The sequence below is a fragment of the Myotis myotis genome, unplaced genomic scaffold (genome assembly GCF_014108235.1).
Source record: "Myotis myotis isolate mMyoMyo1 unplaced genomic scaffold, mMyoMyo1.p scaffold_m19_p_7, whole genome shotgun sequence".
Taxonomy (NCBI): domain Eukaryota; kingdom Metazoa; phylum Chordata; class Mammalia; order Chiroptera; family Vespertilionidae; genus Myotis; species Myotis myotis.
This window is the reverse complement of record NW_023416379.1, coordinates 26749614-26821702: the sequence shown is the minus strand read 5'-3', so window position 1 is coordinate 26821702 and position 72089 is coordinate 26749614.

Below are 72089 nucleotides of genomic sequence, written 5' to 3'. Positions count from 1 at the left end.
CCCCCCACTAATCCCCTCCTCCCCACTCATGCCCCCTCCCTAGGCCTTCACCGCACTATTGTCTGCATTCATGGGTTATGCATATATGCATATAAATTCTTTGGTTAATCTCTACTGCCCCTGCCCCTTCCCTCTGAGAATGGTCAGTCTGTCGCATGCTTCCATGTCTCTAGATCTATTTTGTTTTTCAGTTTCTTTTGTTCATTAGATTCCACAGATAAATGAGATAATGTGATACTTGTCTTTTTTTTTTTTTTTTGACTGATTTATTTCGTTTAGCATAATACTCTCCAGGTCCCTCAAAGCATAAGAGATCCTTTTGTTTTACAGCTGCATAGTATTCCATTGTGTAAATGCACTTTATTTTTTTTTTTAATATATTTTATTGATTTTTTACAGAGAGGAAGGGAGAGAGATAGAGAGTTAGAAACATCGATGAGAGAGAAACATCGATCAGCTGCCTCCTGCACATCTCCTACTGGGGATATGCCCGCAACCCAGGTACATGCCCTTGACCGGAATCGAACCTGGGACCCCTCAGTCCGCAGGCCGACGCTCTATCCACTGAGCCAAACCGGTTTCGGCAATGCACTTTAAACATAAATGAATCATTTTCATGTTTTTTCTACGTAGAGCAGTATTTTTTAAAACTTTATTTTTCTACATAGGAATGTATTTTAAAATATGTTTCACTGAACTTTTAGAGAGAAAGGAAGGCAGAGGGAGTGAGAAAGAAACATTGATGAGAGTGAAACCAATCGGCTGCCTCCTGCACACCCCCTACTGGGAATGAAGCCTGCAACCTAGGTATGTTCCCTGACTGGGAATCAAACCAGGGACCTCTCAGTTCATGGGATGATGCTCAACCAGCTGAACCACATCAGCCAGGGCTAGAAAAGTATTTTTAAAGTTGTTTTTACTTATTTTTTCAAAATGTATACAAATTAAAAGTATAATTTTAAAATTACCAAAATTAAATTCTAAATAAACTAAGTAAATCTGTATATTTCATTTCTTTATTTATAACTCTCTAAAATAATAATTACATTTTGCATTTCTTGAAAAACATTTGTTTCAGTTGTCCCTTACAGTATAGTATTAACCCACAGCACCAAAAACTTGAATGGGCCAAATTAATTAATCAAACATAATTGCTAATTTTACAATGATTCCTAAAGGCTTCAATATTATACCCTCTGTAGCAGCATAGAATCATTCCAATTTAATTAGATAAGCCAATGTACTTGCAAAGTAATTCAGAATGCAATTTAGTTTGGGGGTTTAGTAAACATCTAGGGACTCATTCATTATGACCTCCACATTGAGTTTACTTTTTAAAGCAGAATAAAACTATTCACTTACAACTATAAAAACTAAGAACTTCTTTTATCCATAAGCCTTATACAGTATATGTACCTGCCATGTTTATATTGACTCAGTTTCACTCCTTCTCAAAACTACAATTTGAGTTAGTAGTTACAGCAGCAATGGCCAGGAGTGACTGACAAGTCCCCTCTGTGACGGGGTGCCAGGATGCCTGAAGCACCTCTGTCAGCATCACTAATCTGTAACCCACCTGCTGATCTGCTGCTGGGATTTTTCTCAAGACAAACAACCATCATGTGACTGGACCCAAACTATTTAAACTATGTGTTGTTTTAAACCAGGGGAGGGAGCAAAACCGTCCTACCATAAACATCTAATGGAGTGAACTCATTTTGAGACAGATGTTTATGTAAACTCCCAAGTAGAGATGCCAACTCCTAGTGATTTAACCTATGATGCCTCCTCGCCCCTCCTACTGATTAGTCATTATTCTCATCCGATGAAATGAGAATATAGGTCCAAAGGTCAGGCACTTTCATACTCTGAGAAAATTCAAGTGTCCTCTTGTTTTCAAATGCTTTCCTGGCTACCATTTGTGTCAGAACATTGTAAAAAAAGAGTTGTTTTCAAAAGTCAACTGAAATAAACATCTGAAATCAGCTCAGGTCTCTAAACCAGATAACAAAGTTAGAACAACAATCCAAGAAGGGGAACATTGAATTTAAAAGAAAAATAACTTGATAAAACTATTAGACAGTTAATAAATACTACCAGTATAGATTATAATACACCATTCTGGATGAATGGACATTTTATTTCTTTGTTCCTTTATATTAAATTTAGAGGTAGATGGAAAAGAAAAAAACTTTTCCAGAAATAAAGAACTAGCTAAAGGAAATAGAATAAAAGCTGTAAAGCTAGCAAAGTATCCTACTTTATCCAATACCAGTGATTAATGATAAATATGTTTGAAAAAGAAAGTCTTATGCTGTTCTTATTAATACAATGTCACACATTCTTCAATGAAAAGTTTATGACCTGAAGTTCTGGGTGTCACCTCCAAAAGCTTTGCAAGTCAAATTTAGAATCAGTGCCTGTTTTGTATACCAATAATAGATATTCCCCTAGAAAACTTGGAAGGAAAGTTGATGCCATCAAGGAAAGTGGGTTTAAATTTTCTGCTTTACTTGTAATCATTGTTTGGTTAGGCTGTAGCGAACAAAGTCTAAGATATAGAATATGTCAATGGTCAAAGAGCCTTGTACTTTCACATAGCATCACTATCAGGTATACCAGCAATTAATTACTCATTGCCTACAGGCATACCCATAGAGCTGAAGCCTACATGACTGCAGACTTTGTATTTCTACATGTACACACTGGAATGTGTTTGTTTACAGAATTGCCTCGCCCAAATTGATCCTCTGAAGCAGGCTTGTCTAAGTAGAGTTAAGAGCCCAAATAGATGCCACTAGACTGTAAGGTATATAAGTTCAAGGATTTTGTTCATTGCTGTATTTCTAGAACTCAGAATAGAGCCTGCATGTGGTAGGAAATTGCTGCTTGTTAAATAAATGAATGTTGCATTGCCTATGCTCAAAAGACCACGCTGTTGTTCATAGGAGAGTGCCCAAAGCCCAAATCTGGAGACTGCTTGTTTTATGCAAGAGTCTAGAAAGCTTAGTTTTCTTGTTTCCCAGGTCACCCAAGTAAAAACAGCAAATTATAGGGAGATGGGGATGTACTACTAGAAACATACTCAACATAATAAAAAATGAAAGCTGCCATCCAATATCCAGAAAAAGTGATTAAAAAAAAAAAAACACTATAAAACTTAGCTACAAGTCCTCAAAAAATTAACCCAAAAATGTATGTTTATTTAACATTTGATGTTTTTGGTGTTCCAGCATTCATACAATTTTGAAACAAACTATATGTTTGCTTTGATATGTTTCTCAACATTATATAAATGGAATCATATTGTATGAAGTCTTCTGAGATTGGCTTTTATCACTCAAAATAACTTTGAAATACATCTCTATTGAAGTTTCTGGTTTGTACATTTTCTACCTGTGAACAAACAACAATTTATCCATTCTAATACCTATTACTAGCCATTTAACTATGTCCAATTCTATGCTTTTATAAATAATGTTTTGATAAACATTCCTACATATGCTGGCTGCATATATATGGTGCTAGAGGTTCTCTGAGGTTTATATAACCCTGAAGTGGAATAGCTGGATTGCAGGGAGTGCACATTTGTCAGCATTTTTAGGTGCTACCAAATGGATTTTCTAAATGCTTGTACCACTTCACATTCATACTAGACTTGGAGATATTTTGTATTTATCCAATTCTTAATTTACCAACCTTGCGGGTATGGCATATTATCTCATTGCATTTTAAGTTTTATGACCCACAGTTCTTTAGGTTTGGGGGGACTTTTGGGATGGAGAGGGTTTCCTCATTATTGTCTCTCCCTGCATACCATTTGGGAAGTTTCTATTAACCTATCTTCAAGTCTACTTATAATTTCCTTGGCTGTATCTTGGATTTCCTTTTGATTCTCCTATCTAGTTTCCCCCTCTTGGTTTATATTATCCATCTGTTTTTACAGAGTGTGAAGGAGGAGGAGAGTTCTATAATCTTCTGACTAAGTCTCAGTCATTTAGAGTCCTGTGTCTCAAGCCTGAGGCCTTCACAGTGCCTCTGCCCCTCCTCCACTTCCAAAGCTTTCCACCAGCCCCCTAGTCCCTTCTCTGGCCACAGTATTCCCAATCTATTTCCTTGAAACACTGTCCCTTGTTGACTGTGTTTTAGTTTTTTCCTTGTAGGCGATACAGGGAGACTGCAGGGGTAAGATGGGGAGGAATTCTTTCCTCCATCTGGGATATGTTTTCAGAATTGTGCTCTAACAAAGTCCTTTCATCTGGAGAGTAGGCCTTCCGTATGAAAAAGGCTTGGGCATCTTTTACAATATTCTTCTTTCTCTTCCTCCTGCAGTGCCATAAAGGGATCCTTCTTAGATGAATCCTGTGAGAAACCTGTGGAGTTCTAGAAGAAAAAGCCTACAACAAAAGCTTACCCCTCCTCCCAGGTCTGCAGCCCCCCAGAAGGTTTTCACTTCCAAGACAGTCTATATAGTCTATATTCAGCTTCCAGCAATTCATCAAATTTACCATTAAGCATTCCCACCATCTCATCACGGTTCCCTTGACTTCTGCTCCAGGTCATCAGATCTCAATGACTATATTTCTTTGGATACATCTCTGTCTCCAGTTTTCAAGGTTGGTTGTCTGCCCTACAATCTCAGTTCTCTGATCCATCCAAAAAAAAGTCTTTGATTTTTCATTTTGTCTAGTGCTTTCTTGTTCTAAGAATGTCAATGTCAACTTCCAAGTGTTCTATAAGTCAGAGCTGAAACCACAAGGGCTGCCATAGATTTGTTTTTATTGTGGTTAAAAAAAAAAGTAACATAAAATTTACCATTTTAACTGTGCAGTGCAGTAATGTTAAGTATATGCATATTGTTATACAACAGATTTCTAGAACTTTTCATTTTATAAGATTGAAACTCCATATTCATTAAACTCCCCTTTCCCACCCACCCAGCCCCTAACAACCATCATTCTACTTTCTATTTCTAAGAGTTTGACTACAGTAGGTATCTCATCTAAATAGACTCATGAAGTATTTGTCCCTTTGTAACTGGCTTATTTCACTTATCAGAGTATCCTCAAGGTTCACCTTATTGTAGCATGTGATAGGATTTTCTTTTTGAAGGTTGAATAATGCTCCATTGCATGTGTACACCACATTTTATTTATTCATTCACTCACTATTTTATATTTAGTTTGCTTCCATCTCTTGGCTATTGTGAATAATGCTTCAATAAACATGGGCATGCAAATGTCTCTTCAAGATCCTATTTTTAATTCTTTTGGTTTTATGCCCAGAAGTGGGATTACTGAATCATAAGGTAATTTAATTTTTAATTTTTTTAGGAACCTCCATACTATTTTCCACAGTGGCTGTACCATTTTCACATTCCTACCAACAGTATTCAAGAGTTCCAATTTCTCCACATTATCCTAACAATTGTTACATTCTGTCTTTAGGATATTGGCCATCCCAACAGATTTGAGATGATATCTCATTGTGGTTTTGTTTTACATTTCCCTGATGACTAGTGTGCCGAGCATCTTTTATTTTTGTTGGCCATTTGTGTTATCTTCTTTGGAGAAATGTCTATTCAAATCTTTTGCCCATTTTTTAAATGTATTTTGTGGGGGTTATTATTGTTGTTAGCTTCAAGGAGTTCTTTATATTTTCTATATATTAACCCCTTACCAGATATAGGATTTGAAAATATGTCCTCCCATTCCATAGGTTGCTTTTTCATTCTATAGATTATTTCCTTTGCTGCACAGAAGCTTTAAAGTTTGATGTCATATTCAAGAAATCATTGCCAAATCCATCATAAAGTTTTCCCCTACAATTCTTCTAGGATGTTTATAGTTTCAAGTCTTATGTTTAGAACTTAATTCACTTTGAGTAGAAGTGATAAAAGATGGTGGCAATGTTGTGACATGCCAGGGGATAGCCTGGAAAACATTTTCTTTAGGTATTATATATTTCTTGAAATATCATCACCAAGTGTACTTTCCTAAAAAACACTTTTCCAAGTCAGAAATGAAGCAAGGAAAGTTGTTGTATGACAGGAAAAGTAAATGATGGCATGAGTATGACAGATGACAAAAATAAAAATATCCATATAAATTTTCTCTTAAATTTATAGGCATGCATAAATTAATACACATTAAATGCAGTGTCTGTAATTGCAATGCACTTTTTGAGGAATCAAGTGCCCTAATTATGCAATACTACTGGGAATGGAGTCACTGTGGGCCATGCACAAAGTAAATAATCCACAGATGATCTTTAAAAGGGTAGGTTATATACATAAATAAATATGCATACATAAAAAGAGAAGAAGGAAAGTAGAAGGCTCATCTTAAAACGCAGATGTTTTATAAATTAAAAATATATCTTCAGGCCTAAGGAAAATAGAGATTCCTCATTTCATAAAGCAAGTACAAACTGGACAAAATTGTCATAACAACCTTGTCAAAGGTCTGGAAAATGACCAAAGGCAGACAATAAATTGAGAAGCAAAAAAAAATTTGCTTGAGCTTTGGATAAAAGCAGCTGGGGTCTGTGACTTTCTTGCCTAGGGATATTCCCTTCCATGCCCTCCTCCCTTGCTCATTTGGTGACTAAAGCAGGGCTAGACAAAAAACCAGCAGCTCTGCTTACCAGAGGAAGCAGATTTGCTGTGGGATAGGGGAAAAACTCATGACATTGGCAAACACCATAAAGAATAAATGAGAAAAACCCACAGATCTTCTAGCCTGAGGTTGTGGTCCTATTTGGGACAAGCAGTGAAGAGACAGAAATTATATAGGGAGATTATGGAAAATGCAGCACTATTTAGAGGCTAGATAAGGTCTCTACACAATCATGGTTGACTGGGAAACTGTGGGTATACAAAGGGGAAAATTGAGAGAGCCCAGTGACAAATTAAAAAACCAAGGATGACTTAAGAACCAGCTGAGTTTTTAACATGATCCTGAAGCCTCATACATATTGATTGCCAGATGGTGGATATCTTATGGGCTGGCAGTGCTTGAGTACAACCTCTAGCCAAATCACTGGCTGACCCATAAATTATTCAGATAAGGAGCAACCCCTATTAATCCAGGCTAAAAATAAATACATAAATAAATAAATAAATAACCAGAGACACCAGCACTGCCTATGGGAGGAGAGTTACATTTTTAGCCCTGACAAAGAACAAAAAATAAAAAAGGAAAAAAGCAGAAAAGTAAATTAAAACCTAGGGTTGCTACAATATATTATCACTTACAGAATATAAAATGCCCAATTTTCAGCCAAAAATTACAAGACAAAGACTGTGTATCCTGGGGTGGGGAAGGGGAGGCAAGGGGATGCAGTCAATACAACCTAAGCCTGAGTGGACACAAACATTGAGTTTAATTCATGTAAAATAAATTAAACATCACAATAATGACAGAATCTTAGTAAAAAATGTGCATTGCAAAAAAAAAAAAAGGCAATTGTAAATTTGAGAATAGAAAACATAATAATTAAAAGCAAAAATGCCTAAAATGGGCTCAACATCAGATTGGAAATGAAAGGAGAAAGAATCAATAAACTTGAAGATAAGAACAGCTAGGAGAAAAAAAAAACTGAAGAAAAATGAATAGAGCCTTAAATGCTAATTATTAATGCAAACAATAATATTCATGTAATTATATTATTAAAAGCATAGAGAGAAAGAAGGAGGCTAAGATCCCTATCAAAATCATAGCTGATTTACTGAAGAAATAGATAAGCTGATCCTAAAATATCATAGGCAATTGCTAAAAATCTAGAATAACCAAATCAACTTTTTTAAAAACAAAATTGGAAAACTTATATTAACTAATTTTAAAAGTTTCAATGAAACTACAATAATTAAGACTGTGTGGTATTGGCCTAAAATCAGACATATCAATCAATGCAAACATATCAATCAATTGCAGAAATAAAATGTTACTTTTACAGTTAATTGACTTTTTACGGATACCAAGATAATTCAATGAATAAGGGGCAGTCTTTTCAGCAGATGGTGCTGAAACAAATGGATATCCATATACTAAAAAATGAACTTAGGCCCTTTACTCACACCATATACAAAAATTAACTCAAAACAAAACTACAAATCTTGCAGAATAAAACACAGAAAATAATCTTTGTAACTTTTGTTATGCAAAGATTTCTTAGCTATGACACCAAAAGCACAATCCATAAAAGAAAACATAATAAATTGACATTAATAATAAAAATGTTTTTAAAGATATCATTAAGAAAATGAAAAAACAAGCCACAAACTAGCAATCATCCTATATAATAAAGAGGTAATATGCAAATTGACCATCACTCCAACATACAAGATGGACACCCCCATGTGGACACAAGATGGCCGCCACAAGATGGCTGGCAGGGAAGGACAGTTGTGGGCAATCAGGCCAGCAGGAGAGGGCAGTTGGGAGGGACCAGGCCTGAAAGGGAGGGCAGTTGGGGGTGATCAGGCCTGCAGAAGAGGGCAGTTGGGGGGGACCAGGCCGGCAGGGGAGAGCAGTTAGGGGTGACCAGGCTGGCAGAGGAGGGCAGTTGGGGGCAACCAGGCCTGCAGGGGAGGACTGTTGGGGGCAACCAGGGCAGCAGGGGAGGGCAGTTAGGGGCAATCGGGCTGGCAAGGGGGGGATTTGGGGGTGACTGGGCCAGCAGGGGTGGGAAGTTGGGAGCAACCAGGCCTGCAGGGGAGGACAGTTAGGGGAGACCAGGCTGACAGGGGAGGGCAGTTAGGGGTGATCAGGCAGGCAGGCAGGCGAGCCTTTGGGAGCCAGCAGACCTGGATTGTGAGAGGGATGTCCAACTGCCCGAGGGATGGCAGTCGGACATCCCTCAAAGGGTCCCAGATTGGAGAGGGTGAGGGCTGGGCTGAGGGACACACACACCATCCCCCTCTACCATGCACAAATTTTGTCCACTGGACCTCTAGTATTTTATAAAAGATCTGCACATAGAATACATATAGAGAACCCTTCCAATGCAATTATTCAAAGAGGAAAAAGATCCAAAAAAAAGATGGAAAAAGAGTTCAATAGCTATTTTAACAAAGACGACATTCAAATGGCTAATTAGCTCATAAAATGATGCTCAACATCATTAGTCACTAGGGAAATGTAAATTAAAACCACAATGGATTACACACATTTACTAGAATGGCTATTATCCAATAGACTGATAATACCAGGCATCAATGAGGATGTGAAAAAATAGGATCCCTCATATATTGCTGATCAAAATGTAAAAAGGCACAGACACTTTGGAAATTAATTTCTTAAATAGTTAAACACACTTACCATATAATGCAGCAATTCTACTTTTAGATGTCTATCAAAGAGTATTAAAAAGATATGTCCATACAAATACTTGTACATGGATGTTCATAGTAGCACTGTTGATAATAGCCCAATTCTGAAAACAATTCAAATGCTCATCATCTAGTGAATGGACAAAGAAAATGTAGACTATCTATATAATAGAATACTATGCAGTGATAAAAATCAATAAGAACTGATACATCAACAATGCAAATAAACCTAAAAACCATTACACTAATTTTTTGTTGTTCTTCAGTGTATTTTTTATTGCAGTTTACATTCAATATTGTTTTGTATGAGTTTCGAGTGTACAGCACAGTGGTCAATCATATACTTCACAAAGTGATCCTCCAATATTTCCAGTACCTACCTGGCACCATACATAGTTATTACATATTTGACTATCCTCCCTATGCTGTACTTCACATCCTATGACTATTTTGTGACTACCAATTTGTACTAATTAATCCCTTCACATTTTTCTCCCAGTCCAACCACCTTCCTCATTATGCTAATTGAAAGTCATAGAGGCTGGGAGATGGCAGCCAACAGGACTGCAGGGAAGTAGAGTGTGTGACAGAGTAAAGAAGCGAGAGGAGCATGTGGACGTGTGTGGTGTGTGTGGGGGTAAGCAAGGGACAGATAGATATCTCAGTAGTCCTAGGGACTGGCAAATCGGGCTCGCCTAGATGGGGAGCCCTTGCTACTGCCGCGGGCACCCCCAAGCTGGCTCAGCTTTGACATGGAAAGCACGCCATCTTGTAGAGGAGAGCAAAGGAGGCCAGGGGTGCTGCTACACCAACATCCGGACTGCCTCAGACAGTACCCCTGGACCTGTATAGGGAGCTGCTTGCCAGCCATAACCCGCGTGGAGCCACCACTGTGCTCCAGCAGTGAGCAACGCAGTACTGAGACATGTGGGTCTAATTTGTCTTCAGTGAGAGCACATCAGACAGACCTCCAGAGCTGAGCCTCCTAACCGGAGCCCAAACCCAGTGTCCCCAGATCCCATGCTTCAGGTCCTCACGCTGTTGAGTGCAAGCTACGGGTTACCCATTCCCCACTCCATCCCTGATCCCAATACAGAACCTCAGCTGGGTGTGTCCTACACCCCTGCCCAGACAGAGCCCTAGCCAGGCGAGAGTCCAGCCTCTGGCATAGAGTGAACACGCTCCACCGCCAGCTTAGGCAGAGCCTTCGCAGGGTGAGCACTCCGCCTTTGGCACAGACCAGGGCAAGCACCCAGCCACTGGCATAGACTGAGCATGCTCTTCCTGCAGACAGAGCCCTCGCTGGGCAAGCGCCCTACACCCCGACAAAGACAGAGCACGCTTAGCCTCCAGCACAGACAGACCCTTTGGCTGGGGTAGCAGATGAGTGGATTAGAAAACTGTGGTTCATCTACACAATGGAATACTACGCTGCTGTAAAAAAGAAGGAATTTTTACCATTTGTGACAGCATGGATGGAACTGGAGAGCCTTATGCTAAGTGAAATAAGTCAGTCAGAGAAAGATAAATATCACGATCTCACTCACTTGTGGAATATAATGAACAACGTAAACTGATGAGCAAAATTAGAACCAGTCACTGAAGCATCGAACAGGCTGTCCAATCTATGAGGAAAAGTGGGAGGTGAGGGGGTAAGAGATCAACCAAAGGACTTGTATGCATGCATATGAGCATAACCGATGGACAGACTGGGGGGACGAAAGGGGATATGTGCTGGGGGGTGGAGGCAGCTGGGGAGAGGTCAATGAGGCAAAAAGAAGACTTATGTAATACTTTAAAGAATAAAGAATTTAAAAAAAGAAAGTCACATTAAAGGTTATCTATACTAATAAGAGAGTGATATGCTAATTAGAGGGGATGACCTTCCAGACGTCCTCCCAGACAAAGCTGCAGCAGCTGCAAAGGGCTGAGGTACAACTGCAAAGAGCCCAGGCTCAAGCCGGCAGTGGCAGCAGCAGCAGGGTAATGGGGGTGGCACCTTCCCCTGATCTGCCAGGTCGCCTCCCACAGAGGGAGGACAGACTGTGGCTTAGGCCAGAGGCTGAGGCAGAGGGGGTTAGGGGCAATCAGGCTGGCAGGGGAGCAAGTTAGGGGTGATCAGGCTGTCCGACTGCCGGTTTAGGTCCGATCACACCAGGCCCTATCCCTGTGGGATCAAGCCTAAACCGGCAGTCAGACATCCCCTCAGGGGTCCCAGATTGGAGAGGGTGCAGGCCAGGCTGAGGGACCCACCCCCCATGCACGAATTTCGTGCACCAGACCTCCAGTGTATATATATATATATTAGAGGCCTGGTGCACAAATTCATGTACCAGTGGGGTCCCTTGGCCTGGCCTGCAGGATCAGGCTGAAACCAGCTCTCCAACATCCCCCAAGGGGTCCAGGATTGCAAGAGGGCGCAGGCCAGGCTGAGGGACCACACCTGTGCACAATCGGGGTCAAGGAGGGATGCAGGAGGTTGGCCAGCCAGGGAGGGACCACGGGAGGGCTCCAGGGCATGTCCAGCCCACCTCACTCAGTCCCATTCGGCCAGACCCCTGCAGCAAGCTAACCTACTGGTTGGAGCATCTACCCCCTGGTGGTCAGTGCACGTCATAGCAAGCGGTTGAGTGGCCTTAGCACATCATTAACATATTACGCTTTGATTGGTTGAACAGGCGACCAGTTGACCGGACACTTACTGTATTAGGCCTTTATTATATAGGATTGTATGATTCCTTATGAACTTTCTCAAAAATGCAAAACTATAGAGACAGAGAGCTGATGGTAGTGAACTAGGGCTAAATTTTGGAATGGGAATTGACTACTAAAGTGCCCAAGGGAACTTTTTGTTTGTGATGGTAGAAGTATTTTGAAACTGGATTGTTACAATTATTGCACAATTTATAAAATTCTTTAAAATAATTAAATTTGCTACAGTGGTTAAATTGTAAGATAATCAAATTATGCCTCAATAACATTATATGTATGTATACATATAAATATTCATAATTTTCCACTAACTTTTCTGTCATCACATTTTCTCAAGGTCAAAGAAATTCTCTCTCAGCTCCTCCCATTTTAACATTGCCCACAGCACTATAACTGTGTCTCAAACACCAGGAAAGAAACATGCCGATATCATATACTTCATATCTCTACTGGTTGGTCCAGTTCATCCATTTTAAAGTTGAGACATTTCCTTTTGCAGATGAAAAAAGGAGATTGCCCTAATAGCTAAGTGCCAATTTGAGTGTTAATATTTTTCAAGTATTTCTGACATATGTACTGTTGTATCATGTTATCACAGATTTGATAAAAATCCTTAAGAAGTGTTACCTGATCTAATCTACAACCAATAACACTTAGTGAGAACCAGAGGTTATTCTAAAACCCAAGTCTAGCTGACTACATATTTCTTAACTTTAATGAATATATCATACACTTCTCTCAGCTTCCTTCTTCCCACATTTTGTCAAGGTCCCCCTTGTATTCTCTTATGTCACAAGGGAGATGAGAGATGAAATGTTTATTTAGAAACCCAAAAGTATATAGACTCAGGACCTACAAATAGTAGAGAACACCTCTGAGCTCTTGTTTTTTAACACAAGTGAAGTATCAAGTAGAGTTGTTTCACTCAAGGCCAAATTTTAACCTGTGTGGATGAATTACTGATTCAATGTAACTTGCATACATCATAAATTGATCACAACTTTAAGTGAGAATTAAGAAAGATTTGGAAATATTTTACTAATTTCCATAATGACAATACTTTGTTCTTTACAAAGCAATTTTATTATTTTTTTCATAAGAGTCCTTTAAAGTAGGTATTATTAGTCCAGTTTTACAGATGGCAGGAATAAGAAGTTTAAGTGTTAGATATGTACTAGATTTATTGCAGTGATCACTTCATAAGTTATATAAATGTCTAATCACTATGTTGTACAGCTGAAACGAATATAATATTGTATGTCAAGTGTAACTGAAAAATAAAAAAATATATATTTAAAAAATATGTCAACTCTTCCAACTGAGAATAATTATCTAATTTAGTAATCATAACCTGCTATAGGGCTAATTATTTGTTTATTTGTATTAATTCTAGTCCTCTTTAGAGATGCTGCCTATCAGTATACATACGTAATTATTTAATAGTATGTCTAATTTTATATCTCTTCTCCAGTTGAATGGTCAATTTGCCCTTTGCAAGGAACTGTAAAATCCATTATTTGATTTCATCCTTTCAATAGGAATAGCCATGCCAGAACACAGTCAGAGAGGTATACTTCTCAGATTAGGAAACTCTGGGTCAGGAAGTTCATTATTTGCTCAAGTGCTTATATTTCTCAGAAGAGGCATGGATTAGTAAAGTTTTCACATGACAGTTATAATCAAGAAATGATGTATTACTCAAGCTACCAAATGATTATTCTGTAAAATAAAAATCAAAGCAGGACACTGAATAATGAAGCTGAAAACTAGTTTTCCTTGCTATGGACATTATTTTAATTAGTTGTTTTAGATATTTATTGTCATTTTAATAATTATTAATCAAGATATTGATATGTCAAACACTTTACTATGTATTTTATATGTACTACTTCATATAAATTAATCTCCCTAGGAAAAATGATAAAGGCATGTTTATTCCCATTGTACATATATTACCTAATATTGGGAGTAGGGTGTCTAAAATCATATGAACAGTAAAATAGTAAAGCCAGGATTGAAATTCAAGTGTTTTGGATTCTGAAGAACTTAACTTCTATCCAATAAGTTATAATATAGCAAAGCTCCAGACTTGAAAGCACCACACACACCTAAGTGAACATGAACATGTACATGTCCCATCCACATACATTTGTGTACATGGATGCACACATATCCAAACAACTTATAAATGTCAGTTGTTACGTATGAGAAATGCCATTTCTTCTTGAGGTTTTATTCCCCAAACAGGCATATCTATTTTTGAATTATAATGTCTCTGCTCTATGAGAGCCATGATACAAGGGACTGCAAAGACTCTAAAGTAGTGATTTCATTCCATGGAGACCATATTATGCATGTTATGAATGTTTAAGATAGAGTGCACAGTCTGACTTGTCAACTCTCATATACTTCAATGACAGATTATTTTTCTTCTAGCAGTAGCGGTTTGAATATATCAACTACCAAAAGAGGGGACATTTTTCTTGAAGTTCAAACACACATAAAAAAAATTCTTGACGGCGCCACAAAACAGAATTCAAGTAGCATTAAAACTCTAACATAAACCCACAAAAGCAAAGTAATGTAGCGTTTCACCAAACAATTGAATGAGCATCCGAGTCCTTAATTCACCCTGAATAATGTTAGCTACATGCAGCACACACAGATTCATATATTATTATTATGTGCCAGATACTATGTTAAATGCTATACATGAATTATCTCATTTATCCTTCACCATGACCCTATGAGATGGAAATGATTATTATGTCTCTTTTCAATATGAGAAAACTAGAGCTAAGAAAGGTCAAGTTAACTTGTTCAAAGGCACTCAACTAGAAAGAGACAGAGTTGGATTTTCAACTCCAGCTTCAGAAACTGAGCTCATAACCTCTACATATATGTACATGCATAATATATTTGCATTAGAACTAGGAAACCAAATTTTAGCATAAGGGAAATTCAAATGTATAAAGGGGAAATATCAGAATGTCCAGAAGTAAATTTGTATGACAAAATATTCAAAAAATGATATCCATTCAAGAGACAGATTTAGGCCTCTAAAAATTCTTTGAGACTCTCAATGCACAAGACTATGACTTCAAATTTGTCTGTTTCTGCTGGAAGCTTTTGCTGAGATCAAAACAGGAAGGGGGAAACGTTTCAGAAGGATAAAGGAAGTGCATTTCCTATTATTCGTTTAAACTTTTTTTAATGAAAAGCCACATTTGATCCATTTGTGTCCTAGATTTGTTTTGGCAAACAGCTCTCATCACTTGTGCCAACTCTAGCCAACCTGTGCACCTTGAAATTGAGATTGTGCCCAGAGAGCAGTGATTGATTAGCATTGTCTGTCATGGCAGGGGTGTGGCGGTATGCAAAACCTATACTTGACAACCCTTCCTGCCTTGGATAAATAAATCCACCCCTCCTGACAAACACTCCAAAGTGTCTGTCTACAAACAGGCAAGGTAGAAGGAAGGAGGGAGGAAAGGAGGGAGGGAAAGAGGGAGGGAGAGAGGGCGGGAGAGAGGGAAGGAGGGAGGGAGGAAGGGAGGGAGGGAAGGAGGGAAGTCTTAGGATGACTGTCTTGATAATTGGAGCAGATTTTAACCTGAAATATCCAGACTGACTTGGTGGATAAGATTGCTTTAATAACTGTTGAATTTTCCACACATTTTGTTTTTCTATCTACCTGTCTATCAAATGTCTCCTCACTGTCCCACAGAAGCAGCACACTGCCCTTACCACAGTTAAGGCTATTTGCTCAGGCTATTTTTCCCTGTCAGGATTTCCCTTCCACCTTTCCTCTATCTAGCTATAGTCTCCCCATTCGAGTGCTGCCTCCTTGGTGAATCCTAGTGCAGGCTCCTTAGGGAAAATCCAAGAGGCTCTCTCTCAAGTGTCCCCAGAGAGGCTTCATCCTTGGTGATTTCACCAAAATCTCCCCAGCGAGGGCGAGGGGGGGGAGGTGGGGGTGCTTATAGTTCTACGGATGAGCACTCCGGAGACTCACTAGCTGGCTAGAGACAGAACTGGGTATTTAAACTTTGCTTTTCCACATTTCATTTCTATCAGACTATCACTTCCTAATAACCAAATGTCATCCTTTACTAGCAACTGGAATACTGGCTATCATTCTTGAAACAAATCCCTTTCATTTCTCTCCCTTATTATTCACTGACTTTCACGGGAATAGACTGTCTTCCCAGGGACACTGTAAAGCTCTGCGGGCTAAATCCTTGGAGGAGCCGTGTGCCGTCCAGGAAGGAAAACAGGGTTAGCCGGCAGAAGATCTAGCTTCTGGTTCCAGCTCTGCACATTCAAGCCCTGAAACCTCTGGGTTAAGTCATCTCCTTGAAACTGAGATTCCTCGTCCCTAAAATGGAGTGAATAATAACCTGTGTATTGCTCAGGGTTGTCAGAAAGACCAATAAAGTGTTGTCTTGGCAAATGGCGTGTAAGGTATTAAATCCGACGCACAGAGGCAATCTCATTTTTCCTTTGCGCCCTCCTCAGCCTTAGTTTCATTGAAGAGGCAGATCATCGCATCCTGGATGTTTGTTCTTCAGCCTTGTAAAAACTGTTCCCACAAGTTACCACGTCCTCACCCAACAAAACTCGGCAAATTATAAATATGACCTTTGAAACAATATCTGTAAAGGTTTATTCTGTTTTCTAGCCTTCGTCAATGTTTACATTCATAAGAAAAAAGGATTGTGTTAATACTCAGTGCCATGTGGCATATGATGAAACTGCATCACTGCCGTTTGTAAGTTTATTCTGAAGAAAATGGAGTCCTCTACCTGCCAACATCTGAAAGCTATAAATAGTGAGAAAAATAGAGAAGCCTTAAAAGTCTATTGAAATGTATTGGATTTGGAGAGTTTCTTGGATGGCCGGAGTGGAAAAATATTTTTCTAAAAAATAGGGAGTGTTGCTCCTATTGGCATAGAGGCAGACAGTTTAGTTAGTATTTACCCAGCCTGTGGCGAGGGAACACTTGGCTGTTTATTTCAGTGGAGGGGATGTTGGGAGACACTGTTTGTCTAGTCAGAAATGCCCTTTGAGACTGCAAGGCTACCTGTGACCAATTTTCAACTAAATTTATCTTAGGACTTTGTGTAAGTAATCCGGCCTCAACCCAATCCATCTGGTCTTCTATGTAACCATGTCACTGAGTCCCTGACCAAAAAGCTCCCTGCTTTGGTCCACAATGATGGCTTCTGATTATTCAGCCAAAGCAGAAGTTGAGACTTAAATGTGAGTTCTGGATACGTAGACAGTTTTATTTAATGTAGGAAATAACTATCACTTATTAAATAAGATGGACTGATATTTAACCAGCCGTTTTCGAGCATCTCTGCTCCCTGCTCCAAGGATAGAATAAATAACACATACTACTGACCATTAATCATTGTAGCTACCTTTATTTCGTGAAGAAAATTTATGTTTTACTTCATTTGTTATTTCAAAGCACAGCTAAGGTTTTTAATAACTACTCTCATTGCCAATCTGATACTGACATGGTGAAGACTTGAAAAAAGTGTTATATTTTAATCTAAAGAACTTTCAGTGTCGCGCTCTTTTAAAATTCAATAGTTTAAAGGATAGAATGGCTACAATAAAGCATAAAAATATGCTTCCCAGATTGTGATTAAATAGTGATTACAATTTGTTAATGAGCTTTGAGCTTTGTTTATTTCTATTGGATTTAATTTTCATGTGTAATCCCATAGGCTCTTTCTTTCTTTATTTATTTTTTATTTTTATTTTTTTTGGCTATTATGTCATGCTACTCAGTTTGAAGACTTTGTGAGCCTGGCAAGATAATGAAGCTAGAATGGTATCTCCACAATAGTTAATGAATGTTTGACCAATGCAAAAAATAAGCACAAAGATTTGTGAAGCAGAGCCTTAATTTGGGGATTTTCACCTATTGTTTTTGTTCTATTTCCCTGTTTACTCCTACATCCTTGTTTCTGCATCATTAACCATTCAGTCCTCTCAACTCCTATGAATAGTTATTATGACCTCATTTTATAGATGATAAAGTTGCAGTCAGGGGAGAATAAGATCCCAGCACAGTAAGCTGTGTGGCCAGGATTTGCCCCACCATCAGTTTGACTTCCATGTCCAGGTTCTTCCTACAAGGGTTGGAGTCTCACAAGGGCAAGAATCTGCAGCCCCAGTTTCTGTCAAGTTGACCAATGTGTCAAATCAAAGATAAAGGCTGCCATGCTAACTTGTCAAGGGATCAGCTCACCCATGTCTTCCCGTTCCCTTTAGCTCTGATCCCTTGCAGTGGCCCTTGGTGAGCTAGTTATTGCAGCAATGGAAACATGGGGGAGCCCCAACTTGGAGGACAGTTGGGCTGAAGCATATGTCAGATGAGCTCTGCTTGTGCAGTCCCTTGGAACTATGTTTAACTTATATCACACCAGAGGATCAAGGCATACTCATTAAGAGCTACTGACTTGTGAATAGTAGGTGTATCGGTTAATAATGCGGATTTTTTTTCAATCGATGGAGTTACACATTTGTTGATATAAAATAGGTCCTCAGGTTACGTCGGAGACCCATTTCTATGGCGCGAGGTAACGCAATTTTCACTGTAAGTCGGAACGCACCTACATAAGCACTTTCGTCACTCACATGGAGCACATACACAGTAGTAATGAAGTGAAACAGTAAAAAAAAAATTTAAAAGAAAGAACAATTCCTGACCTTTACTTGTGGTAAGTAAATGATAAAAAACATAAAGCACATATGTACATATGTCAAAATGACAGAACTTTTTTTTTAATAAATAAATGGGTGTTGGGGTCCAACCCCAGCAGGTCCAGGGGTTCCCAAAGGTGTAGACGGAGTCGGCGAAGAATGAAGGACATGGAGGCAGCCTTCAGTTGATGAGCATGGTTGGGTTCTCTAGCCTGGTTCTATCCAGGATCTCCAGTCAGGTTCTGTCTTTTATTGTCTTGTTACATCTGTATTTATGCCAGTTGATTTTAATCCTGTCAATTTCTATTCCAAAGGTTAGGGCGTTTCTTATCTCCATTCCAGGGAGTAAAAATTATGTAGCTTAAGGGTGATTGTTCATAGTTAAAGTGATTAACTACCCACCTGGCATTTAATTAAGGGGTTTTATTCTCTCCCTAACTTCAGGGAAAAATCCCTACCTGGGGAAACAACCTTTCTCAAAGAGGTGACCTTCGTTAAAACACATAGCGCCAAGAAGGTGAGCAAACATATTAAGAACAGTATGCCATATATGCCAGGTCCCTTGAAACATATGCTGTGCAGATGTTTCTTCCCTGCAGCGACTGTGTCAAGCAGCAAGGACAGACCGGCTTCTGGCAAATTCCCCCTTTTTTTATTTTTTAAATGACAGCACATGTAAATCAGCGGCCACCTCTCGGATTGGGTTGTTTAAGACTTGGAAGAAGACTGACAAGCAATAATAGCGAGCATAGCTATAAACATAGTGGATGGAGTGCACAAGGAGCCTTGTTCCTGTAGAAGGTTGCTGGCCTCTTCAGTCAAGGGATTTCAGCTGTCCCCAAGTCAGTGGTTTGGTTGTCCTTGTTGATCTGGCTAGCGGGTAGCATCACTGGCGACAGGCTTCCTGAAGTATCAGCGAGTTGAAGGGCTCCATCAAAGGGTCCATCAGGGCCACGCTTAATGGTGATGTCGGTGTCCAGGGAGGAGTCAGCTGTGCCCTCTGGGTCGTCTGATATGGAAGATGGAGGGTAGTAGAGAGAAAAAGAAGAGAAAGCAAAAGAACTACAAGGCATGGAAGTGTTTAGAAAAAAGAGGGAGAAGAAAGAGAAGAATGCAGCATCCTGACACAGCCCTTTCCTTCAGCTGCCCCTTTCCCTGTGGTCCAAGGTAGAAATGGGAAACAAGTCTTGTTGCAGTGAGAGGGCAGCTGCTGTCAGCCAGTCTCTGTCTTTACCTGGGTCCTGATCTGAGCTGGGTGTGGGAAGCAAAGCAGCCATGGGGGCAGGAGACCTCCCTCAGAAGGGGTGAGGGTTCAGGCCTCTGCAAAGTTGGGGGGGTGAGGGTCTGTGCCCCACCTCTGTTGACCCCCAAGTTGTCTCCTGATGGCCCCTCTGCAACTGTGCCTGTCTTAGGTTGTTCCTTCCCATACATCGAGTCCAATGTAACATGAGGACTGTCTGTAGATGCAATTTGATATGTATGCTATTTTGTTGTATTGACAGCAAGCTTCAAAACTTCATATGTCAAATTTGCTGAAGGTATTAACATCATAGATATTTTTACACTTAAAAATGTCGAATTTCATGTCAAAAAAAGAGCATTTGCGGGAAGTTTTAATTCATTACTTTATTTTGAAGAAAAGTGCTGCTGAATACTTCAGGAAGCTTATAGTGAACATGCTCCATCTCAAGATACTTGTGAACCTGGTTTAAATGCTTTAAAAGTGATCATTTCAATGTGAAAGACGAAGAACGTCCAGGTCAACAGAAAAAGTTTGAAGACCAACAATTACAAGAATTATTGGATGAAGACGCATGTCAAACTCAAAAACAATTTGCAGAAAGATTAAACATTGCTCAGCAAACAATTTCCTATCGTTTACAAGCAATGGGAAAGGTTTTAAAGGAAGGAAAATGGGTGCCACACCAACTGAACGAAAGACAAATGGAAAACCGCAAAGTCATCAGTAAAATGTTGCTTCAATGGCACAAAAGAAAGTCTTTTTTGCATCGAATTGTGACTGGCGATGCAAAGTGGATTTATTTTGAGAACCCCAAATGCACAAAATCATGGGTTGATCCAGGTCAACCATCAACACTGACTGCAAGGAGGAATCCACAGGCAGCGAAATCGCAAACATATGCCGAAGGAATTTCTTCTCTGGTAATGCTCCTAGGGCAATGGAAACTAAAGAGAAAATAAACAAATGGGACTACATCAAAATAAAAAGCTTTTGCACAGCAAAGGAAACCATCAACAAAACAACAAAAAGACCCACTGCATGGGAGAACATGTTTGCCAATGATACCACAGATAAGGGTTTAATCTCCAACATTTACAGGGATCTCATGAAACTTAACAAAAGGAAGATAAACAATCCAATAAAAAAAAATGGGCAATGGACCTAGATAGACACTTTTCGAAAGAGGACATACAGAAGGCCGAAAGACATATGAAAACATGCTCAAAGTCACTAATTATACGAGAGATGCAAATAAAAACGACAATGTGTTATCATCTCACACCTGTCAGAATGGCTATCATCAACAAATCAACAAACAAGTGCTGGAGAGGATGTGGAGAAAAAGGAACCCTCCTGCACTGCTGGTGGGAATGCAGACTGGTGCAGCCACTGTGGAGAACAGTATGGAGCTTCCTCAAAAAACTAAAAATGGAACTCCCATTTGACCCAGTGATCCCACTACTAGGAATATATCCCAAGAAACCAGAAACCCCAATCAGAAAGGATATATGCACCCCTATGTTCATAGCAGCACAATTCACCATAGCTAAGATTTGGAAACAGCCTAAGTGCCCATCAGCAGATGAGTGGATTAGAAAACTGTGGTACATCCACACAATGGAATACTATGCTGTGGTAAAAAAGAAGGAACTCTTGCCTTTTGCAACAGCATGGATGGAACTGGAGAGCATTATGCTAAGTGAAATAAGCCAGTAAGAGAAAGATAAATACCACATGATCTCACTCATTTGTGGATTAGAGAACAACATAGACTGATGAAAAGGGACAGATCCAAAGACTGAGAAACAGCGATCAGGCTATCAAACCCCAGAAGGAAAGTAGGGGAGGGAGGGGGTAAGGGGAAGAGATCAACTGAAGGACTTGTATACACGCATATAAGCCAAACCAATGGACATGGACAACAGGGGGATGGGAGCATGAGTGTGCGGGGCAGTGGGGGGGAGGTTGGGGGTTAATGGGTGGGATGAGGACACACACAAAAATAAAAAATAAATAAATAAATAAAATTTTTTTTTAAAAAAAAAAACCATTAACTGCAAGGCCAAATTGCTTTGGAAAGAAGACAATGCTCTGCGTTGGTGGGATCTGGAGGGTGTGGTATATTATGAGCTTCTAAAACCAGGTGAAACCGTTAATACTGATTGCTACTGACAACAAATAATCAATTTGAACCACGCTTTGATCATGAAACAACCAGAATGTGCCAGAAGACACGGCAAAGTAATTTTGCTTCATGATGATGCACCATCACACACTTCAAAATCAGTTAAAGACACATTAAAAGATCTTGCCTGAGAAGTATTTACCCACCCACTATATTCACCAGACCTTGCTCCTTCAGATTACCACTTGTTCCATTGATGGCACATGCACTTTCTGAGCAGCTCTTTAAAACATATAAAGAAGTGGAAAATTGGGTCTCTGAATGGTTTGCCTCAAAACAAGAAAAGTTCTATCAGGACGGTATCCACAAATTACCTGAAAGATGGGAAATGTATAGCTAGCAATGGACATTACTATGAATAAAGCACTTTTGATGTTTCTCTTGAAATTATCGTGTTTTCTTTGATTACAAAATCCGCTATTATTAACTGGTATACCTAGTAATACGCAGGGAAACTACTACTTAGGATTAATCAATGCCAAACAATTGAGAAATCCACACAAAAAGGATAAGGTGTACACTGCAAATAAATGAAATTTGGAGAACCTAAAATTAGAACAGTACTGAAGCATGTGCTTTTACTTCCAATTTGTTGTTCAGTTGTTTCCCATTAGTTTCTGACTGAAACCCTCATACTATATGTTTACTATTTAAGAGTAATCTTTAAACATTTAATTTTAAGGTTTTTGTAGACACTTATGACTGAAGGTTTTTTTTAAATTATAACTTCTTCACCTGTATCAAAAATAATAAGTAACAGTAGTACTATCTAGGAGTCAGCCATCTATTTCTTTGGCCTTAAATGTCCATATTAATAATTAAATAAAAGACAAATATATTACCAGATGCCATTGTTGCCTAAGCCATGGAAATCCAAGGAAAGATGTGAGGAAATATGTAGAAGGAAGAAGAGAAAAAGCAAGGAAATGAGTACATCATTACAGTACTAGACAGTGGCATGATATAATAAAAAGTTTAAGACTAAACAGACCTAATCTCAAATGCCAGCTCAGAAATTTATAAGACTTGGGTTATTTAGCAAATTATTTAACCTGCCTGAGCATCAGTTTCTTCATGGATAAAAAATAATATGCATCTCATGGAGATATTGTTGAGTAATGAACAAGTAAAAGTGACAGGCTTGATAATTATAGCTTCTAGCCTGGAATGAAACCCTAGACATCATCTCATCCAACACCCCACCCAGTGTAGGAATCCTCTCTCTAGCACTTCCTTCTGAGAACTGCCGCCTGTGAATGTGGAGCTTACAACCTAACAAAATGGCCATTCATTTCTTGGTTATACTTATTAGAAATGTATTCTTAAAAGTAAGCCAAAGTTTACTTCATCCTAACTTCAAAAGAAGCTTCTTAAATGCGATGACTTTGACAGCTGGGCTGAAGCACATGCAGGATGGGCTCTGAGACCTGTGCCCAATGTGCCCAGGGGCCCACCTCCCACCTGCCCTGAAGGCGGGGTCAGTGTCTCAGATACTATTACACTGAAACTTGAAATCAGCTCAGCCCCTGAGTCTTTCCGAATGTGAAAACCTTACTGGCCGTCCCACCTCTCTATTTATGGCAAGTGTGGAGCTGATTTGTATAACTTTGTTTTCTACTTGAAAAAGTCGAGTGTAATCAAAGCAGCAGTTTGGAAATCATAGGGAAAAACGACTAAAATTTCCCTTCCACTGTTAAACATGTTGATGCGTCCATCTACTATTTTTTTTCTTCCTATGTATGACTATATATTTTTCATTAAAATGTTATCATGCTACACACATCATTTTGTAGCCTTATTACTCTGTTTAATTAATTAGAAGATAGAGAAACCAGAGCCCAGGGGCTCATCACCCTCCAGGATAATGTAACAGAGCTTGACTGATAGGGAAGCCAATGAATTTAGACACCCCCTGCATGATCAAATCTGATTATATAGACCTCTTGATTTGAAATTTCTGTCTTCTGACTATGAATCTTCATTATAATTTGTGAACTTAAAAGTGCTTTTGGATCTTAGAAAACTGTTTAAGTTTATCTAATTAAGTAGTCATTAATGTTAAAGAATCATATTTCCATATTTATCTATAATATTTACCCAAAAATAATATATAAGTCTGACATATTCTCTACTGAAATTCCAAAGATACTGTCTCTATGATATACTCAGAAATACTTGTTTCATAGCTCCATCCATAAAAGGGAATTAGGTTAGTTTTGTAATCTCAGGGATTGTCAGTGCACCTGGGCTGTTTATTCACAGTAAGATAAGGCAATGTGGATAGTCAGGCCCAAGAACGTGGCCCAACCACTGAGTGTGACAGGCCCTGGGGAAGGTCTGGCTCTCAGAAGAGGTTCAAAGGGCAAAGGAGATGAGGCGTGGTGTCAAGACATGCAACATCTCTAATCCTCCTTCAGACAAAGCAGTTGAGCACTTTGGGAGAAAGGTCTGGGTTAGAATCATCTCTGTGTGCCCACGGCCTTTCGCAGAGACTAGCATAATATAATAACCCAAATGGGAATCATTTTGTGCCTTTTCTACTTTTTGCTCTGCTCTTGACACCTTGCCTATGTACTCCCATTCAACTCACACAAAATCACAATGACATGGGAATTGCTAACCACATTGTAAAGATAAGGGACAAAAGCTCATAAAAGCAATTAGTACATAGCCATGTAGTCAGTAAGTATAAAGCAATGATTCATTCATTCATTCATTCAAACATTTATTGAGCAACTACCATATACCAAGAACTTACCAAAATGCTAGGGCTAGGGTCCCTGCTCTTATGAAGTTTACATTCTGGGGGTCAAGGAGAGCAAAATAAACAAGGAAACCAAATAAATACACAAGATAATTATAGAAAACACTAAGTACCAAGAAGGCCAAAAAAAAAAAAAAAGCATGATATTGACAGAGAACGAGTGGTAGGAGAAGAGGGCTGATTTAGACAGTGTGTAGTCAGGAAGGCTTTGCCCCAGAGTTAAACTTTAAGCTGAAACCTGCATGAAGAGAGAGATCCAGAAATGTGAAGATCTGAGGGAGGAGAGCAAGCCGGTACAAAAGTCCTGAGACGGGACTAAATTTGGCTTGTTGAAGAACAGTGCAGGCAGTGGCCAGAGGATGTTGATCTTTGCAGGCCATGGTAAAGAGTTGAGATTTTAATCAAAGTATGGTGAAAAACTTGGAAGTTTGGAAGCCATAGGGAGATATGATCTGATTTACATTTTTCAGAGATAAAAATCTCAGCCAGTCCTACTCTGAAGCCATGGCTCTTAATCTTAGGGCAATAATGTGTTTCAAAGAGCTGGTGTCTAATTAGTATAGAATAAAGCAATAACAATGACACAGTTCAAGAAGCAGGAATGCTCCCAATTCAGGAGGGAAGAATGAGAACCCAAAAACAGGTGTAGTCCATAAAGACAATTTGCATCTGAGGGTGGGCTGCTCAGAGGTTTCCTGGTCAAACCATCAATCAAGGATTCAGGTCCTAGGCGGAACCAACTGACAAAAGCAAGAGAGAAGGCAGTTCTTGGATTGTCAAAAGTACTAGGAAGATCCTCAGACCAAGAAAAAAGAGAAAGTAGCTGACTCAGAAGCCCAAGATTTGTGGGTACTGTGCAGACAGAAAACAAGGAAGGGAAGAAGGCACTAGGATGAGAAACTTGGTGAACAGGAAACAACCTTGGGGCAGGGAGACCACCACCACCAAGGCCTGTTCTGGCGTGAGGCGCTTCCAGGGAACAGTGTGCAGAAGTTTGAGACCATCACATTCTATTCAGTGTGGGTGGACTGCGTCTTTGAGTGAAATGAGAGTGAATTCCACTCTGGAGAATGAGAAAACACTAGGAAGGAAGGAAGCTCCAAGTTTAGCATGATTTTTTTCTTAATTAACCTTCTCTGGTTCTTATTAGTCATCTCCATTATTTTGTCAAGGCATACATCATGTTGATTTAATAGCCCGTCCTCAAATTGTGCAGGACTATTGAGGTCACAACTGTAGGCAAATTGAGTTGTGTGTACTCTGTAAACTTAAGGTAATTTTCATATATCTAATGAATTTCTATTCTCCCCTCTCTGTCTTTCCTTCTCTATTCTCCCTCCCTCTTTCTGTGTCTCACACTCTCTTCTTTGTCATCTTCTCTCTGCCTCTTCCTTCCTCCTTTCCTCTTTGTATGTTCATATGTAGATAGGTTAAAAAAAAATTAGGGAATAGGAACTTGTATTTTCTTTGAGATTATCTTTTATGTTGTTTTGAATATGAATGCAATATTTGTTCTTCACCAAGCATCAGGCACATTTTATATTCTCCAGAATTTCTAAAAACAAGACAAACAAAAAAACCTGAAAATAATTTCTCCTCAATCATTCATTGGTGATTTCTGAAAGTTCACTTGAACCTGAAGGCATGAAATCATTTAAATCAGCCAGGGATTTCCTTACTATGTCTTCCATTGACTTGTGTTTCAGTTTCCTCTTAATGATATTTATTTTAGGCTATTTCGTTTGAAAAGCCTTGCTGTAGAATGTAAAAGGAAGTTAGGAGCTGAGGAGTTCTGCTTTCTGTGTATCATCTGTTAACAGGGCACCATCTGCCCCAGGCAACTGGTCTGTTTCTTCCCTGTTCTCTTCTAGGTAGTAAACATATTTACTCAAAGGGAAAAGGAAAGGAGAGAACAAAGGGTTTGCTACAAGAGGGTGGGGGATGGAAATGGAATGGCACCCATTGGCTCAAGATAACAGGCTGCTTACCCCAGGCTACTGTCAGGCCCTAAAGCCACATGCTTGCTTCTAAATCTACTACGGCCTCTTTGCACCACTCCCACCAAAAATTATTAAGAGACAAAAGGGAGTGCCCTAGTCAGTTTGGTTCAGTGGATAGAGCGTCAGCCTGCAAACTGAAGGGTCCCGTGTTCGATTCTGATCAAGAGCACATACCTCCCTGGCCCGGGCCCTGGTTGAGATTCCTGCCAAAGGCAACCAATCCATGTGTTTCTCTCACATTGATATTTCTCTCTGTCTTTCCCTCCCTCTTCCACTCTCTCTAAAAATCAATGGAAAAATATCCTCTGGTGAGGATTAAAAAAAAAAAACTTGACCCTCACTTTGCACCTTAATGGAAAAAATGAGGAGAGAGAGAGAAACATTTTTCAAAGCTCTCTTGTTTTCTGGTCATAAAGATAATGTTTCTTCTGATAGCTTGATACACACCTATATATATAAAAGCCAAGCGACCAGAACAACAGAATGACCGGAACGACCGGTCGCTATGACACACACTGTGGCGGCCAACCAGCCTGATCAGGGCCCAATCGGCACCCCCAACCTCCCGTGGCCCTGCCCCCTGGCCAGCCTGGCCCCCAATCGGCCCCCCCACCCTGATCGGAGGTGGGGCTGGCCAGCCAACTGCCTGAGGCCCCTCTTCCTGACCAGGCCCTGCCCCCCAATCAGCCAGGCAGGCCAGCTGGACCCAACCCATGCACGAATTCATGCACTGGGCCTCTAGTAAATAATAATGTAGTTCCTTGGCTTGTAAATGCTTCACCTCTGTCTCTGCCTTCATGTTCAAGGGGCACTCTACCTGTGTGCATGTCTGTCTTTTCATATGGCACCCTTTCTATAAGGACACCAGTCATATTGGATTAGGGGCTCACCCTATTCAAGTATGACCTCAACTTAACTAATTACTGCAATGACTATATTTCCAAATAAGGTTACATTCTAAAGTATTGAGGATTTAGGACTTCAGCATATGTATGGGAGGAGGGAGAATGGGGGAGGGGGGGAACAATTTGGCCCATAAGCCCATAACAATCAGGTTCCGTGATGTGTTCATTTTCACATACCTAGCACCTAGCACAGTGTCAGGTCTTTGTTTGAAGTCTAAGGTCTTCAGTAATATATGTTTAATTGCCTTAAATAAATATCTCTGCCATTTTCAGTTTAGATGCAGGCCAAAGTGAACATGAAAGCTATATTTTTTTCTGAAAGGCAGAATCATCAGGAAGCCAGAAAAATCTCTAAAAAATACAATGGGACCTCTGATCTCAAGAGACCTCAATGTAATCACCTGTGGCTTGTGTAATAACACCCAGTTCAGTCCTCATCCAAGACGACTACATGTGACAATGCATGTCTAGCACATTTTATGGCACATAGAGGTGGCCAACCCTCTACCTGTCCCCCATGACCTAACACATAAAGAATGAGGTCAAAGAAGCCTGCAGACCATATTCATTCTGCAGATACCTACAAAGGCAGATCCCTGCTCCTCCTTCATTTCACATTATCTTCTATTAGCATCCAAGAATGATGAAATGCAGAGATGAACAGGGCACAGGGCTTTTTTTTAAGAGGCTCACAGTCTGGTGAGAAAATAGCATGTGGCAAATATTACAACAGTGTGAGCCCAAGATGTAATGGGAAGCCAGAGGCCATGAAGATTTGGCTGGATCTTCAAAGGAGAGTAACAGTGAGCCAGGTGACAAGGTGGGTGAAGGTCTTTCCAGGCAATGGGTATAGCTTTACAAAATCCCAGAGGTCAGAGAATAGCAAGTAAAATCAATGGGCTATAAGGTTGTAACCCTACGAGTCTGGGGTTAGGGTCAGATCAAAAGTGTCAGGCAACTCATGCTGAGGGGTTTTGGACTTCAAGCAAAAAACTGAAGGCTTTTAAGCACTGGACTAGCACTACCAGATTTGCAATTTAGAAAGAATGCTTACTGCAACAGGAATTTGCTAGAGCAGGCCTGCATGGATCAGAGAATATAGGTTAGGAACCCATTACATAACTCTGAAGATAAATAATAATGGGACATGAACTAAAGATGGACAGAGAGAATCAAGAAGCGATCATGGTGGACACTCCTTATGTCCACCTAGACCTCCTGGCATCTGAGCTAACATTTTCTGTCCCCTCCCTTCAGCTGAGCTTTGACTTGAATGCCCACATCCCCCCACACCTGTTTCTCCTTTGGAGACACTGCTTGGCCACTGATGGTGCTTTGCCCACAGACAAAGAGCTCAAAGTGACTAAAAGTTCACTCTTTACAAACCAACCCTCCCTGTACCCCCCACCCCACACACACACACACACACACACACCACTAACTCCTCAAATCCCTCAGTCCTTCGCCATTGATTATAAAATAAAAATATGAAAGCCTAGCTTCTTTGATTCTGCCTGGAACATATCCCATGGTATAAATTATATTTAAAAGTTCTCCATTTGATCAAGCTGAAACCACACCCTTCCCAGTCTCACATCTCTTACTCTTTTACCTGCTTCTTCTGGAAGCACTTCTTTAATAAATCTCTCAGACATGAATTCTTTCCCTGAGATGTCCTTCTGGTAATGTCCAAAGACAGAAGATTTGAGAGCTATTAAAAAAAAAACCTCAATGTTCAGAGCTTGGTAAGTGATTGGATGTAAAAAGATTTAACATTAACTCGAAGAAAAATATTCAGTGAAACTCAAACTATGTTTACAAACAAATGCTTGGGAACCAAAAGGACAAGTGCTATTAAAGTAGAAAGTAAAATTTTATATGTCTAATTTGCATTCTTCCTTTGACTCTCAGGAAGGGGGGGAGGGGTCTTGATCATAAATTGCTCGTGTTATTCCAAATATGGAAATATAAGACACAAAAAGAGTGCCATGGAAATCCATCTTTCTTTAGTAAGATTTTTATGTAAGTGCCTCTGTTATCAAGAAGGGAAGAATGACTGGAATTCCGCACCCACTTCCCATCGCCCCTTCTCGCTACTTCTCCCCTTCCATGTGACCACTAGGTTTCCCCAAATGTCTTATAGTCTTCACTTCCTAGGAATGAGTTCTGCCGAATGTTCTGCACTGACTGCCCTCATTCTGGCCATTCTTGCCCTACCTTCAGTTCTAAGTAACGTGCTTTCTCTTCTTTATTTCCTTTTTAAATTTATGAATGAACAAATATGGCACATGCGCTACATTCTATGAGGTTTGAGCTCGTGGGGTATGATTATAAAGCAAAGAGAAAGGCTTCCGTTGTTACTTCTGGATGAAGCCTCATATTCTGTAAATACATCTTTGGCATATGTAGAGCTTGCTGATGCAATCTAATAAAACAAAACATTGATCCTACAGAAATGTAATGACAAGTATAATGAGTAATGTTGCTATCCTATATAATAAAAGCCTAATATGCAAATCAACTGAATGGCGGAACCACCTGTGGAAACCAGTGCTATGACGCACTGACCACCAGGGGGCAGATGCTCAACGCAGGAGCTGCCCCCAGCCTGCAGGCCCCAGGCCAGCCAAGGCAGGTGCCAGCGTCCCCCCGCCTCACCCCACCGCTCATCCCACAGAGGGAGGAGACCAGTGGCAGGGGGCGGGGCCGGCAGGCGAGCTGGCCAGTGCCACCCCCGATCACCCTGCCAGTCACCTACCACAGAGGGAGGCAACAGGGGGCAGGGCTGGCGAGTAGCCAGCTCCAAGCCAGCTAAGGCGGGTGCCAGTGGGGGCCCCCCAATCGCCCCACCAGTCACCCCTCAGATCAGCCCTGATCACTAGCCAGGCCTAGGGACACTACCCATGCATGAATTTCGTGCATCGGGCCTCTAGTGTGTTAATAAAACACAAGTAGCTCCCATAAATGCCACTTAATACCTAATTTTTACATAGACAAAGTAAATATGTAGTTCTGAAGCTCCTTTTAGAAAGGCTGTCATCAGTATTCAGGCAAAGCAATGGTTTCCCAGTCACAAACAATTTAGACAACAAAGTTCCTAGATTTTACTCCTTCCTTCTGTAATTTTTATCCAACTACATTTGAGGGCTTTCTTTATGCTGAACACTGTGCCACATGCTGGTGACATGGGGAAAATGGCAGCATGGCCTCCGCCATCAAGCAACCTGGGTTCTCTAACTCTCACTCACAGCCACCATCATCTAGTACTGACAGTTGTGGGTTCCACTCCTGCTCTTATGTCTTCTCACTTCTCACAATGCCAGACTCTTCCCTTCACCACAACAGCCCCTGCTAGGTACCTCCTGGCCTGGCCTCAAACTCTAGCTTAAGGCCTCAAGTCTGTGGAAACTACAGTCCATAAGCCCTTGGCTTCTCTGTTGACTCAAGTGAGTATCAGAAGAATAGTTACTCTCTTGGTCTCAGGATGGAATTGACACACAAAAAGAGAGACAAGGCTCAGGGAAAAGGGCTTCAAATCCTTGGAGGTGGGTAAGGCGAGGAAAGCTATGAGAATAGCAAAGAATAAGGACAAGAAGGTAGAGGGTCAGTTAGTCATGTAGTCGTGGATTTTGGCAAGTCCCTCTGGGCCCAAGAGCTGTTTACACTGGGCAAGGATTAGCAGGGTTCTTCCTTCTGAGAAAAACTGAAAGGAATCTAAAGGTGAGGACAGAGGTGACAGAATAATAATAAATGCTAAAAACAAGTATTAAGCGATTGCTAAGTGCCAGGGATCATGTTAATCCCTAAATTCATCATTTTGTTTAATCTTCACAACTACACCCTGAAGTAGTTATTAATACCATTTAGCAGGTGAAAAAACTGAGGCTAAAAACATGCCCTAAATCAAACAGCTAGCGAGGGGTGAAACAAGGTATTGAAACCAGCTTTTCCTGAATTCAAGTCAATATTCTTAACTACTTCATGAATGACACCCAGGTCTTGCTCTCACACCAAAACATAGCGTGATTTTAGACACAAACAAATGGCATCCCTTTCCCCTTCCTTACCACTTACTTTCTGGTTCCTGTAACAAAACTGAAGAAAAACTACTTTCAAATAAAAGCAGTTTGGGAGAGGTAAGGCATCAGTGTGAAGGAGATTTGATCAAAATATAAATGGCAAGATGAGAGGTAGTTGAAATCAGTAGGGCCACCATCTCTGGTAAAAGGGAAAGCAGAGATTGAGTCAAAGACAAACATCACTGAGCTGACCCTTTTGCAAAATCTGGTCCTATTTTTATATGCAGCCAAATACGGGCAACAGAAGCTGGATGGAGAGGTTGCTCCATCTGGGCTCCTGGGCACTGAGCCCCTGTAGAGCAAGTTGGCTGTGAACATCAAGGTGGGCAGCCAGAGCCCCAACTCAGCTTTAAAGCAAAGGGAGGCATCCCATGAAAAAGAACCACCCCTTTTCCTTTGATGCTCATGTTAAGACCTGTCCCAGAGAGAGGCTATAAAATCACTAATGAGCCTGAGATCTGAATTTCTAAATACTCATCACCCAAATTCCTTCCCCCTGAGAGATGGCGATGGTGACTTGCACTTCACATATACCCATCTCTTTGGGATAGAAAGATTCAGAACATTGTACTCAGTCAAGTAATCAACGTATTTCATTGACAGGAGGTAAACATTAATTCAGAAATCCAAACAAAATTTTTGGCTCTGCATTTGTGCCTCCCTCAAAAGGTCTTCATTCATTACCCTGGTGAATTTACCAGGGTCCAGAGGATTGCCAGGAACCCAGCTGGCTCAGCTATATGAATTGTCAGCACCTCTCTCTCTCTCTCTCTCTCTCTCTCTCTCTCTCTCTCTTTAATCCTCACCTGAGAATATTTTTCCATTGATTTTTAGAAAGAGTGGAAGAGAGAGGGAAAGATAGAGAGAACATACATCAATTGGTTGCCTCCTGCATGAGTCCTGACCAGGACCCCGCCAGGAAGGAGCCTGCAACCAAGGTGCATGCCCTTGACCAGAATCGAACCCGGGACCCTTCACGCCACAGGCCGATGCTCTATCCACTGAGCAAAACTGGCTAGGGTTCAGCACATCTCTTTTACGGACAACTCCAGGGTAGATATATAAACCCAATGCCAATTTTATTAATTATGTGTGATGAGCAATGGCCATCACAGGGACTAAGCTAGTTAAGTCCATATCACTAGTACATCTCATGCGGCCAGGCACGCCCCTCTGGAAAGCCAGCTCACACTGAAACTTGACTTGGGGTCCTGCGAAGCAGAAAATACTTGATGGCATCAGGCTGTAACGGCAAGATGCCACCCTCCTGCAGACGCGAGCTAAGGTTCCCTCTCCCAGGACGCACAGGACAGGTTTCCCCCACTGTCAGAAAGTACCGCATTCCTATGAAACCTTCCATAAGCAAAGAAGCAAATACCATTCATTTTTAATTAACTGTGTGCCTTCCCAGACCTCAAAATAACCTACCAAAGAGGCTTAATTACGTCCAGTTTCGCACTAAGCATAACACCCTTACGAACGCTCAAAGGTTTTGCTGATACCTTAGTGTGCATCTTGCTAACCAGGCGCAGGAAGTAAATGGAGATGAAGCACAGGTGCTCACCACACAGTTCAAAGCACTGGTGGCTTGGTGCTCAGGTGCTGAGGAGGTCTGGGGAGGCAGCTTGGCGGGGTCACGTTTACCGCTGGGGGCCCCCCTACCCCGGTAACAGCGGCTGCAAAATGCATGCTAGACGCTGCTTTTCGTCTTTTGTCGCAAAAGCAGGACGTCAGCAGATTGCTCAGCTTGGTGGGATCAGGTGCTGACCAGGTCATCCTAAAAGCAACCGCAGCCAAAGGCAATGTTGGAAAAGCAGGGATACCTATACTTCCATGTGCAGACAGTTACTGGCAAGTTAGCCCCTGAGACTTTTTTTTTTTACGTTTTCAAGGCTAACTGACGCTTATACTATTCTTTTTTCTTTTTTTTTTTTTTTAGATATGATAAAACATTAAGTGTTATCAATCAAATTTTATTGGCCTAGGAGCCATTCTATCTATTCTGTCTTTTTATGGTAACTTCCTTTCTCAGTTTTTATCTATTATTTGTTTATCTTCAAAGGAAATTCTCTGATAATCTTATTTTTCTTTCAGAGAAAGCCTTTTCTTTTTTAAAAAATATATTTTTATTCATTTCAGAGACAGAGAGAGAGAAACATCAATGATAAGAGAGGATCATTGATCAGCTGCCTCCTGCATGCCCCACACTGGGGATTGAGCCCGCAACCTGGGCATGCGCCCTGATGGGGAATGGAACTATGGCCTCCTGGCTCATGGGTCGATGCTCACCCTCTGAGCCACGCCAGCCGTGGCCAGAGAAAGCCTTTTCCAAGCTTATATAAAAGTCTGATGTAAAAGCCCACACATACCAGCAATAATCCTCATTTTAATATCATTGATAAACAGATAAGAATATGAGATGCAGAATATTAAGACTATTAAGACCAAATCACTTTCTCTGGCAAACAAGGCTTTCAATACTGGCAGAATATATTGTATTGCTCATTCATTTACTCATTTTTTTTCATTCCGTAAGTATTTATTGAGAACCTACCATTGGCTTGACAAGTTCTAGAAACAGGGAAACAATAATGAATCAAACTTGGTCGCCACTCCATGGAGCCTTACATGCAAGTGCGAGGTGGGCAAATAGACCACAAACAAAACACCAAGTACAAGAGAAAACAGCAGGCAGTGGCCAGTAGTCTGATAAAAACAAAACACATCTTATGGACCAGCTGGGGAAGGAGGTCAGAAAAGTCCTTTCTGGGTGATGTCATTTAAAAGAAGACCTAGCTCTCAAGAAGGTAATAGCTGCATGTAAACCCAGGAGAAACGTTCCATACACAGGGTACATCTGGTACAAGCCATACATCTATCTGTTATGCTAAACATCTCTGGCACGAGAATTTCACAAAGATTTCTGTAGACACCGATTGCGTTGTAGATATTCTCTAGAACATTTAAAAGATAAAGCCTAAGTTTTAGATGCTTGCTGGTTCCAGGATACCACCCAGGGAACTTATAACTAATGAGGTAGAATTTTCTTACTTTATTCACCAAGACATTATGCATGTGGTAGGTGATTAAGACAAAAAAAGGGAACTGCATGTGGTTTAGCTGTTTTCCTGCTGCTCAACTCCTTCCCCCACCAATAGCCTAAAAAGCCTGGCATGATGCCAGCACAGTTTCAATGCCTCTACAAAAGTGGCAATATTGACCATCTATACATCCATATTTGCATTTCATTATCTGAGCAAAGAGAGATCTGCTTGGGCAGATTTGCCTTCTTTCATTAACCCTTACTCCTCATGACAGCACCAAAAAGGCAGCAAAAGCCACCAGGTTTTGGCATCATATTTTAATAGGTAGTCTTTATTCAGTGTGTAGCCTCTGATTTTCAATAATTAGGGTCATGTTTAGTTCTCATTTCTCACATGGAATTGCAGTAGACAAGGAAGAAAAACAAAAACTAGAAAGACAGAGTAGATACCTTTCTGGTGCCCTGAGTTTTTTATGTCAATAATATTTAGTATTGAGCTGAAAGCAGCCCTTGTGAGGGGAAAGGGAGGGGAGCATTTTGTCATGGTCAATCCACAAAGTAACAATGTGGTTTGTGGGTTTCCTTTGGCATATTCTGTCTCTCTAGATACTTTGCTGTTGTTTCCTAGTTTAAAACTCACCATTTTAAAATGCTCTGTTTTCCTCCTTAATGTAGGAAAATACCCAAAACGTTCTAGTTGAATAACAATTTGTTATAAAAACATGCACACTCATAGTTTTGGAGCTTACCTCACAAACATCCAACATCCACGTCACTTGTACTCAGTTTTTAGGACATTATTCCCCAAATACATTCCTGTTGCATTAATGTGTGATGGAATTCACCTTATCCAAACATCTCCAAATATCTACATAAGTGATATTTCAGTAGGAATTAGCCACCAATGTTTTTCTCAGTTACAATGAGAAGAACATTGTGAAACTCTGTTATCAGATACAGGCCATTGACTTCCAAGTCCTTCCTTACATTCATCTTTTACTCTTACACAAGATATGACTTTGTTTACTCTTTATTAGAACTTCAGTCATAGTGAACTGAAATTTTACAAAGATTTCACTTCCATTTCCTTCAGTTACATAAGCTGTCCCTCTCTACTGCTGTGACTCTCTGACTTCTCCTTTAACAGCTAAGAGTGTGGTAAATAGTAGCCAAAAGTTTCTAAACCTACTTAGAACTGGACTTCCTATAAATAGTAACAATGTCTTGAATATCCTTTCCCAGTAACTTTAGAAGACATTCATAATACTTGCATAACATTAAAATAACCAGTCTGATCACTCCAGTCAAATAATTAAATTGTGTACTTACCAATTACATAAAAATGTTTAAATATAAAAATCTCTAAACTTACATCCTTAGTCAGTCAGGCTTTCAGTGGTTCTCAACCTTCCTAATGCTGCAACACTTTAATACAGTTCCTCATGTTGTGGTGACCCCCAACCATAAAATTATTTTCGTTGCTACTTCATAACTGTAATTTTGCTACTGTTATGAATCGTAATGTAAATATCTGATATGCTATATGTGTTTTCCGAGGGTCGCAACCCACAGGTTGAGAACCGCTGCTTTAAGTGAATCTTTAGCAACTAAGTTGCTTCATGTATAAAATATCCAGATTTTCCACAAGGGCATGGATCCAAAGATTTCAGTGCTAGAGCCAGAAAAGTTTGAGAGCAATGACAAAATTTGTAACAAAATGTATAAAATTAATATCCAACTTAGAAAAGCAGACATCAACTTACATTGTCAACATAGCTTTATTACCTCCATTTTAGAACTTTATAAACTATTTGGGGATATTGCATTAACTTTCCTGTGTTTCAACTGATTTACTAAGACCTTGGGCAAGTTAGTTTCCTTCAGTATACCTCAGCTTATTTCCATTTGTGAAACAGGAATGGGAACAGCTCTGAGCAGGTCAGTCCATAAAGCTCTGAAGTTGCTTCAAATGAAGGAGTTATGTAACCAGGAAGGGTCTCTGTTTTTGTTTTTATTAAGTGACTAGAGGCTCAGTGCATAAAATCATGCACAGAGGGGAGGGGTGTCCCTCAGCCCGGCCTGCACCTCTCCAATCCTGAACTCCTCAGGGGATGTTCAACTGCCAGTTTAGGCCTGTGGGATGGGACCTAAACTGGCAGTCAGACATCCCTCTCACAATTCGGGACTGCTGGCTCCTAACCGCTCACCTGCCTGCCTGCCTGATCACTCCTAACCACTCTGCCTGCAGGCCTGATCTCCCTAACCACTCTCCCGTGCCTGCCTGATCCCCCTAACCATTCTCCCCTGCTGGCCTGACCCCCCTAACTTCCCTCCCCTGCCAGCCTGATTCCCCTAACTGCTCTGCCCTGCCCTGCCCAGCCTGATCCTCTTAACTGCTCTCCCCTGCCTGCCTGATCATCCCTAATGCCTCTGCCTCAGCCCTGCCATTTTGGCTTTGTCCGGACAGTTGTCCGGAAGATGTCTGGTCTAATTAGCATATTACCCTTCTATTTGTATAGACAGTATAGATTCAAGACCAGTACTTCAATGAACACCATTCAATTTACTATTAGACACTGGAAGACACTGTGACCCTGACTGGCGGTTGAATCTGTGGTACTGTGGTAGGTCTATCACATTAGCTGCCAGGTTATTTGTACATTACTTAGGGAACTTCATCAACTCTTTCAAAGGCAGTGATATACGGAATGGAAAATTTGTAACCATGTATGTGGATTCTTTCAAGAAACTCAGTGAATAAGCAAAACACTGGGTTGTTCTTGTGACTGATCCTATGTTCTTGCCTTTGATCCCAAGCTACTTGTCGTGGTTCCTGATTGGGAGTTACCCCATAACTCAGGTCTTCTGACTTGTCCTTCACGAATGTCTCAAAATGCCTAGCTGTGCAAAACCCCTTTACCGACCCCAACTCTCCCTTAATGCTGCCTTATAGAACTTACTTTCCCCTACCCAGAAACTTGATAATCCAGCTATGAAAACTGTGGATCAAAAGTGTTTTCTTATTTGACTAATGAAGTTTTAATTAACACAGTTCGATATACGAGTGTGCTCTCAGTTTACATGTATTTTCCACATATGAACAAATACTGATTGAGCATCTACCATATGTTAAGCACATATTATAAAGCAAATTTCTCTCTTCACTAAACATCCATGTAATATTTTATAACTTTCAAGTGGAATTTATCTTATTCATTGAGTGTTGGGATAGGCAGAATGGTAAAATGGCCCACAATGACCCCCAATCTTATATAATCCCTTCCCCTTGAGTGTGGGAAGGACCTGGGAATGGGTCGGGATATGACTCCCATGCTTAGGTCATATTATAGGCCAAAGTTGACCTAATCTGACCTCATCAGTGAGACCATAAAAGGGATGAGTCTCTTCCTGGTGAAAGATTTGAAAGGTGATAAGGATTTGACACAAAGGAAATTCTCTGATGATGGCTTTGAAGACGGAGAGGGGTACATGGCAAAGATCTGAGCATGGTCTCAAGAAGCTGACCTTGTTGGGGCACAAAAAATATTTTTCCTCCCACTTTCTAAGTTCTTCTAATTGGAATAATAATAAAAATTAACATGAGGCAGATTATCTAGGGAAAATGTATTCTAGAAGTACATACAAGTGTGCCATAAGAATATGAGAACCCAGAAGGAATTGGGCAGTTGAGGTTTATGTACAATTTTGTACAAAGGAGAAAGAGGCAGGGATCTGGAATTTCAAAGGTAAAGCAGACAATTTACAGGTAGATAGAAATAACAAACATAAGAAAACAAAATTCCTGCTGGGCCTGGCCGGTGTGGTTGAGCATCGACCTATAAACCAGGAGATCATGGTGTGATTCCCGATCAGGGCATATGCCTGGGTTGAGGGCTCAATACCCAGTGTGGGCTGTGCAGGAGGCAGCTGATCAATGATTCTCTCTCATCATTGATGTTTCTATCTCTCTCCCCCTCTCCCTTCCTCTCTGAAATCAATAAAAATATATATTTAACACCTTTCGTACTGCTCATGAGTTTTCTCTTGTTTCGCGCACCATCTGTTAAGGACCGCTCACGACTTTTCTCGTTTTTTTCACGCGCCATCTGTTATGGACCTTAGATGTCAACACACTGTCTTGTCCACATCGAATGAAGCGATCTCATTGGTGGACACCGTGCAGGTCAAGCTACGAAAAACTATATAATTGCACGAACCCATAAAGCATTGCAGTTACATTGTATTTTGGTCATTCGAATAGTCTTTGTCTTCAAGTTCCTGGTGCTTTTAGAAATGCCCTCTCTCAGAAAAAGTAAGGAAACCAATGAAACTGATACACTCCCTTTCGTGTTGTTCCATTCTAATGAAAACGATGAAATGGACAAAAAAAGTAGTGCTGTACCTTATAAACTATGGACTTTTCAATTAATTTAGAGTGTACAACGTCCTCAATCCACAAGCAAAAATGAAGTATAAACAGTTTCTGCTATCGGTGGCGAGAGACTGGATAACGGATGACAATAATGAAGGCTCTCCAGAACCAGAGACAAATCTGTCCAGCCCTTCCCCTGGGGGTGCAAGGAGAGCACCTCGTAAAGATCCACCCAAAAGGTTGTCAGGTGATATGAAGCAGCATGAACCTATGTGTATTCCAGCGAGTGGAAAGAAAAAATTTCCTACGAGAGCCTGCAGCGTTTGTGCCGCCCATGGAAAAAGGAGCGAATCTAGATACTTATGTAAATTTTGTTTGGTCCCTCTTCATAGAGAAAAATGTTTTACGCAGTACCGTGCGTTAAAAAAGTACTAGGAACTTTAATTGTTTAATTGTTTTTGTAAATAAAAATGTTATAATTATTGAAAAACAACACCTAAAGTGCATTATGATCTGTAGTTATGATGATTTAAATAACGTGCAGTTTGCCCCAAAACGTGCGGTCCCTGGCGTATGTCTTCGAGATTTCTATGCGGTACGAAAGGTGTTAAAAAAAAATTCTTTCTTGCCCACCAAGAAACAGTGGGACACAGAATGAAGTTCATTAAGCAGCTTCTGCTAGATTTCTCTCTGTCTGCCACATTAAGTTTATTTTGATGTTAAGGGAATGTCCCCTTCCTGTAAACATGTACTGTCATACAGCAAATCTGAATTCCCTTAGGCAGGTAAAGGTGGAGGGTCAAACAACAGTTATTTCTGAGTCTTTTATTTATTAATAACCACTGTAAAGTCAATATCCCAAAAGGCAAATTTTGGAGTAGCAAAACTTTGGCCTCTTTTAACCTTTCCCATGAGAATCACTTCCTAAGTTGTTTTAACTGTCTTACATATGAAACTCTTAAAAGTTCTACTAGCATAGACTTATTACTTTCAAGCCTAGAAATTTGTTCCGGTTTTAGCGAGACATGGATCAACATTTTCAAGAATCAGAGAAAAGGTAATTAGTGCTTCCAAGTACCACATTAAAAAAACAGAGGTAAGAGGCAAGAAACTAGAAGTTTTCCTGAAACTTTTATTTCTTCCCTAGTATTGTTTTATTTGTTCCTCCTACCAGTTGTGACATTATATAGGAGAAACATCTAACATGTTTTGAAGACTTGGGAGTCAATTGGACATAACAGTTAGCCAAGGAGACGTTAGGAGCAAAGAGAGGAAGAACATTTCAAAGAAAGGGATATTTTGTGAAATATCTGGAGAAAGAAAAGAACAGGCCTGTTCAAGAACTTCTAGTATTTCAGTATGACTCATTCTAGAAGTGGGGGAGGGGGGCAAATTCTGAGCATGAGAAATAAACAGGAACCGGAAGGCTTTGGCTTTTCCTCTGGGTCTAAGACCACCTTTTAGTGTGAGGGACCCTGGGGGAAAACTGCCATCCGAAGTCCAATGGGGTGTCTACTCTGGTATTGTTACCTATCCAAAGTCCGTGTACTCGATGCTTAGAAAGGCTAAAACTCAAAACATTAGAGTTTGGAGTAAGGAAAGGTTTATTGATTGAGCAGGTGCCAACTGAGAAAATGGAAGACCTAATCTTCAAATACATCTAAAGAAAGTACAGAGTTCAGGCTTGTTTTATGTCAAGGAAAGGAAAAATGGGAGAGGCTGTTTTAGTAAAGTATCAAGCCCCAAGCAGAATTCCTCTAATGATTAGCATGTCTACTAATAAAGCAGGAGCTATTAGCCTAAAGGCCATGGGCACAATACAGGCTAGAACAAGATGGAGTCAGAGGGGCAGACATTTCACTCTGTTACAGTATACCAAATAAGAGCTACTGAGCTTAAGTTCCTCATGGGCGAGTGGTTGGTGTGGGATCTGTCTTGGGCTTTTGGTGGCTTCAGGAAAATATCTTACCTGAGTCTAAATAATATTAATCAAAACCCCAGAGAACTACTCTCAAGTGAAGCCCCATCTTGAGGGCCTTCTAATCTTGAAAATTGAAAGGAAATAAATGGATTTAGATTCCTAAGATCTTTTGCCAGAAGTGCAAAAGCAGTGATGGGTTTGAAGATTCCCCAACCTTAGAAGAACAAGAACATAGTATGAACATGGAGAACCTTTTTTGTGTCCACTGAATTACCCATTGGATGAATTTAGGAGATAGTCTATATGAGGCAGGATAGTAAGAAGCTAGGAAAATTCCTTGGCAAGTGGAAACTGAGACCCATAGATGATTCAAACTGGCCTCCTTCAGCATTCTGACTTAACCTGCCTCCTTCTCCCTTGCATGACCACTCCCTTAAGCAGTAAGCCCTCAGGACAATGAGGTTCTGATCAGCATCAAATGATCTTAGGAATAAAATATCGGATCAGTTGACCACAGGACAGAGTTTTGATCAAACTAAAGATAGCATCCAAGCCTGGAGTTGTGTTTCAGATCCAGGCCCAGAAAAGCAGCAAAACCAGACTAATCAATACCATGGCTGATATCAGGATCAGCAGCATTGACTAATAACCCCCACCCAGTGCTTGCCAGTCAGTAGAGACCAAGACCCTGACCCTATATGCTCATTTTGATGAATCAGCATATTAAAGGACACACCTGGAAAGCTGTTGAATGTTCTATTGAGATCCTCCCCTGAGAGCTCCCCTAAAATTTCTGCCTTTAGAAAACAGATAAAAACCCTTAACGCAAAGGACCCAGGGTATACTATCTCTCTAGAGCACCTTCTTTCTTTAGGCCTGTATCTTCACTTTCTTTCTCCTAACCTCTAAGGGTCCCCATGAGACCTGCAACCAGTGGTGCCATGGGAAGCAGCAGCTTGTCCTGGGCTAACCCCCTGAACCGGTCTTCAAGGGCCCTTCTTTTGCCTCTTTAACTTGTTTCCTGAGCCCATGCAGCCCAGCTGGCTCACTTCTTCTGCTTCTGTGACTTTCTTTCTAAAAGGCCAACGTAGCTCTCTGAGCAGCCCACTCAATGCTTCTCTTCCAGTGTACTTTTGCTTTGCATGCTATACAAGCGTCCTCTTGCATTAGAGTTCTTGGCTCTGAATTCTTTCTTTGCCGAACTCAAGAACTGAGAGCCCACATCATCAGTAACATCTAGATGCAAAACAAATTAAACTATACTCACAACTCCCTTATAAATTCTTCTTAATTAGCCTACTATGGATTTTTCTAGCAGTGTATAAAGGTTTTAGCGTTTCCACTTTTCTTAAGGAAAATCTACAATTTCACTGAAGAATGATTCTTATTTTTATGTTTACTGCAAGAGATAGTGATCTTTCTTACAACAAGTTGGTATTTTCAAGGACAATTAAACTGCTCTTATCCTTCACAGAGAGAAGCTATTTCTCTGGTTTTGATTTCTAAATAAAGTTCTGCTCCTTGCTATTGCTACAGTGAAGGAGGACTGGGCAGGTTGGAGTTAAGGTAAGACAGTCACAGAGAAGGCAGGGGGTGGAAGAAAAGAGGCTTTCTCTCCAGGGAGGTCTTTGACATGGAAATGTGCCTCTAAAGATAATGGGGAGGGGCAGAACCCTGCTGGTGCAGTTGAGGAAGATGAGACCAAACAACAAATGCTATATACCTCCCTGAAACAAACAGTCAGAATGAAAGCTTTCACTGTGGTGCTCTTCACAAGCTCCTCAAAGGACAGAGAAGGTGACAAGGCACTTGCTCTGCACCAAGTCCTTCAAAAAGAGGTTTGAGGCTGCGCTCTCAAATGACAGCATCTCACACACAATTAGCACAGTGTAAAGTTTAGGTAAGTTGGATTTCTTACTTTTCACATTCGGGTTGTGAATAAAGGGGGCCCTGAGAGAGGAAAAATAGACTTCTGTAATTTTATCAATGCTCAATCACTGAAATTCTAGAAAGACTTTCCCACACTTCATTCCACTTCGCTTAGGATTTTCTGGCTTTGACCAGTTTCTTGTCACTGTTGTTTAAATTATACTGTGGCCTGCTGTTTCTCTCCTTCTTCAGAAGGGGCCCAAATAATGTCAGTTAATGAGCAAACACAGGAACCAGCCAGAAGTTTCCTCACTTTCTCTTGTGTAAGTGCAACTGTTACTTTTGCTGTCAGTTTAAAAATCAGCTTTCTAAAGAAAAAGTTATCACAGCAAGTACACAGGCTGTCAGTTATAGAAAGACAAGCAAGGAGAAAGCCTGGAAGCTGACCTAACCCTGTGACATTATTGATTGAAAGTGGTTAGGATAGAACCAAGGACAGATTTTTCCAGCACATGCCACCTCACTACACTCAGCACTTCATTGAAGTGATGGGCAACCTGGTAGGGACTGGGATATTTCTCCAAGTGGTTGGAGTTTGGCCCATTTTTCTTTTTCTGCTAATGGGATGTTGGCAGGAAGTTGGGGGGAGGGGTGGTTTGTGCCAGAAGCTGATTGGCACATGAAATTGTGGGGAGGGGGACCCCACCTCTTCTTTTCTAGATTCTTCAGCCCCACACACTCCAGAATCCTTATTAGAGAAGATGATTGCCACTCCATGCTGTCTGTGCAAAAAAATGAAGACAACACTAATGAAAGCAAAAGGAAAACAAGGACTACGTTATTTCCAAGATATCTTCACACTTACGCAGACCAGCTTCTAAGGGATATCTGTGGAGGCTCCAGCACTTCCTTGCTGTGGAATTTTGGGTTAGTGTCTTTCTTATTTTGAAGATTGAAAATGACATTTGTGATAGAAAATAGAAATAAACACACTCACATTTATATAAATAAATATATATATATATAGCAAACCCCACACTCTCTCCCCAGCTGAGGCACTGGCCATGGTCAAAGTTGGCTAAGTCTCCTGAGGCACATGTTGATGTGTACGGTTAATTTGGTTAGGCTCACAAGGACAGATCATACTGTCCACAAGGTTTATTACAGGCTTTTGCACTTAGTACTTCATGAACAAATTTTCCTGCCCGTAAATAGTCCTTGATGTTTATTTTGAAAGGCGACTGCATGTGAGTTAATCTCCTCCTGAAGCCAGATAATGGCTCCGCAGAGTTGAGAAGACCGCATCAGTGGGGGGTCTGAAATCCCAGAATTACCCTGCCTGTTCTGTTGACTCACCTGAGTGGAGTGTATTTAGAGTACTAAGGCACGTGGGTCTCTGCTCCTTCAACCTTAACCTCTGTCAGGAGTGGGAAAGGAGACAGCCAGGTGTCTGTTGCTGAGGAGAGACCCCCTAAAACAGGAAGGTCAGCCGGTGCCCCGAGAACAAGCTGAGGAGACATTCGTCACTGGAACACCCACATTCCTGTTCTTCCCTTAGAGGTGTTTTGACTACTTTGCCATCCCACTGACACTTACCTATGGTTTCTTTCTTAGGACATTGATGATTATTAAAGCCCAAAGTAGATCAAGATAAACATTTTACAGTTAGATGCTGATGGCAGATGTCTCTGTTATCATGACCTTCACATTTTCAGTGTGGTCTGCAGCATAGATAAGTCCACATGAGGCTGCACAGGAAACAGTAAAGGAGAATTGCTTATCTCCTACCCCCGCCCCACTTTCCTTTTTTCTTGTCTGGAGCAAAGGGAGCGGCCTCTTTGTTTTCTCATGTCGGCCTTATTTTGCCTTATGCCTTTTTGCCAAGGTCCCAGGGGAGGGCACGCAGGGCAACTGAAGATGGCCTTCTCCAGCCCTCTCACTGCTGCTAGGCAATGTCTCCAGGAGAGGAGCTCCCTCTGTACTGCAGCAATGGCTTCCATGGCGGAGGCAGAACAAAGCAAGGAAAGCAAAGCAGTGCAGGGATTGGTGGGCTGTCATTCTAAACTTTAATTAATGCAGCCTTCCCTGCCATGAAAGGAGTATGAAGCCTACACAATTAAAACTGCAAAGGAACTTAGGGTCTTCAACTTCTCAGAGGTTAGGTGCAATGTGAGAAAAAATAAATTAACATATAGATTTATTATAGATAGATGGATAGACAGGTAGATATGATAACACACTGATTACAACTAACTCTGACCACCATAGCTCAAGTGGCTCTATTACATTTTTCAAGCTCCTTTTGAAAACTAATATACATCAGGAGCGACTTCTGAGACCATCTCAAAGCCTGAGACATATTCTTGAAGAACTCAGTCACAAAAAATAGATAAAACATAAGTGCTAGAACAACTCGATTTTTTTGTTTTGCTTACTAAATGGCAGAATTATGTTTTTAATAGGGGGAAATGCTGAAAATAATTCCAATATAAATAATGACATAATCATATAGTACAATAACTTTTAAATCCACTCCTTATTGTCTCTTCTTACTACTGCCTTACCAATAATACATAATATTATTGAGTTCTTACTATTTTATAGACACAGATCTGGGGGCTTTAGACGTAGTCATTTATTTAATCTTTATAACTCTATGAAATAACTACTGTTCTTATCCTTGGTTTACAGAGGAGGAAACTGAAGCAGAGAAAAAGTGAGAAACTTCCCCCAAGGTCATGGCTTCTAAGGCCAGGACTCTAAGTCAGATCCTCTAGCATCCCATGTGCCTTTCTGCACCTCTTGCTAAGAATTGGCTCTTACTCGTTCTCTCTCCTGGTTGCTCTCCCTGCCTCCACTCCCTCTATTCCATCATTACACAGCTACCAATGTAATTACCCATCTGTAAAATGATATCATGTCATCATGCTTCTTTAAAGCCCATGAAGGATTTCCCTTTTGCCTACAGAACAAAGTCCAGCCTGCTTAGTATGGATCCCAGCAGGTTTCATATTCTCATCTGGAATGTCCTTTCAATTCCACTGTCTTCCCATCATTCACTTTACAAATGCCCTCTGCATTTTCTTATCTCTATGTTTTTACATTATATTTCCTTCCTCAATTTTTGTCACTATTTAGAATCCAGATGAAATTACAAATCCTCCATGAAGCCTCCCTCTATTATATAGCAGGAAATAATTTCTCACTCCCCTAGACTCCCACTGTACATTATTCTTCTCTTATAATCTTTGTTTTTATTTTTTTCCACCCTCAGTATAGCTTTTTATGTGCTTTCTGGATAACAGCTCCTAACATTTAAAGACCATGGCTTGTGCAACTTTAAACTCAACCATTCTTTACAGTGACTTGTGCATAGTAAGTGCTCAAATGGTGTTTATTGAATTGGAACTATGTTAGACTCTGTGTTGGATAACAATATCTTATATTTTCCACGTGTGTCTGTTTAAGTCCACAGAGGGCTGGAGAAGTTTGCTATGACCATATGGCAAAGAAAATTCCCTAAGGTGGTGGATACCATGATTCAAAATATCAGATCACTGAGTTATCACTGTGGTCTCCTATTTCTGCTGCATGAGTAAGAAGGAGAAACTGCTCTGCAGTCAATAGGCACAGCTCCTGTTAACTATTCTTTTCAAGGTCCCATCTTGATTAGGCCTAACTGACCACTACGGCAACGTCTCCCCATTCCATGCAATGCATTTTGGTTGCTGCAGAAAAAGCATTTTTGTTCCTGGCCTATTTCCTCTTCTCCTTCTGCCTGTCTAAAATCCTCTTTGCTCCCATAAAGGCATTCCCTGCAAGAGTGGCAAGTAGAATGTTACTAGGTGATGCATGGCACAGGTAATAAAACATTAAGACAATTTTTTGAAAGAAAGAAAAAAGAAGTGATGTAAAATATTAGAAATATTGGGCACAGAAATGAAGAAAAAAATTAAGAAGCGATTAAAAAGCAAAAATGAAAAGGAATTGGATGACACCTAAGAAAAAAAAAGAAACCCTTGTTTTTCCTTAAAAGAGTAATCTGGCCCCTGCTGAAACCTAGGGCACTCCATACACCTTATTCCCTAAACTTGGCTGATGTAGCCATAATAAAAACTTGTATTCCTCTCCCAAAGATGTGAAATGCGTGCCTTCAAACCAACAGTCTCAAGAAAGATCCTCACCTGGCACTTAGATAAGCCCCTACTTTATATTGCTTCTTCTTGGATCAACTTTGCATGGATATTGTACAAATTAATGACAGCACTTCCACTGAGATCATATGCCTGCTCTTATTCTTTCTACCAGTGTAAGATATCCCTCTAATTTTGTTTCTTGCCAACCATCATAAACAGTAGCTACACATATACAAATAAATTTTAGTTCAGTTTAATAGCACTAAGATAATCATCATAGATAAAATGTAGAAAATCTCAGTTACAAATCTTCACATTATGCAGTCTCCCTGGCATGGTTCAAAACATCAATGGTTCTTTCTACCAATTCTTTCTTATCACTTCACTTTTAGCCCAGGGACTCTCTAGACCAGCAGTTCTCAACCTGTGGGTTGCAACCCCTTTGGGGGTCGAACGACCCTTTCACAGGGGTTGCCTAAGACCATCGGAAAACACATATATAATTACATATTGTTTTTGTGGTTAATCACTATGCTTTAATTATGTTCAATTTGTAACAATGAAATTGGGGGTCATAACATGAGGAACTGTATTAAAGGGTCCCGGCATTAGGAAGGTTGAGAACCACTGCTCTAGACCAAGCATGTCAAACTCATGGCCTGCAGGCTGCATGCGGCCCACAATGAATATTTTTGCAGCCCAGCCAATATAACGGTATATAAGAAACATCTTAATAAAATTTTCGTAACTTAATTTTTGCAATATCCTGTTATACATAATCCTATATAATAAGGTAATATGCAAATTAACCCTCACACCCTCACAAGATGGCTACCTATGACCAGGCCAGCAGGGGGGTTAGTGAGGGACGACCAAACGACTGAACAGCAGGCTGTGTGGGGTGACCAGGCTGGCAGGGGTGGGGCGTGAAGGGCAACCAGGCTGGCGGGGGGGGGGGGGGGAGGCACTTAGGGGTGACCAGGCCAGCAGATGGGGGCAGTTGGGGACGACCATGCCAGCAAGGGGGGCAGTAAGGGGTGACCAGACTGGCAGAGGTGGCAGTTAGGAGCAACCAGGCCTGCAGGGAGAGGGCAGTTGGGAGTGACCTGGCTGGCAGGGGGGGCAGTGAGGGGCGACCAGCTGGCAGGGGGAGCAGTTAGGGGCAATCAGTCTGGTACACAGAGGCAGTGAGGGGCAATAAGGGGCAACCAGGAAGGCAGGCAGGTGAGCAGTTAGGAGCCAGTGGTCCCAGATTGTGAGAGGGATGTCCCCCAAGAGGTCCTGGATTGGAGAGGGTGCAGGCTGGGCTGAGGGGACCCCTTCCCCGTACACGAATGTCATGCACCAGGCCTCTAGTTATTAATAATGAACTACAATGTCCCCTAATGACTGATTACTATAATTGTGTTGCATTCCTTTCTCTTATGTGCCTTACGTGCAGGCGCACCATTTCTCTCCACTAATACTAGTAGAGAATATTTTAGCAGCCAATTGCCTGTCACTAGTCTTAGACTGACTTGTTTGGTGTGCGCAACAGGAGATATTTTGCTTTTGGAGAACAAGAAAAATAGGCTTATTTGTGTTACGCTTATTAATTTGTGCAGTTATTTAGTGTTTGATAAGTTAATGTTCAAGAAAAAATATTAATTTTTATTAAAATGTTCTATTATTTTATGTTAACAATTACTCATTTATTTCAGCCCTTTGTATTCAGCATGTCTCTACTGAAATAAACCTATGTTTCAATTATGAAAATTGAAGCTTTTATTTTTTTTGCAGCCCACATTAACTTAAACCTTGTTTATTTGGCAAAATTCAATGTACATTTCTGATAAAAACTCAGCAAACGAGGAATAAAAGGGACCTATGAAAACCTACAAACTACATCATACTTAATGATGAATGACTGAATATTTTCCCCTTAAGATCAGGAAAATACAAGGATGTCTGAACTAATCATATCTATTTAACATTGTACTGAAGGTTATAGCTAGTGCAATTAGAATTGAAAAAGAAATATAAGGCACCAGATTAAAAAGAAAAAAGTAAGCTGTCTCTTTATTGTCCAACAACAAGATTTGTAAAAAAAAAATCCCATGGAACCTATAAAAGGCAGCTAGACCTAATAGTAAGTTTATCAAGGTTGTAGAATAAAAACAAAAATCGATTTTGTTTGTATATACTGGCAAAAACTATTGAAAATTAAAAAAAAAAATTAGATAGTTTTTTATTAATTTTAGAGAGGAAGGAAGACAGAGAGAGGGGGAGAGGAGGGAAGGAGAGAGAGAGAGAGAGAGAGAGAGAGAGAGAGAGAGAGAGAGAGAGATATCAATGATGAGAGAGAATCATTGGTTGGCTGCCTCCTTCATGCCACAAACTGAGGATCAAGCCTGCAATCCGGACATGTGCCGTGACCTTCTGGTTCATAGGTCAACGCTCAACCACTGAGCCATGCTGGCCAGTGAAAATTAAAATTTTTAAAATACCATTCAAAATAATTTAAAACTACAAACTTCTTAGGAATAAATCTGACAATAGGCATGCAAGACTGATAAGTGAATATCTACAAAACATTATTACAAGAAATTGAAGAAGACTGAAGGAAATGAATAGATAGCAATCCTTCATTAAGATGTCAATTCTCCCCCAAATGCAATCACAGTAAAAATTTCTGTAGGCAGTTTTTGTAAATATTGACAAGCTGATTCCAAAATTCATATGAAAATGTAAAGGACCTAGAATAGTAAAGACAATTTGGAAAATGTAGAATAAAGTTGGAAAACTAATTCTACCTGACTTTGAGACTTATTCTAAGACTATAGTAATCAAGATGATATGATAGCTATGTGAAAATAGACAAATAAATCAGTAAAATGGAATAGAGAATTAAGAAATGCAGCTATAAATATAGTAACAACTGATTTTTAACCAAGTTTCAAAGGCAATTAGTTAGCAAAAGGTATTCTTTCAACAAATGTGCTGGAATAATTGAGTATCTATATGCAAAATGTTCATCTTAGCTAAAGGCATATACAAAAATTAATTCAAAATTGATTAGAGATCTAAATATAAAATCTAAAAGTAAAAAACTTTCAGGAGAAATTATAGCAGAATTTCCCTGTGAACTTGGGCTAGGCAAAGATTTTATAGATACAATACCCGGGCTGTTTCCTGGGCCCAAGCTCTTAACCAATACTCCACTATCTCATGACAAATCCAGAAATAGATACTCAGAGAAACAACTGACTGCAGAGACTCCAGTGTGTAGTTAAAAAGGGAAGGTAACCTGGGAATATACGTCTTTATTATTAATAGAGTGTGTAAGTTTTTTTAAATGTAGAAAGACACGGGGAAAGGAAGAAATAAATTAAAGATTTCAAAAATAACGCTTTGATCTAAAGAGGCTCCTGGAAGCAAGTAGTAAACTCCTGGGCCATTAGTCATGGATTTAGAGTTTCTTTTAAGCTATTGATAGCAAGTCAACTGGCACCTTACAGATTTAGTTAATCATTGTTCTCCTGGTGAGCAAATTTTTCAATCTGTTTTAAAAACAGTAAGTAATAGAGAACCAAAACATATGAAGCCAACTTGGATGGGAAAGGAGAGTACTAAAAACATTTTAACTGACATCATTGCTTACCAAGAGGAGACCCTCCTAACAATCTAGGAAAAATGACTCCATGAGGAAGGATTTCTGTTCTCAGAAAACATTCCACAAGCCTTTATAATTAAGAAGAAAACGCAAAGAGACTTTTCCTACCAATAAAATCATCCTAAATGCACATGAATTGATTATCTAAAATAATAGTTACAAATTATTTTAAATATAAATAAATGGGGTATTTGAATTTGGAGTTGTTTGTTTTCCTATTCCATGAACCCATCTCCATCTTCTCTTTGATTTAATCATCAACAAATTGCACTAAATCAGAGATGGCGGGGACTGTGGCTGGCTGGGTACCAGTGTTTCTCTTTGTTTGGTTATACTGGAAATGTCTTTGGAATGAGCTTAATCTGAAAGACCTTTAAACAGCAATTCTCTTAGACTTCCAAACAACAAAGGTTTGTGGGGTTTTTTGTTTATTTGTTTGGAGTTGGATTTGTCTTTAGTTTGTTTGGGAGTTTTCTTTTTGTGTGTAGGGGAGATGAAGAGAGAAGAATATGTGCAATTACATTTTTTAATTAAAAATAAATCAATATCAAGATTTTATCTCCGTTCTACCTCCTCTCACACCACACCACACACACACACACACACACACACACACACACACACACACACCCTCTTCCCCTCACAGAACTTCTATTGTTTCAAAGTCTAAGAGAATTGGAAAAAGGGGTAAGGGTGTGGAGGAGACATTTAATTTTTATTCCTTACATTTCTGTCCTGTTTGCTTTTTTAAAACCATGTTCATGTGATATTTTTGGTTAAAATAACTTTTTTGATCTCTGAACTAAATGAAAAGATGAGAGAGAGAGAGAGAGAGAGAGAGAGAGAGAGATAACCAAGAAGGCAAAATATCCCGAAATGGCAATGTCCTTTGTATTATTCTTTGGCTTAAGGCAAAGTTTCTCCTGAGTTTTAGCTAAGGGCTGGGGTGAGGGACAGGAAGGCAGATTTGCATCTAAAGCTGATTGGCAGTTTCTGTGAGAAAGTATCAAGTCCAATAAATTGTGTCATTTTGGCAATTTCTTTCTCAGAATTGATGGTGCCCTTTCCTTTCAGGTGGGGGATGGTGTGGGGAATGGGATGTTGTTTCTAGTGACTGCTGGGAGGAGGGAGTGGGGGCAGCTGTCTGACTGAGAGGCTGAAAAGGTTCTGGGAGAATGGAATGTTGTTGTTTCTCCATTTCTGAAACCACTCTTCTTTTTGATCATGTTTATACTTTAAATTTTCACACTGTGGTCAAACTAGGCAAGGTATAATTTCACATGTCGCCCATAAACACTGGACAACTACACTTGTCCTGTGTGCACAGTCGCACACAATTTTTATAGACCTTTAAGATGAGTATCTGGGAGGGAAATCACATTTTAATACCCAGAACATGAGAATCAAATGTTTTAAGTGTAGCCTCTTTTTTTGCTTTTCCTATAGAGGTTTTTTAAAAATCTTTTCAACAGAGGTAACATATAAATCTAAGTGCTGTCCTTCTCAACTATAATTTAGAGTTACACTGAAGAAGAAAGTGATAAAAAAGAGAAAGTTAAGATATAAGCAAGTTTTAAGTTTACTGAAAAGGAATATTCCAGCAATTACCAAAAGATTCCACAGCTGCTAAACTAGAGAAACTATTTTTCTTTCTTTGAGTCTAACTCATCATCTTTCACAATTACCTCATAACTAATCAAAGCTTTTATAAAAACGTTAGTAGCCAAAGAACAACTTTGATTGCTTTCATTCACTGGCACACTATTTACAGGCTTGTTTATGGCCACTAATAACCTTTTTTTAAAAATAAATAGTTCTCTTGAAATCGGCTTTAACAACAATAACATATGTCTTAAAATATAAACATAGTAGATAGAGCATCAATTTTTCTTAAGCATTTCTTTACTATATATAATAAAAATGTACTCAGAGAAAGGGAAAAAATGCAGTTGTTGACCTTTATGACTGCTGTATCTAGGTGAGGTGAGACCTCTTCTTACCTGAGAAAACCCTGCTCAGAAGAACTATTCTAAGAACATATCAGTGTAACTTATAGACATTCATGATAGATAAACAACTATGCCTAAATTAGACTTGGGTCCATGCATATACTCAAGAAAAATTTGGGAGAGGAACCAAGATGGCGGCATAGGTACACACTTGTACTTGCTGCCTCGCACAACCACATCAAAACTACAACTAAAAGACAAAACGGATATCATCCAGAACCACGGGAAGGCTGGCTGAGTGGAAATTCTACAACTAGAAGGAAAGAGAAAAACGCACTGAAACTGATAGGAGGTGCAGAAGTATGGAAGTGCGGAGGTACGGAGGCATGCACAGAAATAGGCTGGCAACTGGGTACGCTGTTGTCTTTTTCAATTGGGAGGGAGATACAAGCTCCCAATTGCTCTGAACTCCAGTTCCAGGTGAGACTCTGGGGACCCAGACTCATATGGGGAGAATCTGGACTGTCTGGCATCGGGCCGGAACGCGAGGGTGGCTTTCTAGCAGAGATGCTTGCAGCAATTATTGTTCCTGCACAGGGCTGCAGGACACAGAGACCCTGGGACCTCTCCGAGGCAGAGCAGACTGGCAGCCATTGCAGTTTGCTCCACCCTGATGATTCCCTGAGACCCCACCCCACCCAATTTACAACCCCACCCAAGCTGTGAGCAGAGGCTTTTGCATATGAATGGCCTGTTCTTTTGCAATCTAAAACCTAACAAACTGCAACTGGGTGAAAGAGCACCAAAGCTTCCAAAAAAGGCCTAGACAACAGCCTGCATTGCTTCACAGCTGGGCCTCCTCTGGGCACTTCCAAACCCCAAACAAAGAGGAGGAATCTTCAGATCTCTCTGTAGCTCCTGCTGGGTGGCCTCAGACAGTGGCTGACTGCACCTCCTTGGAGATCCAAGAGCCAGTGTACCCAGTGGTCAGAGTGAGACCATCCCAGAGTACAACTCTTCATATCCATAAGCGACACAGTGAGCACCAAAGCCCCACTGAAGCAAGTCTTGCCCCATAAGGGTGTTTCCAGCACAGAAGTTCTCCCATTGTAGACACAACTGGTCCACCCAGCCAATTGGTCTGGAGGTCAATTCCTCCCAGTGATACCAACAGCAATCAAGACTTAACTACAACAAGACTGTGTACACAGCCCACAAAGGGGTGCACCAAGAGTGTCCACCTCAGGTAATTAGGGAGGCTGATCCACTGGGCCCTGTAGGACACCTAGCACACAAAGCCACTCTAACAACACAGGGAAGCAGCCAAAATGCGGAGACAAAGAAATATGTCACAAATGAATGAAATGGAGGAAAGCAAACTACTGGATATAGAGTTCAAAACCATGGTTATAAGGTTACTCAAGAATCTTCTAGAAACCTCCAAGAAATTTAGTGAGACCCTGAAGGATATGAAAAAGGACCAATTAGAAATTAAGCATACACTTACTGAAATAAAGAATAATATACAGAGATCCAACAGCAGACTAGAGGATCACAAAATTCAAGTCAAAGATTTTAAATACGAAGAAGCAAAAAACACCGAACTGGAAAAGCAAAAAGAAAAAACAATCCAAAAATATGAAGATAGTGTAAGGAGCCTCTGGGACAACTTCAAGCATACCAACATCTGAATTGTAGGGGTGCCAGAAGAAGAGAGAGAGCAAGATATTGAAAACCTATTTGAAGAAATAATGACAGAAAACTTCCCCTACATGGTGAAAGAAATAGACTTACAAGTCCAGGAAGCACAAAGAACCCCAAACAAGAGGAATCCAAAGAGGACCACACCAAGACACATCATAATTAAAATGCTAAGGGAAAAAGACAAAGAGAGAATCTTAAAAGCAGCAAGAGAAAAACAGTTAGTTACCTACAAGGGGGTACCCATACAACTGTCAGCTGATTTCTCAACAGAAACCATGCAGGCCAGAAGGGAGTGGCAAGAAATATTCAAAGTGATGAATAGCAAAAACCTACAACCAAGATTATTCTACCCAGCATAACTATCATTTAGAACTGAAGGTCAGATAAAGAGCTTCACAGATAAGAAAAAGCTAAAGGAGTTCATCACCACCAAACCAGTATTATATGAAATGCTGAAGGGTATTCTTTAAGAAGGGGAAGAAAAAAAAGGTAAAGGTAAAAATTATGAACAACAAAGTGACAACAAATACATATCTATCAACAAGTGAATCAAAAAATCAAGTGAATAAAAAATCTGAGGAACAGAATAAACTGGTGAATATAATAGAATCAGGGGCATAGAAAGGGAGTGGACTGACAATTCTTGGGGGAAAGGCGGTGTCAGGGGGGTGAGGGAAGAGACTGGACAAAAATCGTACACCTATGGATGAGGGCAGTGGGGGCGTAAGGGCATGGGTTGGGGTGGGAACCGGGTGGAAGGGAGCTATGGGGGGAAAAAAGAGGAACAATTGTAATAATCTGAACAATAAAGATTTATTATTTTTTAAAAAAAAAGGAAGAAAAGAAAAATTTGACCAAGTATTTATTTTGGGTTTTGCTCTTACAATTATGTATCAGACATAAATACTGTTTTTAAAATATATGTAGTCCATAATGACTTAAAAGAATAGTAGTCCTTGCTATAGACTGTAGGCACTTATATAAGTCAGCTATTACGAAAACAATGCTGCATAACAATAACAAATAAAAACCTTAATATTTTAGTGGCTTACAAAAATAAACATTTTTTTAATGCTCATATATCTGTAAATTGGGCTCAACTCATGTAGGCCAGGCTCAGTTGGATTGGATGCAGGTCAGCCAACCCCTTCATGTACCAGTGGCAATCTAAGGCATGTTCTTTTCAAAGCAAAAAGAAGAAGCACAAACCCAAAAGTTACTATATACTTCATACATCTGCTCTGGTCACACCCACTGACACCTCATTGGCCAATGCAAATCACATGGCCAAGGCAATCACTGATGGGATAGGAAAGTATACTGGTCCCATAGAAACGGAGGAAGAAAGAAAGGGAGGGAGGGAGGGAGGAAAGGAGGGAGGGAGGGATGGAAGGAAATACTTGGTGACAAAAACAAACAAACAAAAAACACAATCTCCCCAAACTATCTTTAATTTTCATATCATTTTTTTCTTTCCCTATGAGATCTCATCAAACCCAGAGATTTCATTTTTATCTATTCCTGGATAATCCACCAATTTATATCCTTAAGTCAGAATTCTTAGTTCTAGAGTATTATGACTAAAGAACCACTTGGTAGCTGTACCTAGATATTCCAAACACTTCAAACATAATATATTTTAAATAAAACTAATAATAACCCCATTGATAGACCAAAATTGGTATCCTCCATGACATTGAATGCCATAATATTTGTCTATGCAAACCAGAAAACTAGGAAATTACAATATTACCTTTTCTTCAACTGCCAAGTTCAATTTATCTCTAATATTCATTTCACCTTCTAAATGTATGTTAAACCCTTCACTTCTCTTATCTCCACCAGCATCCTATTCTACCACCTTACCAGTAATTCACACCTGGGTCACTCTAATATCTGTTAACCAATACTGGCCCTATTTAATTTGCTTTCCATTTAAAGTAATATTTTTGAAAAGCAAGTCTGATCATGTCACTGTTCCTGCTTCCCACTCTTTAATGGTTTGCTTGTTTTAAAATATATCCCAAATTCTTTGACACTACTTTTTCAAAAGGTAGAATCTAATTCCCCTCCCTTTGAATGTTCACAGGAATTAGTGACTTATTTTTAACAAATAAAATGTGGTGGAAGTGCTAAGTGACTTTTGAGGCTAAGTGTTTTAAAGTATCTCTCATCACTTGCTCTTGGAAAAGATGGCTGCTATGGTATTTGGGATAGTCAAGCAGCCCTGTAGAGAGGTTGACATGAAGAGCAGCTGAGGCATCTTACTAACAACCAGTACCAATTTGCCAGCTACATCAGTGAGCCACTTTGGAAGCAGACCCTCAGTTTCCATCAAGACGCCAGATGACAGCAGAGTTTTGGCCAACATCTTGACTACAACCTCATAAAAGATGTCAAGCCAGAACTGCCCAGCTAAGCTGTTCCTGGATTCTTGATGCACAGAAACTGTGATATACTAAATGTTTATTATTTTTTGAGCCACTAAATTTGTGGCACACTGTTACATAATAAATAAGTTTCCATTGCTCTTGGGACAAAAACAAAATGCTTCATATGCTTATGAGATTCTCTACCCAGCTTTCCAGCACCATCTCATAAGATATCTCACCACTCTTCCTCCTGGACCTTCAACCCTTCTCTTAGTTCTCTGAATACACAATGCTCCTTTCTACCACAGGGCTTCTGTTCACACTCTTCTCTTTTCCAGTGAAGGTAGTTCTTTCTATAGTCATTGAGTTATGTCCTATATTTCCACAAATTCTCAGCAACCTTGTCACTTCCCTGGGTGCATTTTTCTATGCATCACTGATCTGTTCAAATTCACCTATTACAACATCTTTCTGTGTCATATATTTCTAGTAGGATTCCTATCTCTTCCCCCACTAGACTTCATGAGAATTCAGTTTGTGCACCATGGTAGAATGAATACCTGTAATATAACTGGCACAAGATTGGTAATCAAAGAAAGTAACTGAAGGACTAGATGAATGAACACAGATGTGCACAGGAACAATAGTACAAGGCAAAACTTGGCAGGTTCAGAGTGACCAGAGCTGGAAGGCTGGGCGAATAAGTTAGTGGCAGATTGTCAAATTGCCTTTTATGTCCACAATTTCTGCTTCCTCTGTCTTTCCACTTCTTTTTTAGAAGTTGGCCTTTCCCTTTCTTCTTGCTTCATCTTAAAAGTTTCCAAAAACCCTTATTGCTATTTCTCTATCAACAAAGGGTCAAATAAAATAATTCACATTAAGGTGCTGATTGTCTGCAGTAAACCCTATTGTACTAGAGGGCACTGGAGGGAAGCAGAGGAATAGGAAATGAGTGGGGCAAACTCCAAGACAGAAGGGAGGCCAGGGAAGAGCTGGCAATACTAGAGTCAATCTCAATTGTGGCCAAGGGAGGGGTGAGAACATATGAGAGAACAGCGGTGCTAGCTCCAGCACTCCTAAGCCCAAGGAATCTAATCTAAGAAAGGGATCAGCTTCCAAGCTATCGGATAAAATCTGAAGTGCCCATGGCAGAACTAGATACTGTGTGGGAATGCCTGTCTGTCATGAATGAGCTAAGGAATAGGGGACAAGGTCAAGTACTGAGGGAAGAGGCCTACAGAAATAGGCAGGACAGAAAAGCCATCAAATCACAAGTTTTAGTAGACACCAGGCATTGAGGAAAGCAGGCCTTTGCATCTAGGACACTGTAATCCATAGACTCCTCATTTACAGGGCCCTTCTCTCTGCCTCAGAAGGCACAGGAGGCACAGAGGGTACAGAAGGCTGTGTGCAGCACCATTGGGCCAAGGGTAGCACTGGTGGACCTGTCCAATGTCTTCACTGAGCTCCTGGGGCAACAATAGATGGTAAGTGTTCACTGTCCATTGGTGGACTGAGGCACATAGATAGATACTCTGAAAAGACTAAGAAGGTTTAGTTTGTTGGTTTTTGTTTTGTTTTTACTTGAAAACAATTTTGACCTAGCCAGTTTGACCCAGTGGATAGAGTGTTGGCCTGTAGATCAAAGGGTCCTGGTTTCGATTCCAGTCAAGAGCGTGTTACCTTTGATTTGCAGGCACCTCCCCAGCCTGGGCCCTGGTGGAGTTTGTGCAGGAGGCAACCAATTGATGTGTTTCTCTCACATTGATGTTTCTGTCTGTCTTTCCCTCTCTCTTCCACTTTCTCCTAAAGTTCAAAGGAAAAATATCCTCAGGTGAGGATTAACAACAACAACAACAACAAATATATTAATTTAAATAGACACTGGTTATGGACTTCTAAACAGAGGAGCCAAGAAGAACATTACAGCAGGCATTAGGAACACCTGTGGGCCCAGAAGTACTTGCTGTTACTTCCCAGGAAGAATCTACCTTCCTCGGGTAGCTCTGAGTGCCGTCATGAGCCAAACCACTGGGCACTCCCTGGTAAGCAGGACTGTGGCCAACATCAATGTTCAGTGAAAATTCTGAAATAGATGGCAGGTAGATTGAAAGAATCACATTTTTGAGAGATTCACAATAAATTCATTCTCTGCCTTTAATTTAGTCAAGTCTAAAGCCTCTTGATAGTTTTAGTATAGATACTCTGTTTAACAGAAATATGGTACAATCTCAGTGACAAAAAGGAGTAGACCAAAGTACCACTGATCTAGGATTTTTAATTTTCAGTCCTAGTGACAGAAAAAATATCAACAAGTGGCCCCCTCATTAATATTGGACTGATTGTGCAAAGATAAGAATGAGAATGTCTAAATTATTAGTTGGTTTTACAAAGATTTGTTTGGTTGTATGTACAGAACCAACCCTTCAAACCTATAACATAAAGAGAATATTGCCTTGTTCAGCATATCCTTTCATCTTCATGTCACCAAGGCTCACAGATTCTAGGATAAGGAACATCCCACTGCTGCCACCACTCCTCTGGGCCTAATGGGTAAGTCACTCAGCTACATTCTTTAACATCTTCTATTGGAACTAAAAACCCTTCAGAAGAGGTACCACAAGACCACCAGGTTTGCCTTCAGAATTTCCTTTTGTGGCTCTATTAAAGTGCTATGGCAGAGAGAGAGAGAGCACTTCCCCCACTATAAAGAAATGAGGAGTCCAACCTTACTTTTCTCATCATTATTCCTAGTAAATTAGGAGGACAGGTCTGCTTGTCACAGTTTATGTGGCTGATGACACCCAGAATTATCAAAAATGAAATTATAAAGTCAAATTTATTTTTTTATCATTTGTTCCCAAAATGATGTACTTAAAAAGCCAACTTTCTAACCTAGGAGAATGTAAACGCCTTAAGGATGTCTTTGGCAGGTTTTTTAAACAAGTCATTGTCAACTGCAATGAAACAATCCAATTCACAATCTATTTGAATTCTGTCATGCATAAGATGTAATTAAGTATAAGAATTTTCAAAATATTTGCTTCTAAGCAAATTAGATCAGATTTAGATTATTCCTACAATAATGTCACTGTCACTCATTTGCATCCTCATAGGTTTCCTTGAAAGGTGAGAAAAATATGTAGATACAGCTAGTGCTGGACAACCCACCATTCAATAGTTGCCACATATTCTCCTTCTCTTCCTGCATTCTCTTCAGGAGAGCTCCCTGTGATAGTGCCATCAATCATGTACATCTCAAGAGAAAAAATAAGGTGATCTTGAACACCAGCTCTTCTATGGCTGTTAAAGAAAGAATGTTCTATCTTTAGCTCAGCTCCCAGAGTATCCTGAACTAGTGCTACATTACAGCCCTTACTTCCCACCTGCTTTCTCTGCCTGTCCATTTCAGTGGTCATTTTGTTTGACTCTACAACTTATTCATGTCAGTCTTTTCACTAGGACTACAAGCCTTGAGAACACAGATGTGTCTTTTTATCTTTGTGTCCAAGGTACAGCACATAATAAGAATTCAATGCTTACCGGATGAATGGATGGACAGACAGGCGGATTGATGGCTTGATGGATGTTACATAGAATAAATACAGAGGATAATGTTCAAATAAACCACAAACACTGCCTTCTTTTTTGAACTTTGAAAGTTCTGACAATGTTTTGAGAACCAAGGTTAAGTTTTGACAAAACTAATTTAGCATTTTGCAAAGCATAATTTTGGAGCCCAAATGACTATGTTTGACAACATCTCTTTAAGTCAAACTGCATTTTGTTTAGACAAGGGCATCATGACTGACAAGTTAATTTTTTCTTTATTGGAAAGTTTTTGCAGAAACATATGACTATACCAGCTATGGCTTCCTCCTGGTTTTAGCTGCTTTGTATCCTCTGGCAGGAAGGCCTGGCCTCCAGGAACACAATGTCTTACTGGGCTTCCCAGGATCCTTCAAATGCTCCAAGAAAGCAAGAGGGTAGGAATTCTACTAAAATTATTTTGAACAATGTGAGTTTTTAAATACATGTTCTTAAAGGGATAGGACTGGAAGCAATGCCATTTGGACCCTGGGGTGCACCATGGAGAGGGAGGCAGATATGCTTCCCTGAGGAAGGGCTTAATTCATAAGGTGTTTCACTAAACTCCATGCAAGCAAACCATGTGACTCTGCAAATTTGTCTATGAATGGAATCATTTGTTCCAATTTAGTGTTTCAGACTTTCTGAGAATAATATTTCCAAGAATACCCAGGAGACTTCGAAGTGAATAATGCCAGACTTCTCTCTCTCTTTTTAAACCAAAAACTTTAGATAATAAATAACAAATGAAAACATTTGCATTTTATGGTTTAACACAAGCTTACACAAATTGATTGCCTTGTGGCAAGTTTTCTGACTTGAGACACTTAAACTCAACTCTGACTTTAAAGAAGATAGTTTATGTAAGTAAATGGAAGGCAGAATTTTGCTTATTGTTTGGCTCCGGTTTCTTCTTCCTGTGCTATCTTTATAACAGCTGTAACTAGCAGCTTAGAAATGCTGGAGAGATTTTTCTTTTTCTCTTTTTCTTTAAAAGAGAATTTGGCCAGAAACATTATTATTTGCCTATAGTAGGATCTTGACATCCCCTGTGCCTTATCTTGTCCACATTGTAAAATGTGACTGTCTGTGGACTTTAGGATTTAACACAAATCAGCAGTAAAGGAACACTGAACACTGCCTTGAAAACGCATTCATTCCAAACTGAATTATCATCGCTGGTGACGTTCTCCTCTCTAAACCCTAAAAAGTTGGGAAATGGTAATACAAACCACATGGTTGCTTCATTCCACCACCACTCTCTTGGCAGAGCAAGTGTTGCCTGGCAACCTTGCTGTCAGCTGGGCCTGTGGTAATCAGAGCCGTCTTGCCCTGTAGTTAAATCGAATGCTTTCTTTCTGAGAACCCATCAGTGGCTGCTTTTTCTTCTTATCAGTCTTCTCAGTAATGTTTGAAAAGGGCTTCTGTAGTGGGAGCTGCTGAAATAATAATAATAAAAAATAACAATCAAGTATTCCAGTGACTTTGCAAAGAAAAAGCCTGCAAGGCCCGCCTGAATGTTGCTTTGGGCTTTGGACTTTGGACCAGCCCAACTGCTTGGCCCCTATGTCTTCCCTGAGCCCTGAGCCTCTCTCCCTGTGGAAACTCGCACAGCAAGGATCGAATGTATGGAATTAAGAAATTAGGAAAACACAAATGGGGCCTTCTTGTATTTGGCTCTGGAAACAATGACACTCTCTTAATCCCATCATACTTTGGAGAGAAATATGTATTTGGAACAAAACTAATGATGACAACATCCCTTTAAGTGAGCCTCATGGTGACTGAGATGACACAAATTTGCTATGATAATCGAGCGTGTGAAAAGTGATACTTCCAGGAAAGAGATCAGCAGAGCAGCCATAGCCAGGGGGATGGCGTCTAATGCAATGTGAAAGTCAATAGGGTATTGGATTCACCCGGCAGAATTTTACTTCACTTTATAGCCAAATCGCATAAACAAAGACATTATTCAACTCCTCCTATTCCCTGTTAATTAGGCAAAATGATAACACATAAAGTGACTGGTAGAGTTCCTGCACAGGGTTGGCATTTAATACATGGGGGTTTGTTCCTCTCCAGTTAGGCAAATGTCCTTTGAGATCTTTGGGTCCAGACCCCCTTCAATGCCTGTGGTGCTCACTGGAGCTCGGCAGGACTCCTTCTTTCCTTCAAGCACCGTCCATTGCTTCATCTTCCATCCTGAAACCTACAGTGCCTGAGAGAAAGAAGGGTAATCTGAAAAGGAGTTGATGAATCCAGCCCAGTCCAGCCACGTATTTGAGTTAAGCCCTCTAAAGTGAAATTTTCTATGCCCTTAATCTCAGGATCCTCAAATCCAAGACCTTGGGTGGACTTAATTCTAAAGCTGAGAATACCATGCCCCAGAAGGAATAAGTAAATGATCCCAAGGCTCATAGCCAGAAGACAGCCTGGCTCTTACCTTGTGACTCCGAGAGCAGGATGATTTTGTTAGCTCACTTTCTAACGTGGTTAGAGGTGCTTGGTGAACAGACAAGAACTTACACATGTGTCTGGAACTAATAGGATTCACACGTAAGAGGTTCTGCCATAATTAAAAGCATATCCATAATTTAGATTTCCATTCTAATGGGCAGAAAATAACTTGGGCTTTATTTAATGTTCCTATTCTAGCCCTTTCTTTCACAGTCCTGAAATACATAGAAATCCAATTACCAAGCACAGTTACACCCCTGGGCACACACATGCGTTCCTCGTTGCCCACAGTCCTTGTTGTAATCACTCTCTGTTTATATGCACAGATTTAACTTTCAGGGAGATCATTTGCCATTCAAATAATAAGTGAAATTGCTTATATTTGCATGTGTTCTAGAGTTTCCCAAGTGTTTTACACTGGTTATTTTGTTGGATTGTCACTTCTGTGAAGCAGGCAAGGATAGATATTATTGCCTTTATTCCTGTGATAAGGAGACCAATATAGAGGTGAAAAGTCTCAGGGAAATATAGTTGAAGTAGACTGTCACCAGGCAGGGAAGGCAACAAGATGATGTTCTGTTTTGTTTTAAACTAGGATTCCTGTGATGGATACCAATAGGCCAAAGTTAATGAAACTTAAAATATATACTTCATTATTTCAGCTAGAGTGCATTTTCAACAACTTTTAAATAGTATGGAGGTGAATTTTTCATAAGTACCTTTCTCAGAAATCTGTGTCTATTTATCACTGTTTAACTTTCATCTTCCCGGAGAGTTCATTAGGCTGCTTTTTAAATCCACTCTGCTGTGTCCATTACCTCAAAGCCAGATTCCTCCTCGGCTTAACCCCAGGTGCACCTCTCACTCTATCTGTATGTGGTCTCTTTTCCCTTATTAGCTTTCTAGAAACAATTAAATACACAGCTTTCATTTCCTTTTCAGCCCCTGTGCATTAGCTACAGGGCTCTGTTCTGTCTTAAAATGCCTCTCCCCAGATGGATGAAGACAAGCTGATCACTGACATTTAGGGTGTCCTTCAATTTCTGCAGACCCCCCCCCCTCCCCATTCCCAGCTCTTCCCAATCCAAGAAAGCTTTCTCCTGGCATTGTTCTTTTCAGAACATGAGGGAAAGTTTTCCCTCCTTCTCCTAATTCCTCCTGTGATTAGCAGCTGCAAGCTAGGTATAATGACTTTCAACTACAAAACATCTCTGAAGCCTGTTGCTACCAGTAACACAACATACAACTTTTAAACAGCTCCGTCTGATACAATTTGTTCTAGCCAAAGAGTTTCTCTAAACTGATTTCTAAAATGAGAGATATTCTTCCAGAACAAAACATTTTATGCTAGATTTTTTTAATGGTGATTTAAATCATTGCATGACCCATTTATCCTTAAAAGCTCAACTTCTTTTCTGTGGTGCAGCTCAGTTAAATGAGGACTACTAGCCCAGCAATAGTGTAAGAGTCTTCTATGACTTCCCAAAACTCGAAGTGCTTGCGCATTTGGAATTAGAAATCCTCACACAGTCTTTTTTTTAAGGGGTTAGGTAGGGGCGTCTGTGTAGATTTGGAGAAGAGCCAGCAAATGTTCCAATATCTTTTTTAGTGGATTTTAGCTTTATAAAGATTTTAAAACTTATTTCCCTAGAAAATTGCGTGGCTGTCATTTATCCCACATTTCTGCTATTTAAATGGCAATTTTCTGGGACTCAGGTACTTCTTTCTCTGGGTCTAAAATGGGATACGCTCCTTTCCAGGCTTCATCTGTTTACCTTCTTTATATCTCACCAGGTCTCCTAGACCTGTACTATCCAATATAGTGACTATTTAAATTTAAATTAATTTAAATTTTTTTAAAATTCAGGTCTTCAATTACACTGGCCACATTTTAAGTGCTCAATAGCCACATGTGGTTAGTGGCTACTGTATTGGGCAGGGTAGCCATAATACATTTCTGTGATCACAGAAAGTTCTACTGGACAGCACTGCTGTAGTTTGTATGATTCACAAGGACAGAGATGATATCTGTTGATCCTATGGTAGCACAAGACCTTGAGAATTTAGCATACAGTAAGCACATGGCAATATTTGTTTTATAAATAATCCAATGGGGGAAGACATAACATGGTACAATAAAAAGAATCCCTCCTTGGAAAAGAAATGACAACCTAGCTAAACATGACAGCAGGAAGAATAGCCATAAGATAAATACAGCAGGCCCCTATTTAGTAACTGCAAAGAGTTAATGCTCACAATGAATTAAACCTCCATCCAGCACTTACTTATCAAAATTTTTTTCAAATCTGGCCACTTTATCAAAACCAGGAGTTCAAATTATTGATCTAACAAGCTCATAGCAAGAGTTTCAACCAAAAGAAAACAAACCTATTATTGGGATAAAGAGTACTGTAGTCAGGTCTTCATTAATCCAACACTTGCTTGACTTCAATATGCCAAGAATTAAAAACACAAGAAAGTGGGGGAGATATCACTAAGGTACCCATCGCACAAGAACTTCTTTATATGAAGGCAGTCTCTAATGAGAAAATGCACTTGGCTTCAGGAGTGGACTGATAAGTTGTTTGTTAAAACAATCTTTCCCATAGAAGCAATGTCCCATAACGTGAGGCTCCAAGATCAGCCTTCCAAAGCTAATGTCATCAACCCCATAGTTGAGGGAGTCTGTTTAGCCTGGGTGTACCACTGAGTCTAAGGGGAAATACATTCAAAGTTCTAATTTGGAGTCCTTGCATAGATGCCTCACCTATCCATCACGGACTGCCTTAACTCTGAAGTACTGATGGGGGTTCTGTGGCCTTAGGGAGGTCCAGTAGGGGAGAAACCAAGATGAGTGCCTCTGCAGAGGCACAGAGTACAGAAGTGGTGGGGCTCTAGAGCAGTGATGGTGAACCTATGACACGCGTGTCAGAGGTGACACGCGAACTCATTTTTTTGGTTGATTTTTCTTTGTTAAATGGCATTTAAATATATAAAATAAATATCAAAAATATAAATCTTTGTTTTACTATGGTTGGAAATATCAAAAAATTTCTATATGTGACACGGCACCAGAGTTAAGTTAGGTTTTTCAAAATGCTGACAAGCCTAGCTCAAAAGGTTCGCCATCACTGCTCTAGAGTAAGGAACAGGATGAACAGGGGGCAAAAAGCAGAAATAGGGCATCTGGGAGATGCTGAGGTGAAGGTACAGTGGTGGAGCTGGGGGTGGGGAGCAGTAATGAAGGAATGAAATGGAACATGCTTTCCCCCTTTAAATATTTTTATTGATTTCAGAGATGAAAGGAGTAGGAGGGAGATAGATAGATATATGATAGATGATAGATGATAGATGATAGAAGATAGATAGATAGATAGATAGATAGATAGATAGATAGATAGATGATAGATAGATAGAGACATTAATGATGAGAGAGAATCCTTGATTGGCTGCCTCATTCAAGTTTAATATCAAACTGCTATGACTCCACCCCCTCCCTCACCACCACCCAGCACTGTGAAAAAAACCCTTACATGGCTTATGGCTTCCCAGTTGTTTTCAAATAAAGACAAAAGTCCTACTTTGACCTCAAAATTAATTTGAGTGACCTGAAGCTGCCCTTCACCTTTCTCCCCAGCCACACTGATCCTCACTCCATCATTCCCATGCCCCATCCCATCTCAGATCTTCAAGTATGCTACTTACTTAACCTGGAACTTTTTTCATTTCCTTTTGGGCTGAATTAACTCCTATTCAAACTTTATATTCAGCTTTTATCTCTTGCTCAAGAAAATCCTCCCTGAACCCCTGGATTAGGTTCCATTTTTTTCTATTCCTTACTCATAGCATGTACTTTTCCCTCTGTGATTTTACATCTTTCATGTAATTGTTTGATTAATGATATTTTCCCCTCTTGAGTCTAGACTGTATGCTTCAAGAGGCCAATTTCCAGGGTCTGTTTCTCTCACCACTGTGGTCTTAATGGCTAGCCTAGTCCATGGCACATGATAGGTATTCACTAAATGTGTGTGGAATGAATGCATAAGTAAATGAATGACATGCAATCAGGAGAGATGGTTCTCAGGCTTGAGACTGGGACTTTCAGGGTTAGCCCGCCCTGATTAAGGAGGGGAAGGCAAAGAGGGACAATGTTTATGTGTACACCCAGCTGTTCATAAATAAGTGTGACCACAAGTGAGGAATTTGCCTGTATTCATTTGAAAGTTAAAATGTTTATGCAATTCAGTATGCTTTCCCATTCTTTCTCTCAAGCCATCCTCCTTTCCTTTCATATGTGATTTATTCTAAGAGACTTGGACTGAATTTTCAGTAAATTTGAGAAGACAGGAGGTTCTGTCCTCCAAGAAGCTAAACTGTTCACAGACCACTCAACTTGGAATTGTCAGGGGAGGAGGGGGGCAGGTGGAGAATCAGATTAGAAAGTCACTTCTTTGCTTTACTTTTATGGTTACAATTAAATAACAACAGATCAAGAAAATAAATGTGCCTAATTGTATAGTTGGTAGAACCTGGAGGGGTTTCATGACAGGGAGCACTTGTCTTCCTAAATGGGGTTCACTCTAATGGGGTTAGCCTCCTAAGCACATCCTAGTACTTATGCTTTGTGCTTCTGACCTAAGGGGTTAAAATGGAATGCAGCAACTTTTTATTCCTCATTTTATTGAGTCCTGCTAAAGTCAAAAGAATCACTTGTAAAGGCAGAAAATGTCATCATTTTTTGCACTGGCCCTGACCCCAGCATCTAAAAATACAGAATGCTGGAATTTCTAGAGCAGGTGACTTGAAAAAAAAAAAAAAAACTTAAAGAGAGCTAATTGTTTAAGGTCTAAATGTAGTCCACAGAAAAAGACAAAAATAGGGAGGTGTCTGTCCAAGTGACCCAGCCTGAATAAAATTGGGCACACAATTCATTTGAAAGACTTTTTGTCCCTGCATATTTCCTCTAAGTTTAAAGAGAAACATTTCGTTTTCAGCATAATGGATAACAGTGTCATCTTAGCTACCTTCTGTCTACAAGTGGAGTTAATTTTAGTCTGGTCCTCATTTGGAACCCATGGAGGAATTTATATTACTCATCAGCCTTTGCTAGAAGACGAGGATAGCCTTTAAGTCTTGGAGACAGTATCTCCTGTTTAAGAAGATTTCCCCACCACGTGTCACAGCCAGAAAGTGTGGCTGTGGATTTAGAAAAACCTGCACCTGTAATTGTATATATCATTGTTGCTGCCAGGGCTTGCCTTTTATAGTTTAACTTTTTCTCTTTGAGATGTACTCTACTTCTTAGTTTAAATACACATTACAAAACACTTCCTTTTGGGTTCTAGAGTGAAGGAAATTGATCACTCTTCAACTGTATGTTTTTAATTGACTTCCTCCTTCCTGGCTAGGAAATTAACTTGCAGTCTTCTCTTATTTGATCTGCTAAACAGTGTGTGACACCTTCCCAGACAACAAGATTTAATGAGATCCTAACTGCTGTCAACTTCACCTGATAGAGGAGGCTCCATGTAACTTTTAAAGATGTAACAATCAAACTTACAATTGAACTCCACAGCAGAGCATATTGACTGGCATCGTCATCTATAATATATTGAAACAGCCAGCTATTGTCTCATTTTTCTCTGCCAGTAACAAGTCACTCTTTAAAAACCAATTTCCTTCTTCCTGTGCAGAGTTGCTGAAAGTCCTTTTTTTTTCAGTCTCATATCAGTTATTCTTTATTCCCATTAAGATTGACACTTAATGTTTGAACTGAGAAGAATTAATAATGTCTGAGGACAGCTAGGCCCAAATATTTCACAGTCCATTGCAAGAGGTTGTTGTTGTTTGTGCTGGTTGTTTGCCAAACTGACACCTGGGCAACCAGGTCGGTGACCAAACAGGTGACAATGTTCTCACAGTCCCGCAGAAAACACACCCAGCGCTCAGATTGCCACACTGCAATTCCTTGACTTCAAGTGTTTCACAGATTTTCCTGTTGTTCTTGTGGTTATCATCCACTGGCGAGAAAAACAAGCTCAAGAATTCCAGATCCCAGCCTGCAGTGGTAGGGTTGACGCCTCGGAAGAAATCAACATCCAAATCTCAGAATGCCGTTCAATGATGACCTCCAGGGAATTCCACTGCCCACAGCAGCCTGTTTTCCTTTTCTGAGGAAGGAAACTTCCTAGCTTGCCTTTGCAAACATTCTTTACCATGGGGAAATTTTGTGACTCTGACCTCCTGAGTTCCTCCACAATATTGCCTCAACCAAACACAAAAATACATTTGGTACCAACACACACACACACACACACACCCTCTGTGTGCATTTACTCTGACCACTCCCCAAAGCTAGAATTTTTCATGGAAATAATTTTTTCTTAGTAATCAATTAATCAATTTCATTACAAAGCATTGAATTAATTACCATCCTCTTCCTCAAATGTTTTCTTCATTTATTTGTCTTGCCAGTGTTCTGCCCTCGTACTTATTTTTAAGACACAGAGACTTTCTTTTGTTCTCCTACCTTTTTACTATAATCTCATTCTCTTTTTATCTTCCACATCATGTATTCAGTTTGTTTTTTAAGTAGCTCTTTTGATATCTTGGGAAAAAAGGGTCTGCTAGGGAACAGGAACAGGGAAAATGGAGCATTGTCATGTTAGTAAAAAGAAAAGATGAAGCCAAATAAAAATCGTAAGCTCTGTTCTTTCCATCCCTCCATAATTTTCCCCTGACCAAGTGCAATCTCCAGGCTTTCTCCCTCCCAGTTCTCACTGAACTGACACCCTGCAGGTGCCACAGTTTAGATTTAACAATGAAAAAAAGTCCATTTCTGTTCTAGTTCCACAGCCAAGACATCAAAAAAGATAAAGTTATCATGAGCTCATTACAGTCCTCAAAAATTACCTTTGTGCTTTGCAAATATGCATTTTTTTTCTTTGCTAGTGATGAAGAGGTTGGCAGTTTAAATAAAAAACACTATTTAAAGTAACAGAGTACAGTTATATAACCTTTTCACATAAATCACACAATAACTCTTTGTGCTTTGTTAAAAAAAAAAAAACAAAACCCTGCAGTGCTTGTTAAGAAGATTTATTTATATAATAATTTATGCAAAAGATTTTTTTTTCCTTTTATAAAAGTGGGATGTTCTTTTTTTTAACCTCTGGAACTTGCAGACTAGAGGACAGAAATATCCTCCAATCACCAGTTTTAGTTACACACACTCCAGCTACTAAAAACTCCTATTCAGGTAGTGTTTTGGCATTACCACACATGTCTTCATTTCTAAGTACACAGAAAACTCAAGGAACAGTCAGTGCCTACTAATAAATAAAAATGTAAAGTCAAAATCCAATCCACTATAAGGATTCACAAATCACACTAAAACCTGAGATCATTTTTCTCAGTTTTTCAAGAAAACTACCTCTATTTTTTCAAGTATTTTTTTAAATATATTTTTATTGATTTCAGAGAGGAAGGAAGAGGGAAAGAGAGAGAGAAACATCAATGATGAGAGAGAACCATTGGCTGCCTCCTGCATGCCCCACACTGGGGATCGAGCATGCAACCCGGGCATGTGCCCTTGACTGGAATCAAACCTGGGACCCTTCAGTCCGCAGGCCTACACTCTATCCACTGAGCCAAACCAGCTAGGGCTCAAGTATGTTTTAATGAGTAAAGGGCTGTGAAATCCATGGGATCATTGAAGCCTTATAGTTTCTCCATGGATTCTCCATGGAACTCTTCTATAAGAGTCCCTCCATTCTTGTCCCTCCATTCAGCTTCCTGCCCATCCCTCACTTGCTTCCCTTAACTGTAGTCCCTAACTTAATCCTAGAAGCAGTAGTCTTTCATTATTTACAATGTTGTCCCTACTGTTTAAAAACATCCCCCATATAAAATGTCCTGGCATCAAATTGATCTTACCACTGACCAGCACACCCCAAATAGCCAGGGCAATGCATAGTTGCTAAATGTTAAGCGTGGCTCAAAATGACCTACTTAAGGAAGAGTGATTCTTTCCTGGAGATAAGCCTAGTAAAGGCATTTTATTGGTCAAATATATCTATTCTAACTCATGCTGAACAGTGAGGTTTCTGAAGACAGGGAAACCCACAAGGGCTTTCTTGTGTGCCCTTATCTTCCATTGAGATGCTGACCTAACTTTTAAAAGCTATCTCCATGGAAAATCCTGGGCTCCTCTCCAAAACCAACCAGTAGGAGGTGGCTCTCTTAATCAGTGGCTGTGTTCTGTCCTTATATAAACAGGTTAAGCCAGCTGCCAGAGCCTCTGCGACCAATTTCAGCTCACATTTCCCTTGGCTAGGAAGATGGGCCTGAACCAAAGCGACATTATGCAAGCAGAGAACTCTACCTCTCCTAGGTTATAGCAAAAGACCTGGTTGCCAGATATGGTGACCAGTCATCGGCAATTTACTTTTGTTCCTCAAGAAAATGAATAAGCCCTAACTGGTTTGGCTCAGTGGATAGAGGGTCAGCCTGTGAACTGAAGAGTCCCGGGTTTGATTCCAGTCCAAGGGCACATGCCCAGGTTGCAGGCTCGATCCCCAGTAGGGGGCGTGCAGGAGGCAGCCAAACAATGATTCTCATCATTGATGTTCCAATCTCTCCCTCTCCCTTCCTCTCTGAAATCAATAATATATTGAAAATGAGTAAAATGTGGCACAGGTTTATTGCCAGAAAGGGTAAGCTTTTACCAACCTGACAATTGGAGGTAATGGCTCAAAAAGAAAAAAAGGAAGTTTGATTATTCTGACTGATATAAAATTATCAAGCTACTCATCTTCCTAACATGGTGGTAACATAATAAAAGCAGAGATATCTCTTTGGTTATATATGGAATGAAGTGATAGGGTGGGATTTGATTAACTGAAAAGACATCCTCCCACTAGGTAGTCCACAAAAAGCCTTCATGGCCCAGGATGGAACTCAGAGTGTCAGTCTGTCAAATCAACAGGCATAACTAAAACTGAAAAGACACTGCTGACAAAATCTGGTACTGTCCTCAGGTATCCATTCCTTTCCTCAAAATGAGTTACCCTAAAATAGCAACAAACC